The sequence below is a fragment of the Simochromis diagramma genome, unplaced genomic scaffold, assembly GCF_900408965.1.
Source record: "Simochromis diagramma unplaced genomic scaffold, fSimDia1.1 OVJJ01000320.1, whole genome shotgun sequence".
Taxonomy (NCBI): Eukaryota; Metazoa; Chordata; class Actinopteri; order Cichliformes; family Cichlidae; genus Simochromis; species Simochromis diagramma.
In genome coordinates this window covers 29,103-93,570 of record NW_024386773.1, presented here as the reverse complement: position 1 = coordinate 93,570, position 64,468 = coordinate 29,103, and the positions used below count along the sequence as shown (strand labels likewise).

Below are 64,468 nucleotides of genomic sequence, written 5' to 3'. Positions count from 1 at the left end.
AAGTAAAATGCAAGTAAATAAAAGTATTCATTATATTGTATCCATTACTTCAAATCAGTTTTTGGTTACAGCATACATGTTAATAAACATGAAGGCATGCTATGTAAAGCCAGCTCTGTTTTAGAACAAATTACATGTAAAAACTCTTAACTTGAAAAGACAGGTGAACTGATGATTTTTTCAGTACTTAACATACATCAACACTTTGGAAAAGTGGCAAGGGGGAATCTCCCTCTCAGATCATTTTATGCACCTTTATAAGCAAGATTTTGCGCTTCCAGCATAGCTAAATGAGCGCTCATTAATTTGATCATATGTGTGTGTGTTCTACGCCTTTTTGAGTTTTTGTGGGCTGATCAGCCACTATTTAAGATTCCCCTTTGTCTCGTTTAGGTTGGTCACTTTGTTTGAGTTAGTAGTATTGTTTGTTGGCAGCTTTTGAGAAAAGTTCTGTTACTTTGACCTTTTTTTATGGGCCCGAGATTTTGAATTTTCTATAAAAAAAAAAATGTTTAGGGTCACATTAAAAAAAACCTTTTTTTGCACTTTAACCTTTGCCTGACGTTCCTTCACTGCTCAGGTCCATCACAATACTCAAAAGTTAAAGCAAAGATAACATTTCCTATTTTTAGAACAATCAGAATCAAAATGTCTTTATTGTCATTGTCGCAGGTACAACAAAATTAAAAGTACTCTCCGATCAGTTGCATCATCAATAGAAATATAAAAATATAAATAAAAACATTAAAATGTAATAAAATCAATCAATGAAATGCTTAATATCAAGTGCTAATAAGAATAGTATGAGCAAACATTCACATTCACATATATTCCCACACACATGCTTCAGTCAGTGCATAGATCATTTCAAGAGTGGTATTGGCGACTGTCAAACCTTTGAGTCGCCGAGCAGCTGAATACGGGAATAATGTTGACGTGCCCGCTGTTCAAAACGTAAGTCAAAGTTCCAATTTAAAAAACTCCTTTATTTGTTATCAAAATTCTTGAAATCCATCCAAAAATGGTGATCAAAACATTCCAGGCTTGAGCGGTCAGCAAGTCAACTTCCCCCATCACCCACTCATTCAGAAAAATTCCCTCGGGCTGCAAACAGGTGACATTTAGACATATTATTGCTGTTGGGTAAAAGTTGTGTTTGAGTCTATTTGTGACTGTACTGTCTTCCCGAGGGCAACATTTCAAACTGGGAGGGGCCAGGGTGTGAAGTATCTTTTATAATGTTCTGAGCTTTTTAAGCAAGTATTGTGTAGATCTTCCAGCGTGGGGAGAGGGCAGCCAGTGATCCTTTGGGCGGTTTTAATGACCCCTTGGAGTGGTTTCCTCTGAGCCACTGTGCTGCTAGTGTACCGGATGCATATGCAATAGGTTAGTACACTCTTGAAGGTGGCTCTGCAGAAGGACACCAGCAGTCTCTGTGTAATATTTTTCCTCCTGAGAATTCTCAGGAAGTACAGTCTCTGTTGGGCCTTTTTCAGCAGCTCAGAGGTGTTCATACTCGAGGAAAGGTTCTCCTCTATGTTGACTCCCAGGAAGCGAAAGTTTGCCACCCTCTCCACACAGTCGCCTTTAATGATTAGTGGTGGTATCTCTGCCTTTTTTCTTCTGAAGTCTATTATGAGTTCTTTGGTCTTTGAAGTGTTGAGGAGGAGGTTATTGGCCTTACACCATGACGACAGCTGCTCCACCTTATCTCTGTAAGCAGACTCATCACCCCTGGAGATGAGCCCCATCACTGTGGTGTTGTCTGCAAACTTCACAAAGGTGTTGCTCTGGTGGACAGGAGTACAGTCGTGTGTGTAGAGAGAGTAGAGCAGTGGACTGAGCACACAGCCCTGGGGTGAGCCAGTGCTGAGACTCAGGCTGAAGATGTGCGATGGCCAACTCTCACTCTCTGTCTACAGTCCGAGAGGAAGCTGTTGATCCACAAGCAGGTGGTGTATGGAAGCCCCAGGTCTTGTAGCTTCACCACCAGTTTGTGTGCAAGGTTGGTATTAAAAGCAGAGCAGTAACCCCTGAAAAGCATCCGCACATAGCTGCTCCATGCTGCTGTAACACACCTGCAGGTGTGTTACGGCAGCATGGAGTGCTATGGCTACGGTGTCTTCCGTGGATCAGTTAGCTCTGTAGGCAAACTGGTGTGGATCCAGGCTCCGAGGCAGGGCTACTGTGATGTGTCTGTGGACCAACTTCTCAAAGCATATCATTATCACTGGGGTGAGTGCCACTGGTGTGTAGTCAGGCCGGTGATGTGGGGCTTCTTAGGCAATGGGACTATGGTGGAGGACTTGAGGCAGAATGGGACAGTCGCCTGTGCGAGGGATTTAGTGAAGATCCCAGCCAGGTGTTCTGCACAATCCCTCAATATTTGGCCTGGGACTCCTTCAGGACCAGCCGCCTTCCTCGGGTTGACGGCCCGCAGAGTGCGCCTCACCTCGTGTTCTTCCAGGGCGAGGGTGGTGCTGCTGTGGGCCGCGTGTTGCAGCTGTGGCTCCAATACCTCGGGTACCACGGCCACAAAGCGGGTGATAAAGATATTCAGCTCCTCCGCCAGCTCCAGGTCACCTTCCGTATCTCAGAGGTAGATCACCCAGTGTCACAGAGTAGCTAGCACTGCTTCCATCTAAGTGAAGAGCAGATTACCTGTATATTGAGCAGGGTCTGAATGCAGCCAACATTCTCAGCCCCGCCAGGTTAACCCTTTAACAAATTAGCCTTGTATGTTGACTAAGAACCAAAAGGCTTAATAAAAATGATATTTAGAAGGCAGTAAATTGGTGTTTTTTTATTTTACTTTGACTAAACGTAAACTTGGGAGTGGCGGACCTTAACGCTACTGAGGTCTCAGAGTGAGGATTGGTGGCTAAATATTGGTGGTGGCAGTATAAATACTCACATATGTTGCTGTTGCCATCACGTTTTCTTTAGTAGCAAGCCAGCTAAGTGCAGATATGCGCGCGCCCCTTTAAGGGGTCTAGAAAAAGTGGGTCAAAGTATTGGCGCAATCTATCTTTATTTTTTAATCTAAATGGGATGAATTATCATTGCCTTTAAATTTAAAAATACAATATGATGTTATCAACATAGATCATTTAGGATACATTAAATAATTAAATTAAATTAATTAGTTTAGATAGACTGTTCCTCTTTCTTTTTTTCTTTTTCTTTTTACCTTTTCCCCACAAATGCAACACCAAATCTCATATTTTATTTGTTCTAGATAGAGTGATCTCTAAATGGTTTGTCAAACAGAGCAACCTCAGCCTCATTTCAAAACTAACTTTAAAAGACGATATCAAGCATTTTTAAGTAAAATTGCTTTTTCTTCATCACAAGCTAGCTGGTGTTATCTGCTAAAAGGCCTTTAGCGAGTAGGTAAAGTTCTAGAATAAATCAGTTAATTGTAATGTTAAAAATGACCTTATGACTTTCAAATGCGTAGAATTCACTTTTTACTTACCATGTTTTATTTCATAGTAGTGGAGAAGTCCAGTGATATGTGATCAGGTCACAATCTAGTTGAAAATGGCAGTTTGTGAAAACTTATGTGGCTTCTTCTGAGGCTTGTCTTCAACCCAAACAATTGGGTAAAGTTTTGACCCAGTATTTGATCAAAGCTACCAAACCTATGACCCGACAGAGTCAAGCTGTGGAGTGAATTGAAGAACTCGGCACATCACCAACCCAACTCCTGATTCATGACTTTTGAATAATATTTGGTCACACCAACCCAATTTACGAACGACTTTTACCCAGTATTTGAGTTAAGATAATAACCCAGCATTTTTTTTAATGTGTCTCAACCATTCTAATATACAAAAAGCCAAACTAAAGCACAATAGTTAAGAAATTCATGTCAACTATCACAGATACATTTTTACATTACGTTATCACATTCCTTCAAAGTTTTTAAATTTGAGCAGACCTGTCCTTGAATTTCTTAGGAGTATGAAAACGGTTTCAGATGAAACTTGGCCCAGAGGTACAGTGGAGGAATATGTTTTGAAATCAGCCATCAAGGATGATTTTGAATATGATGTGACTGTTTTGCATTGACTGTACTGAATTTGAGCATAACTGTCCTTTAATTTTTGTGGAATATTGCAGCTGATAGAAATTAAACTTGGCCCAGAGGAGGATTGTGTTGAAAGTTTGACTTCAACTATCACCCGATGCAATGTGTGCGCGCGCGTGTATTTGTGAACGCACGCGCACGTGTATGTGTACGCGGTTCTAAGTTTGCGACCAGGAATGAAGGAGAACAGGCGCTGCCGTAAAGTTTAGTGTAGAAGCGCACACAATTTATGCAGCGGATAAGAGGCGGCTGGCTAGACCGCGGCTCACAAATGACGGCTCGCTTGGCCGCGGTGAGAGCTAAAACGTGAGACTGGGATTTTTTTAAAATTGTTTTCCTTCACCTAAGGACAAATGGATCAAGAAGAGGTATCGTTAACTTTTCTTCGCAGCGACTACACTACATGGCTAGCTAGCGAAAACCTGCGACTTTACATTACAACAGAAAATAAAATATCACCAACATATTAGGATGTTTCCATATAACTGCAGACACCAAATATAGAAGTCGTACATACTTTATCAATCTTTTAAAACAGCTTCCTTTCAGAAAATACTCAACATGAGTGTCTGAAAGAGGTTTAGACTGAGTTACTAACGCGCATGCATTCTAAGTTAGTTATTTTTTGTGGTAATGTTATGTCAGGTTTTTGAACTACAGAAACAGCGAGGAAGAAAATGCGGTTCAGCCTAGACACTCCGTTTAATGCCAGTTGTCTGCACAGGATGAAACAGACGTTTATGTAATAGGTGTAACCACAGCACAGACAGCTTACAGCTACAACGATTACTGATAAAAATGTGTCTCATTGCTTCAAAACGTTGTTCTTATTCTTGAGTGTTTCCGCTTAGCGGTTTGTGTCATCAGTGTCTTTTTTAAAATGAAAGTATGAACGACAGTAAGGGCTCGATTTTTTTTTTTTAGGTCTAATGTCGTTGTTAATGTTGGTAAATAGACATCAACGCGCTTTACGAATTGGTTGTATGTTTTTTCTACAATTAGATTATAGCACTTTTTTAGTTATAGAACTTTTATGTTATAACTCTCTTGAATAAGAGATTTTTAATCTCAAAGTTAATCTTTACATGGATACATAATGGATACTTAACCCTTTCACGGATAGTGGTCACTACAGTGGAGAGGTATTCAAAGGTTGTTATCTTGCATTTGTGTCAGTGTTGATGGTATACTTGCACATAAACCACTACATTGGACACTGACGTGTCACTCCATACCCACCCACCCACTGGTCGTTTAATGTTACTATAGATGTATGTAGTGTGTAACTGTAATTATTGTTATTTAACCCTATCATGCATAAATTATGACAAAAACATCATGAAGAAAAAAGAATCAGGATTCAGATTTTTTTTCTCAAGTATTTTTATTAAGCTTTTCATGCCTAAAGATGAATAAAATACAGAAAAGATACAGAAAAAATTCCAGCATCATCACAGCATAATAGTCCCATCACCGTGTTTCACCATGAAGATGGTATTGCTTCCTTCTGACTCCCTTCTTTCTCTAAACATAAGCAGTGTCACGGTGCCCAGAGAGCTGTAGCTTTGTCCCATCTGCCCAAAGGACATGCTTGCATAATCTTTCTCCAGGATGTCCTTACTTATTTTAGTCTGATTTGAAAGTGTCTCTCCTGCAGAAGTGGAGTTTTTCTTAATCAGTGACCTGGTGGATTATTCCTGTGCAGGGTTAAATTGATTGTCTTCTTTTGAACAGTAATTCCTGACATGGCTAAATCATTTATGAGTGTCTTGGCAGTTATTCTGAGGTCTGTAGACACATCTCTCATTAGTTTTCAATGTCTTTGAAATCTTTCTCTTTCTCCTTCTGCCAGCCTTGTTCTTTAATGTGTCATGGATATACTAACAGTGGTGGACGGTTGATGATTTGACTTGTTTTGCAGCCACAGGACCAGTCAGCATGTATACCAGTGTATTTTAAAGTCAAGTGTGAGGCTGTCACGGCCCCTGTGTCTGATTAAAAAAAAAAATAAAATCAGATTCTTTTGGACATGTGATGTTATTTATCTTCTAGTCTCTATATGATATTTAGTTTAATTATTTGTCTTTCTGAGTTTCTGTGTCTCTAGTCCTGGTTGCTGGTTATGATGTTAGTTCCCTTCTGTGTCCACTCTGTCCCAGTCTCATCTATGTTTCATCTTCTGCACGACTTCTATATTTTCTGTGTTTTGTCTTCTTTCTGCATCAAGCTGTTGTGTCTTTGTGGGGGTCTCAGTGTCAGTCATGTCTCCATGTTTATCTGCTGTTCTTGTCAGTTCTCATGTCTTTGTCTGGGTCTCTATATTCGTTTACCTTTCTGTCTCAGAGTCAAGCCCGTGTTTTTGTTCTCATGTTCTGTTACTTCCTGTTTTTGTTTTGGTACCCTGTGCACGTTATGTTCAGTTTTGCTTCCCTTGTCTCATTTAGCCGTGATTAGTGTCAGCTGCCCTTCCACCTGTTGCCTGATAATTAGCTCATGAATTTGTTTAGTTTGTCATTTTTGCAAGGCGTCGAAAATAAAGCTGTTTTGAGTTTTACACCTTATCTTACAGTACATGCACTTTTGGTTCAATTCCTACCTGCCACACAGCAGAGACTTGACAGAGGACATCTGTCCATTAAAGTTTGTATTCAGGTGGATCATAAAACAGGACAATGATCTCAAGCACATGTGAGTGAAGTTGGCCCCCCACCTTCTTCAAATCTAACAAAAGTGGTATCAAATGTTTGTGCTACGTTTGTGCTGCTATCATTTTAAAGATATTCATAAAATAATGTCCTGATGCGTGCTTAATCATCCAGGCAAGTAAATCCCAAAAGGTTGATTCTGCAGACCTAGTTTGTGAATGATGGTATTGAAAGCTGAACTGAAGTCTATGAACGGCATTCTAAAGTATGAGTCTATAGTGTCCAGATGTGTGAGGGCTGAGTGGGCTGTCTCCTACAGTATCTGCTTTTGGGTCCTGTTTCCAAACACATTGGCTTAACCTGCTGTGACAGATGGAAACCAGCACAAACGTAGCACAAACGTTTCACATCAGTTTTGTTTGATTCCATTAATGTGTGTGTGTGTGTGTGTGTGTGGGGGGGGGGGTTGACCTTTTGACCTTTACATTTTCATTAATATCTTCAAAACAGAAGCAGCACAAACGACAATTTTTTGCAGCACAAACCAGCACAAACGTAGCACAGTTGATTGACATCAATTTTGTTTGATTCCATCAATGTGGGGGGGCTGGTTGACCTCTGATGACCTCTAGAAATCTTTATTAATATCTAATAAATAATATCTAAAATGAAAGCGGCACAAACCAGCACAAACGTAGCACAAACGTTTGATACCACTTTCGTTAGATTTGAAGAAGGTGGGGTGGGGGCCAACTTCACTCACATCCTGCAGACCTCACAGAACTGAAGCAATGTTGTTGAGATTAATGGATCACAAGCTACTGAACCATGGGGGTGTGTATTTAGATTTTATTTACGTGACTCTTTTACCCAAACAAAATGCCACATCATCACAAAGTGCCTCACCTTCTAGTTCACATGTGAATGTAATCGCTTCATCTCTTTAGAAGAAATATAAAAGACTTTCCATTTGAGTGCATTTGTAGAATAATACAAAAACAATTCAATACCATAACACTGATCTTATTGAAAAATTAGAACTCTGAGTGCCAGTCAGAAAGCCAATAAAAGGACATCTCCAGGAGATTTAACAGGCTTTGGGCTGTGGACTGCCCTCCTAATCCTACCCTAAAAACAGGACTTGTGTTTTCTGCGCTGCTTTTTTCACCGATTGAACTAAAAGAAAAAGGCAAGACACTCTGCGTTTTTGGGCTGAGCTGTGCCCTTAGCTAGAACCAACTTATGCCCAGTGTTTGCTTCAGTGGGAAATCTGTGTCATAACCTACAATCAGTAGCGGTTTTTGATACGGGCGACACGGGCGGTTGCCCGGAGCGGCATCGTGGTGGGGGGCGGCCCCCCCGGGCATCTGCAAAAAAAAAAAAAAAAATTGCTCGTACTCATGCTGCCCCAACGTCATGCCAGCGCATACTGGGAATGGCATAGGCACCGATTGGTTTTCTATTGGCCATTTGCTGGGAGTAAGGGCGCCCTCCGTTTGCGAGGTGCGCCTGCTGCTTGCGGCACAGGGAGGAGAGGGCAGAATCAGAATACTTTATTAATCCCTAAGGAAGTTATGTGGGTTACAGTTGCTCCAAAAAGAAATGGTAAAAATAGTAACAGTAACAGACTAAACTCCAAACAATACATTGTGTTACAGATTTTAATATTAATTAGTCCTTGTCAGTTGTTGATTTGTGCTGTTCTCATTGTATGACAAATTATGATGGCTGTTTGGTAGCTGTTTGCATACAATGCATACTCTCTCTCTCTTCGTGTGTGTGTGTGTGTGTGTGTGTGTGTGTGTGTGTTTCTCTGGTGAATTTCGACAACAGTTTTATGTTAATGTACAATCCTCTGCGCCAGAGGGAGTGTTTGCCCGGGGAGCAAAACAGGCTAGGACCAACACTGCCTACATAACAAGCATAAATGCAGGCAGTGAAGTTGGACACTCGCAGAGGTTATGTTGTGTTGAAGTCTAAATCAGGCTTTAGTGATGCACAATGAAGTTGGTCTTGTGTTGGAGCATAAGTGTCTGCTTCCAAACTTCATTCTTTTGTTGCAGTGTTTTTGCTCTGCAGCTTGTAGCATCAATCCTCAGGCTGAAAAATGACTTTTTAAAAAAACAACTTATCATATACTTAATTTATCTTTAAGTAATTCAAGAAGCAGGAAACAGTAAAAATCTCCCAGAACGTGGTGTTATTGGTTTTGAATTTTCAGCCACATGTTGCCTTCACTGTCACCAAAAGCAGCTGGAGGAGATCTCTGCTTGGTGTAAAGAGGAAGGTCTTCCTCCTGACTCCTCAAAGGAAGCTCAGCTGTGTTTGCTATGGCACGCCCTTCAGCGCACGACGAGCCGCCTCAGCAAAGTGACCAGAGACCTGGAAACCTACCGCTCTCAGCACTTAGCAGAAATGGCGGAGGTAAGGTATCCCCTCTGAAGATATCAGAATGTGACGATAAGAGAGAAAGTCTGTTATCTGTCCTTTCTGTGCGTAAGGTACGCAAGTCGCTGGAGCAGATCAGATTCTTCACGGAGCACAAAAATGTTTTGGCTCAGGAGATACAAGATGAGAATGATCACCTTAAGGAGCAGCTGCGGCGCCTAATATCACTTCAAGGTGTGAAAAATTCTTACCTACACAATATACAGATTACAGTAACCCAAGAGCAGAATTAATGTAGTGTTTCCTCATTATTGGATGGTATATACCCATAAATTTCTAAAGACAGAGATGTTTTAGTCTCATACACTAAAGGACTCTACTTTCTTATTCTTTTAGCATCCTAAACATGCTCTATTTACTTGATTACCCACAAATTTCATGAGTAATCAACTCCCCTCACCGATTTCCTCTGTCAGATGCCCAGATAAGCGAGGTGGCTAAAATGCTGTACCAGCAGGGTCTCACAGAGTTGATTCACAGCAGCCCCAGTGAGCAGGTGGCGTACCTCCTGGTGGAGAGGGCTTCCCTGCTTGAGACAAGTGAGCTTACAGACAAGTTGACGGGTGATGGAAACACAGCCAACCATATGGGGACAGGAGCACAAGTGAAGAGCACCGGCGTATCCCAGGTTAGAGGAAGAACATCACAAATTCAGTCTCATATGGCCAACATGCATATTGTTTTCCTAGTCTGTGACGCTGTCTTCAAATGTTATTCTACAGGCTGCCCACAAGGGGGCACCACATCATGGGCAGAGCGCATGGAAAAAACTCTTTGGACTCAAGTCTTCACAGAACAAACATACTTTTATTCCTGTATGTATGTCGTTAGTTCGCTCATCTCCTTTAAATACTAACAAACACTAAGATTGCTCTCAGGAACTGATGCTGACTTTAGTTTTTGTATAATGTGTAAACATAAAGATCTTGCACGTTAGCCATTCGCCACATTAACTACAAACTCTTATTTTCTGTTCCAGTGTTATTTAGCTCTGTTCTGAGCACAGGTTAGGAAATTTGCATGGCAGAAGAATTTCAAGATACTCCCCGACTGATGCATCTTGACCCACTGCATTTCTCAAGGTGTCCAGTTCTTGCATGGACCTTTAAACATTTACGCTATATGTTCCTGCTCCTGCTTACTTCCTTTTAGAGCTTGTCAGTTATTGCTGTATTGGACATGCGGTAAGTTGATGCGTGTTGTATTCGCAGGCTGAGGCCAGATTTTTGGCTGGCCAGGAAAGCAGTTTGGGAAGAGAGTGCTCCCGGCTGGAGCGGGACCTGGAGGAGGGCTCCCGCCGGCTGGCAATGGCGCACAATGAGATCCGGCGTTTGACTGATGAGCTGGAGTCTGCTCATTTGACCCAGAGAGCGTATGGTGAGAGATATTAATCAACAATTTATAAAGAGGCTGTCATTCTTAAACTGATTTCTCACGGTGGCTTGCATTCACAATTGTCTCTGTGTTTATATGGATATGCTAAATGCAGCTTTTCCTGGAGGCATTTGGTCCCTCCCATTCATGGACATTTTGCAATAATGCACTGAGGGAATTTCTTTGAATTTGGAATAGACGTTCACTTTGACTTAATCCTGAGGTGATTATGTTGTCCTTGCAGTACCACCTTGTTTGGTATAGCACACTCCTAAGTATAGTTAATTTAGTCACATGTAATCTTCAGAATTACCGTACTAAATTGCAAATCAAGCAGCTATCTTGTTAGTTGCATTACATGCCATCCTTAGGCATCTGCAAGACGGGGGATTAGAAACAAACAGACAAAAAAACCCCATGTTTTTACTTGCACACTTACACTATTGTTTGCTGGCTTCAGCTTGAGTGTATGGTAGAGGAAAAATACTAAGGTAACAAAGGCGTGATAAGCAGTCAGGCTTGCAGCATTACAGCCTCCGTTTCCACCCACGCCTCTTTCTACAGTGGAGAAATTGTGGCTGAGCATTTCTTTGTGAAGTCTAAGGAATTTGGAAAGAAAGCGTCCGTACTTTTTAAAGTTTCCTTGAAGATGTTTCACCTCTCATCCGAGAAGTGTCTTCACTTCAGTTCTAAGAGCAAATGGTGGAGAGTCCCAGATTTTAAGCCCTATGGGAGTGTCCTCTACCTAATCACATCAGCCAAGGTGTGAAAACAGGTGTGGTTCACAATCAGCCAAGGTTTCGGGTGAACCCATTGTGAAGCCTAGCCATACCCTATCATGTGATTTCCTGAGGTCAAAAGGCCCAGGATGTGAGTGGGCATTACGGCGTCTGGGAAGGGATCTAAAAACTGGTTTATAGATGGCAGACAGTTGGTGTCATAAACCACCGCCTCTGTTCAAAGATGGTCGTTCACAGTGGACATAGATGGCTTCTTTCACTCGTCTTTCAAACCACAGAAAATGACTACAAGCTCCTTGGAAAACAGAACCAGCTTCACCCGCTGTAATCTGGGACTCTCCACCAATTGCTCTTTGAACTGAAGAAGCTTCTTGGATGAGAGGTGAAACGTCTTCAAGGAAACTTAAAGAAGTCCAGATGCCTTTCTTTCCAGGCTCCTTAGACTACAATGACCTGGATGACTGAGAACCTTCACAGACATTTCTTTGTGAAATGCTTTTTGGGCTGGATTTTTGCTCATCCTGCTGAAGGACCAGTAAATTTATGGCAAGGTGATAGGTTCATCATCCTTTGTCTGTCTGTCCATGTGTCCACAATTCACAAGATTCACTGGCATTGTTCTCGACTTTGTGTTAATGATTAAACACTAAAAAGAAGATCTTATATGTTCCTCATCAGGATAGAGTTTCTGTCACGGTGGGGAGGTGTAGTCTAAGCTTGATTGTTTACTGGTAATTACAGTATGTGACAGCTCATCTCATGTAAAAGTAATGTAACAAATTATTAAAAAATACTCTCTCTGGGAAATAATTGCACTAACAATACACAAGCAAAGCATTATTTGAAGAAAAATTAACAAGTACTGTGTGATACACTGGTTGTTGTGAGTAACACATCAGAATTCTTTATTTCATTCACATTAGAGCCTCTCCTGGGATAAAAGAGAAAATATACACATACAAGGAGAGGGTCATTCAATGCACATCATCATCATAAAAAAAAGAAGAAGAAAGAAATACATCAATCAATAAATCGCCCATTTCCAAATGCAGTTATAATTTATCTACAAGATTTTCATAGGCTCAAAAGTAACTAGACATTTGGCTAACAGGCTATTTCATGGCCAGGTTAGATCTGTTCTCTTGTTATTCTGTAGTGTACAGTTCAAGATTGATGTGTTTTATTTGACTCTGGATACATATGTATGTCAAATGAAACTAGTTGAAAGCATGCAACCTCAAAGTTCAGTCCTATTTTCTTTTAGTGTAAAATAATCAGCCATGACTGCTTGAAAAGAAAATGCCACATTTAGCTAAATCTGGAACCGATTTTTAGCCTTGTTTGTATAACACATAAGCATACTCTTCAAATAAAACTGAAGTTTTGCACCCCTGTAACAAAACTTAACCAGCAACTTTGTTCAGAGAAGTGTGTGCTTACTCTAGCTTATGTTGTTTTTCAGAGCCTGAGCTGCAATCAGCACAGCAGGAGGTGGAGCAGCTCCGGCAGGAGGTAGAAAAGCTGAAGAAATATGGTGAGAATTGTTTTGCATGTTTTCAGCACAAAATTGCCACTACGGATTCCCAACAGATAGCCAGACACAGTTTGTGATTCACTTTGGTTGTTATAATAGCTTTATAGTGGCTCTTTGGTGAAATGTCATTCAGCATTCATCCGTGCTCCAGCTTACTCCACACATTTCCCCTGAAACTACTGCGCCGCACATCCGCTGCAGCTGAGCCAACAACACACCTCGTCACTACCAAGAAATTGCATTCCAAACAACAGTTTTCAAAGAACTAATTGTGAAACGAAGACAAAAGCAGGTTTACACGCCCCATACAGTTCAGATTCATGAACTGGAATAAAACCCCTTCTTTTAGTTTTCCCTCCACCGCAGATCAGCAAGGAAACAGCTTTTATTAACCCCTCACCTGTAAAAGCCTGATGGGGTATTGTTGTCATCCTGCCAGGTGGGCAGGTGGCATTGAAACCCGAGTTAGGGTATTCAGATTCATGCCTCGCGTGTATCTCCTAAAAATCTCAGATAAGTTCAAGTTCAGATTTTAAGTTTTCTGAAAATCTTGCGAACACGATAACTCGAGAAGGAAGTGACTTAGGATTTTTACATTTACAACATAGATGCATCTACTAGTATGCTGAGGGGTAGCGCTGGTGGCCATCAGTGTTTTGTATAATAGACTTGGACCAATAAATTTAAACTGCTGGAGCATTATTTTAGCTTCAGAAATGTGGAGTACAGCAGGTAGTACAGTCTTTAAAAAATATAAATTAATCTTTTAATCGCATTTATTAAGTAGACCTTCAAAGTGTTTAAAGTAAAATAAAAACGATAACAGTGATAGCATGTTGTATTATTATTATTATCATTATTATCATCATCTAATGCAGCGGTCCCCAAGCCCTGGGCCACAGACTGGTACAGGTCTGTGAGTCGTTTGGTACTGGGCGGCAAGAGTTGAGACTCGGGTGTGAAATTCATGGTTTTCAGGGTTTTTAGCGTTATTTTTTAAATTGTTTTTATCGTTAACTCTGTTTCCCTGGGTCTGTTCCTGTGTGTTATAAAGAAATCTTCTTTTTATTTGGTACCGGTACTGGTTTTATTTAGTTGTATTTATCCGCGACACCTTAAAAGCCGGTCTATGAAAATATTGTCTGACATAAACCGGTCCATGGTGCAAAAAAGGTTGGGGACCGCTGATCTAATAAGTACTTTTTTGTTTTTTTAAAGAAATGGTGGAACTGCGAAAGACTAAAGAGCTAAATGATCGCCTGGACCTCGAGATCAGAGCCTTGAGGAATAGGGTTCGCTCCTTGGATGCTGAGAAAACCTCTTTGAAGCAGATGGTAAGAGACCAGCTAGAATAAAGTAATTTACAAAAACATACAATGAAGATTTTGGGAAACAGGTGCAGTAATTTATTGAAATGTGTAAACATACATGTATATACGGTGTAAAAGACAAAAATAATTGTAACAAACTTGAAATTCAAGGTGAAATTCATCTTTATTCTTCAACGTAGCCTATACCCGCTTCTTCAAGGCATCTTATAATTTCTTTAAGTAGTCTTCAGAAATAGTTTTTCAGGCTTCGTGAAGGACATTTAAAGCTCTTCTTTGGATGTCGGCTACCTTTTGTTCTGTTCTCTGTCCAGATGATCCCACACTGCTTCAATAATGCTGAGGTCTCTGGGGAGCTCAATCCAAGACTGATGACTGTGTTTCACTGTGTTTTTTCTCTATCCTAGTGTGCGCTTATTGCGTTGGAAATGTGTTTGGGATTGTTATCAGGCTGAGAAATGAAGGTGTTGCCAATCAGATTCTTTCCAGATGGCACTATATGGTGCATCAAAATTGGACTGTAGCTTTCTGCGTTAATGATTCCATCAAATTGGACGAGATCTCCAACACCAGTGGCTCTAATACAGCTCTAAACCACCAAACACCACCATGTTTTTTTTTTTAAACTCAGTTTTTATTTATTTTTAATCAGCAGTGATACATCCTATACTTCCTCTTTACAACTGTACCCCTATGTACAAGCATATACTCGCATCAAACTACACAGAGCAGCTATGAATGTCCAGGAGCAGCATGTCACAGAAGCACACACACATACATACATACATATAAAGAAAACAGTGTTAACCACTGTGCCACTGTGCTGCCTGCTGTCCTGAGTTCAATTCCACCATCAGGCCAGGGTCTTTCTGTGTGGAGTTTGCATGTTCTCCCCGTGTTTGCGTGGATTCTCCCCGGGTACTCCGGCTTCCTCCCACAGTCCAAGGACATGCAGTTAGTGGGGATAGGTTAATTGGAAACACTAAATTGCCCATAGGTGTGAATGCGGGAGTGAATGCAAGTGCAATTGGTTGTCTCCTGTCTGTGTGTTAGCCCTTTGACAGACTGGCAACCTGTCCAAGGTGTACCCTAACTCTCGCACTAAGACAGCTGGGATAGGCTCCGATGCCCCCCGCAACCCTGAAAAGGATAAGCGGAAGCGAATGGATGGATGGATGGATGGATGACCACTCTTTGGCCTTATATCATAGGTGTCAAACTCTGGCCCGCGGGCCAAATTTGGCCCGCAGACTAATTACATTTGGCCCGCGAAGCCATACCAAATTACTATTAGAGCTGGCCTACTGGTATTATACAGCTAATATATATATTGTTTAGTATTAAGTTTTGCTTGTTCCATATTCAGTTTTTCAGCAAAACGTGTTTTAGTCCATAAGAAAAGATTAATTCTTATATCTGGAGGAATAAATATATTTAAATAAATATTAACGTTAGCCCACGACTTTGTTCCAGTTTTGAATTTTGGCCCACTGTGTATTTGAGTTTGACACCCCTGCCTTATATGAAGCAGTCTTTTACCACCACCATGTTTTACAGATGGCTGTAGACACTCACTGTTGTACCTCTCTCCTGATCTTCTCCATACATACCACACAAGATTTCACCAACAATTTGACCAACAATCACCTTGTTAATGCAAAAATACTATTTTATGCCTTCAAACTACGTTTTCTTTCGCCAACTAAAGACATGGCAATAAATGGGAATAAATTATGTGTTTTTCCAGCAGGCTGCTAGGAACAAAGTAGCAGGTTGTCTGTTATGTGTGTGCACAATAGTGGTTCATCCTGTAAGTTAGGTGCATTTTTTGTGCTTATGAATTTGACTAATTCATAAGTCAGCATTAAGCAGCTTAACAAAAAAAAAAACATTCCTCTGAAAAAGGATCAGGTTGAAGGACTGGATTGAAAATGAGTGAAAAAGCAGCCAGTGTCTAAAGAAAAACTTTGAAAGACCTTCTGAAAACCTGGAGAACTATTGCTCAGGACCACTTTTTAATAAATACAAGGAGCTCTCACTTCTCTGAAGCAAAATATAATGAAATGAGGGTTGGGGCAAGACTTTTGTGCAATACTGTATCTTTGTGAAACTGTGTTAGATTTATTTGCTGTTACTTTCTGTACAGCAAAATTTAGTTAAATTAAAACAAAATAGCAAAGTTCTCAGTTTGCATTTCAACTTTGCTGTTAATTCACAGCTGAATATGAAGTACATGAGAAGTACATGCACTTACATGTTAACTGCATGTGCAGAACAGACATTATGCAAATATATGTAGCATAAAGGCCCCTGTGAGGATTGGTTTGTGTGTGTGTGTTTTATTTTTTAGATCGGCTAATTAATTATTTAAGCATCAAATAACACAAACATGAATGAATGAATAGTGAAATAACAACTTGTCTACTGTATGTGTGTTTGTCTTAGGTTGTGTCGCTGCAAGAAGAAGCAGAGCAGTTGAAGGCAGCCTTACAGGAGGAGCTCCTAACTAAAGAGGTTCCAGTCAAACAAGCAACAGAGATGACTCAAGTAAGTCTGTTTAAACATGATGTATTCACTGAAGGTTTTGCATTTTTATGCTATATCGATGACTATATATGTCACATATTTTGGTGACAGGAGCATTTGGAGGAAGTTAGCTTTGAAACCTTTTAAACTGGTCTTGTGCTATTTTTGGTACTGCTCTTACATAAATGCACAACTAAGAATGCAACGGCAAATTTGGGGTTTACATTGGCAGGAGACTCATATGCACAATGCAGGAGTGAGAGTATGACATGGAAAGTTTTAACTGCTGTTTGAATAATCTAAAATAAACAAAAGCCTACTGGGAAAAGGAGTGAGGGCAAACATGAGCTCGTGAAAGAAAGGTTAGGCAGCGCTTGGGCAAACATAACACAGCTTGACAGAGGGAAAAACAGAACTATCTTTGCACAGATGGCTGGTCAGTCAGTAGGAGACAGGCGGGCAACATATATCAGCTGAAAGTAATTAATACAGGTGAAGACAATGAGGACAATCACACTGGAGCCCGGCACAGAAAATAAGAGTAGAGACACAACAGGAATCACACACATAGGCAGGGGGAGGAACAGATAGAGAACCACTTAGGGACCTGAAATAACAAAAATCAGAACATGAACTTAAACACATGGCTGTAAAACTGTCACCTCATTTCTTCAATAGCCAAAACAGCTATTCAAAATTCACTAATATCACTTTTGCTTTCACTCTAAGAGAGGATGTGTTAAAATCCTGCGCACTGTTTGTGTTATTCTATTTCAGTATGTGTTAAATTATAAAATATAATTAGAAATAGTTATAATTGGTTATAGCTGTCTAATTAAGGCATCGCACAGTTCATGCTGATTTGTCGACTGCACATTTGATGCTAATTTCCCGTTCCACCAAATCCCGAAGGTGCTCTACAGCAACCTGAACTTTCGATGAGGGCTTAATACACACCGGAGTAATGAGGGAATGAGACACAGAAGGAGAGCACAGCAGGGAGTAATCAGAGGTAACGAGACAAGGGGACGCAAAACCAGAACACAGGACAGGGACTATCAGAATAAAAACAGGAAACACACGGCAGGCACAGAGGCATGGACTTGACGCTGAGCAGAGAAAGTACGGAGCACAGGGACAACAACAACAACTGCGACATGAGACACGACTGAACAAGAAAATAGACATGAAGACAGAACTAAAGCTACACTACACATGAGGGGCACAGGAACAAAACCTAAGAACTAGAAATCACAGAACAAAGAACAACTAGAGCACTAGACATACAAAACAGACACCAAAACACTAGCAGTCATAAACCATGATGAAATAAAAAAATACAAGTACAAAACTCAAAATACAGGGTCACCTACACAGGACTGTGACACAAACTTACAAATACCTGAATATTATGTCTGCCCAACATCACAACAGTCAGTACAGATTGGCTAGAAAAAAAGATTTCATTATTTACGTTCTTCATATTGATGCGCTTGAATAAAATGTAAAGTTTGATTTTGTACTTCTTTCAGTCTCCAACAGCAGAGCTGGTACAGAGCAACAAGACCTGCAGACGTTTGCAAGAAAAGCTCACTGCAGAGAGGAGAAGCCTTTTGGAAAAAGAGGAAACTGTAAGTAAATATATTAATAAGTTAAAACCGTCATGCAAACAAGACAGAACATCACAATGAACAGAAGACAACACATAAGCACAAACAGCACACAGAGACACACAAAGGCAAAGACAGAAAACCTGATATTTAATTCCAATACTAAACTCTATCTATTTCCCCAATTGTCTCTGAATCGTTATCTTACAACAGTTACCTAATAAATGTGTCTAACTTTAATCAGTGCAGCAATTTACACAACTTTGCTTCTTATGACATTCAACACCCTCTTTGTATAACTTTCTGGGCTTTCTTCCCAGACCTTATCATCAATCATTTTTGGGCTCATTTTCACAGGCTTATGGCTGAGGTCAGTTCATGAAGTCAAAAATAATGACTGTTATGCCAGCCTTACACTAAAAAAAAAAGATTGGCCTATTTCTACCAACCATATGTCACAAAGCGCTCAAAATAGGCCACAAACCTATCAAGGTTACACATTATTTCCAGTTATTAAATCTCAAAACAACCTGTGTGCATCAACAGGCGTTCTTACAAATGTAAATAATGCTTGACCTAAATATATGGGTCACAAACAATTTGAGCATATGGGTCAAATGCTTAACATTGTAATTTCAGTATATAAACACTTAGTACAGGTACGTAGTATATACAAGTATATATGTCGCCTGTAATTTGCATGGAATTGACACACCTGTCTAACACTGAACAGTTGCTCCCCAAGCTGTAGTGTATTTGTGAAAACAACACTTTCTTTGCTTCTGATTTCACCCAGCAAGAGTCAGAAAACCTCTCGGAGCTGTTGCTGACTAATTGCGTCATGTCCAGTATGACGGAAAAATGTTGAATGTGAGGAGGAAGTAAGATCTCTCATGGTCTTTAAGGTTTATGTGGTGTTTGAGCTTTAGGTCTATATTTCAGTTTTGGGTTTCTTTTTTTTTTTAATCTAATGAGTGAATTCTTTATTCTTGTATTTGGTAGTTTGAGTTTTAGATTCCCGATTCGATTCTTTTGTATTATTCTAACAGAGAGTTTGATTTCTTTTCATATAGTTAAGTCTATTGCTTCAAGATGTTTCAAGTATGTTTCAAGATAGTTTGCCGTCTAGTGTTTGACTTTCTTTAGCTCCAGTTCCCATATGTGATTTTGTTACAAATCATCAGTTTGGGATTTTTTTTTTAACCTTCATATTTTTTGTTACTTTATGCATATCAGCTATTAAAGGCCGCCTTTTGTTTACACTATTTGTACTGCCTACGCCCTGCAGTTTGTTACCTCAACACACCTAAGCGCTACAACACACCTTGACAGGTAAACCTTTGCTGTTTATAATACAGAGTTTCAGCAGAGAAGTGCTGAATTCTTTCGTCACTGTCAGGTTTAATATATACTAAATTACAATTAGAAGGATGATTTGAATGACATGTGAAAAATGCGTCCACGAACTGCTTATCACAGTTTTAAATAGAGAGATCTAAAATCTAAAATTTAATGTGTTTCTTCCTTTGCTCTCAGTCTGACAGTTGTTGAGTAATCTTGCTGAGTAATCTTGCTAAATAGGTGGGACTGAAAACACACCTCTACCAAGGTGGATTAAGCAACCTCAGGAGACCTGTATTGTAAACAAATGTAAAAACTACCCGTCAACATAAATTATTCTGTAGCAATTACACAAGAATATCCAGTAATGTACCTGACTACAATTAAACACATTCACTTACTGAAAATCGGGGGCATCTGCTGTGGCAAATGGGTGCAAGCCTTTTACCACAAACTTAGTCACTGCTCGGTGACATTCGTCTATCCAGGCCTAAAAGGAGCGAGAACTGCCAGCATCTGAGCCAGACTCTGTCTGTCTCTCTCATCATGGTCACCTAAATGCACAGTAACGGCAGGTTTTGTAATAAGGCAGATTGCGCTAACATAATATGCACTGTTAGTTGTTTATTTACCTGCCACATTAACGGGAGAGGACGTGCAAACATTACCGCTGCTGCTGGGTTGAGATTAATGAGTCCGGAGCGGAAGCATTTGCATATTCATAGCGTTTCCTCCTTTATGAAATATCTACTTGCAAGTATTGCAAGTTGCCCTGCTGTCATCTGTTCTCGTAAAGTATGACCAAACTTTTGAGTGTTTAAGCCGCTTAGGCGCCGTGTTTGCTGCCAGGTAAATGACGCTCCGCAACATGGTGACGTCATTCGGGGCGACTGGAATCGATAAGGGAATCGTTTGCAAAAATGGCAAACAATTCCAAGGAATTGAAACAGTGGGAACCGGTTCTCGACAAGAACCGGTTTTCGATACCCATCCCTACTAGACAATGTGATACATAGATAAATACACACACACAAACTCTTATAGACAAAGATACGCATACATGCATTCAATGGGATGAAAGACCAAGGTAACTAAGACAGAATAAATACAGTTTCATAGAGATCTGAAAGCCTTAGCTAGGTCTTCAAGTCTTCAAGTAAAAAACACGTCTGTATGTTATCAGCACATATTTTAACCACCTGCTAAGCGCTTGTGAGAACTATATGAAAGCTGCATGACCCACGTGACAACCCTGAATTCTGAACCCCTGTTAACAGGACTGTGACTTACTCAAGGCCTCTGGTTTTTCCCAACCAGCCTGTAACCCATAGTTTTTGTGAAAGACACCAATTTGTTTACAAACGCTTGCCTAACCACCAAGCAATTGGTTGCAAGACAAACCAGTAACCAGTAAAGTAAAGTTGTGCTTTACAAACCAACACATTTAAAAAGTTGAGAAGTATCCATCACAGGTTTTGAGCTGCACTCTTAAAAGTTTGCCTGCTTTTTCATGAGTAGTTATGGGCTGTCTTAGAAACCACAGGTGACCCTGATAACCTGCAGTTACAAAGAAGTTTTCAGTGCAGCACTGTATCCCATATAGCACAAACAATGTTCATGCTGGCAACAGCAACCAACTTCCAGCAAGTGCTCGCCAACTTATCAGCAACAACAAATGACGTTGCTGACCAGTATTTAAGTGTGCATAAATGGTAAATGGTCTGCATTTGTATAGCGCTTTTCTAGTCCTTAAGGACCCCAAAGCGCTTTACACTACATTCAGTCATTCACCCATTCACACACTCACACACTGGCGATGGCAAGCTACATTGTAGCCACAGCTGCCCTGGGGCGCACTGACAGAGGCTAGGCTGCCGGACACAGGCGCCACCGGGCCCTCTGACCACCACCAGTAGGCAAACATGGGGTTAGTATCTTGGCGCCGTATCTTGCCCAAGGATATTTGGCATGCAGCCAGCCTGGGATCAAACCACCGACCTTCTGATTAGTGGCTGACCTGCTCTGCCACCTGAGCTACAGCCACCCCAACTGAGGCTTTAGCAGTTCATTTCACAGTGATTGCCAGCAACCACCTGCAACTGGTCAGATAGTACTCTCTTTTGCCTGATAACCAGTGGTTGCCATGTGGTCGCCAACTATTCTCGGGGGCCTGAATCTTTTTATGTCCAGTACAGGGTGAGTAAGTTGATTAAGAGCAATCAGACCTGCCGATTTTTTTTAAAATAGCGCCAGTGCTCACGAGATGGCTTTTGGTGACGAATTGAGACATTAGAAGAACATGGAGAATTTTTTCAGATGAGTCCCAATAATTTTTTAATAAAATAAACAGCCTTTTCTGTTACATTATACATTATATCTTTTTTCTCATCTGTTTAGATACATTCTCTTCAGCAGCAGGTTGACTGTTCCCAAACCAGTGTGGATAACCTTGTGCTAAATATCAACACCAGTGAAGACATCCTGCAGGATCAAATGTACGATATTCAATCCCTGGACCTTCTAGCTCTCAGGATTTTCTATAAAACAGTCCCATGAATGAAGGTTTATATTCAGTGTGTGTCCATGTCTGTGTTTGAAGGCTGCTGAAACAAAAAAAGGCAGATCCCTATCTTTTTGTAAATACGCAGTCACATGATTCCTTTGTGACAACGGATGAAGAGCCACAGACGATAAAGTACGAAGAAAACAGACCACAAAAGGTAATTTCCCATATTTCATCAGGTCTGCTTACACATTTAAACCTGCTTTCATGTCATTACTAGTGCTAAAGTGGAAAAATAACAGTTGCCTAGTTCATGTTTTCAGTTCAAAGAGAAAGCTGCAAATAAATAATTCACATGTGCAGAAGGTGATACTTAATGCTCTGGGCAAACAAAAACAAACACAAAAACCCCAACTGTAAACACCAAAAATAAAAATAAATTCTGTCTGTGCTGATGTTTTCATTTTGGACTGTAGGAGTGTATTAATTGTCAACAAGCAATGAAAACTCTGCTGTCCTCCCAAGAGGAGTGTGAGGCACTTAAAAGGGAGATCTGCGAAACCCTAAACTGCATTGACGAAGAGCGAAGGTAACCTAACTTACATCAGTGTGACAAATACAATGAGTTTGACGTGTAATTATGATTAGACGTCCATTCATCCATACAGGAGACAACTATAATTAAATGGAATAAAACGGCTGTGCAGAGTGTAACACGTAGGCATCTTTTGCCATCATGAAATGAGCTTTTTGCATTTGATTTTTTTACCATGTCCCTTCAGCAAATTCCACGAGATGAAGCAAAAACACAAGGCCAAACTTTGCCGAGCCAAACAGAAATTTGAAGATGAAACCACCTGGCGTGATGAGAAGATAAAAAGTCTAGAGAGAGAATTGTCCTTGTGCTGTCATTCAGTAGCAAAGGTGAGTCTGCATTTGGATGTTTGAGGTGGAGCAGTAACATTGAGTCTTTTTACAGTTGCTTAGTCTGTATTTTATGTCCCCAAAAGAATACAGAAAACTGCTACTTGTGTCCTTCTGTTTGCTGTCTTATTGGTTCAATGATGAAGCTAAATCTGTAGATGTTCATCAAGGGGGACTGTAGGAGCTGATATAAAGCTGAAGGTGGTAAATGTTTCTTTTTTCCTTTTCATGCTCAGGAGAAGGAGCTTGTCATAAGCATAACTGTGGAAAATGAGAAACTACTCTCTGAGAGGAGGAAGCTACTGCAACAGCTAAACGAGGAGGAGCACAAGAAGAAGGACAGTTGTCTAAAAGCTTCTTTATCCAAATGCAGGTACTGAAATTACTGAAATTTACTGAATGATAAGTCATCCAATCCAGACTTCATGTTACGGTATGTTCGTTCTGATCCTAAGGGTGGAACTTTTAGAGCTCGAAAACAAGAAACTCGGAAACCAAATATCACAAATGTCCAACCAGCTCGCTGTCCTGGAGTTCAGCCTGCAGAAGACACAGCTGCTTCACTTTGCTGAGGTACCACTCGTGCTTAATTATGCTTTTATTTTATACACATGCTCCATGTTGTTTTATGTTTTCCATTTATTTGGCTATCATAAGAATGATCTATGAGCCTTTCTAATAAAATAGAAATTCCTAAACCTATAATTAGGCTCTGCCTCAAAGGTGTTGCGTAAATACACCTTGGTAAAAAAGAAAAATTCACTCTCTGCCAACTTTGGCCTTAGAAGTTGTTTTCATCAAAATTTAACGATTTAATGATTGACTCTGTGACTACAAGCCCAAATCCTCACCCGTCCATTACCGTGCTTGGCAGTTGGTATGAAGTGTTTGTGCTGATGAGTTGTGTTTAGTTTTTGCCAAACAGCACTGGACATTCTCGTCAAACATCACTTTAGTCTAGTCTTTCCAAAGGACATTGTTCCATTGTGTGGTTTGCTCTGATTCAAGAGGCTTTCTCCTGGGAGCCTCTTCAAACAAGCCACATTTATTCACTTTTTTCTGATTGTGCTGTCATGAACTTTAACATGCTAACTGAGGTCTGTAGCATGTTAAATGCTAACATAACATAATTTAATATTTGTTGAGTCTTTGACACTGAATTACCTACACTGCTACAGCCTGACTGTGTCCTGGGTCTTAACAGATAAAGCCCATCTTTTGAATTTAATATTAATCTGCTGCTTGTTTTGTGTGATTAGAAACTTAAGAAAATGCCAGATGACCAGCAAGTTTTCAAGTCTCTTCCTCAGCAGTCTTCAAGGTAGGTCCGGCAGTGATTCAGAACTTGCCTCAAATTAATTTGTTAGGAACAATGAAACCTAATTAAATGTCTGTTAACTTTGCATCCACAGTGTGATTTCACCTGAGCAGTCTGAAGCTCAGGCCTTGTTGGATGGTACACTTAGAGGTCACTCCAAGCAGACAGATGGGACTTGTTACAGTCGTGCGTCTGAGATTGTGTGTCAATCAGCAGATATGAGCTACCTGAACCTGACCTCTACACAGAAAAACCACTTGAACCGCTCAGGTCCCCTGGCTGCCCTCAGCAGCCTTGAAAATCTGCCTTCCTGAAGTTTTCTGTTTTATTTGTAAGTTAAATTAATAAATAAGATACAAACTGGGTTTGAATTTCATTAAAACAATCAAATTAAACCAGCCTGAATTTGTATCAGTTTCTAAATTTTGTGGACTTTCGCATCAAAATTGACAATTTTTGCATTTGTTCTCCATCTTAAACTTCAAGGTTTTACATTGGAAATAAGTTATCTGAATTCCTGGAGCAGGCCCACATCTCATAACACTCCCCTTTCAATTATTTGTGTATATTTGACCCCTTGCGCTACAAGCAGTTTGTTCTTCTTTTAGTTCCCCACCTACCTTCCCACATCTCTTTGTCTCTCATCTCTTATTAGTGCATCTGCCTGACCCAGGAGACGCCACCAGTCCCTTCTGAGCCCCTCCCCCAAAACCACAGTCTGGTTTCATGCTCATGCCAACTACCATTATCTCTTATAAGTGCTGTCAATCCTAAATGATTGTAGCGGAGGTGTGGTCCCGGGCGCGGCTGCAGGGGAGGAGTGGTGCAGTGGGCTCAACGGGGCGGTGCTGGAGATGCCGGTGAGAACAGCTGATGGCGATTTGGACTGATAATGGTTTCCTTCCCTTTTTATAGTGAGACGGAGAGGAGCGGAGGGAGAGGGAAATCGGCTGGGACCGACAGCTGTCAGACTGTGTTCAGTCATAACCGGGGAAAATTGTAAATAAATGTGGAACCTGGTGATAAAGACCTGTGTGTGTGTGTGTGTGTGTGTACCTGTGTATAGTGCATTTCACAATGATGATATGGTTCCTGCTATTAAACGGAAAAAAAAAAATTCCAGTTCACTAGAATTAAAATGAATGTATCTAACATAACTACTGCACAGTTTAAAGATTTTAGGAACTGGTGATCAGATAAACAGCATCAGACAAAACAGGAGCATATCACATGCTCTAAATTCCTGGGGGGGGGGTTGGACACAAAACCAGTTCCACTTTTGCATTGAGCAAGAATAACGGCCCAATTGAGGTCAGATTACAGCAGGATACCAGTTTAACCTAAAGCCAAGTAACAGAAATTTCCGTGAACCACATTACGTGGCTTTTCAGTGGAAGTATTTCTTGTTTTCAACAAAAACCTTTTCCTCACATGCTACTTCACTTGAAAAACATCTTAGACCCAACATTGCAGTTTTTGTACATAATATATTTCTCCTCAAAAAAGTCCTACAAACATTTTATTTTGACATCTTCTAATCAAAAAAAAAAGCAAACACAGCCATTATTGTTGCAGAAAGGCACTTGATGCGCACTCGGACGTGTCTCAAACTGTCAAAACAGCTCTTTAAAATCCTTACATCTACCACAAAGGTTTTCATCTGAGAATTCAGCAGTGCCCTACAGATGTAATTTTATTCATATCAGTACAAAATAACTTGCAGCTGTACTCACCAACATTTGTTATACCCCAACAATATAAATATAGAAAACAGTTCTGTCATTTTTCAACATAACACCAAGTAATAGCACACTTGTAAAAACAGCACAAACTGACAATAAACCCCAAACCTTTGGTTCAAAGTTCCTGTGTTATAAATGATGTTTAAAAATTATGACTGTAATATTCAGAACACAGGCTTATACCCAGGTTTTCATCAAGGAAGAATAATGAGCTGGAATGCAAAATAACTTTATATGAAATTCAAATACAGGGTTTATTTTTAACAGATCAGCCGCCTGTGCTTAATACTTGGAAACCAGAAATGTATTTTACCACATAATGTGACTATGACATCAGTACAAAAAAAAAAAAAAAAAAAAAAAAAAAGTGAAGCTGAAGAAATGGGATGAAGACTAGCTAAAATTGTATATTATATGTGGTTTGCTTTGCTTGTTTGACCTTTTATCAGCACTGTTTTTTTTTTTTAAACAAAGACAATGTTGCAATCACTAATAAGAAAGCAAATCTGGCATTTGCATAGACATTTATCTGACGTCTTGTAAGCAAACTTGTGCATTTTGGAGTTGAGTGTAAATGAACTCAACAATGAAGCATGAGTAACTAGGAAAATGTTCCTTTGGCATATTGTTTTCATACCATTATTTGAAATGGTTGCCAACTTTTGCATATTTTGTGAGTACGGAGAAAAATGTGTTTTCATATAGTTTTCATGCTATTAGAGTTGCTGAATTTGCATGGTTTTGTGTGTAATTCCAAGAAATACTAAGGTGTGCGCAGTTTATCATATTGTTTTGGTGCCCATAGCAGTCGAGTGACTTGAATGTCACTCCTGTAACCGATGTGGGTATCCCAGCAGTACTCTGGAGAAAGCACCCTGCTAGGTTTGTGCAGCCACAGGTATTTGTTTAGGTGACTTTCATCGTGCCACAAAGCCTCCACATTATTTTGTTTATCCTCCATGATGTTTTGGTAGCAGCCCTCAGCCAGAGATTTTACGCTTTTCCATGAGCCTCCAAAGACAGCAGCATGATAGTAGAAATCCCCGTTTTCCATGTAAGCCTTGGATTTCGGGTTTCGGTCATAAGTATAGAAAATCTTTGGAAGGTGGTAGTAGTAGGCGTGGAGCAGAGCCACAGAGTCTCCCAGAGCCTCTGAGCCAAATCTCCCAGTGAACACCTGATCTACATCGAAGCAGAAGACATGCGTGGAGTGGTGGCGAATATCAGACTCTATGACATCTGATATTGCCTTCATTCGCATCATCGAAATGTCCTGCCATCTTGAGTGCCGTTGCACTTTGATCATTTTCAAGGTTCGCTGAGGACCGAGATGGATGTGCAGGACCTTCTCTGGCATGTCGGTAAATACGTAGTAGGACACAGGCAAACCCACCATAAAGTGATGTTCTGAGGAGTTCAGAAAGGTCTCGAGGTATTCGTCCAAGTACCTTTGGTGATAGTGGAGAAAAAGAGTTCATGCTTTATTTCACGGTCTCAAACAGTTAGAAGAATAGAGCACAAATATACAGACTAAATGGCAATTAGAAGACCAGGATGTATTTTAAATAGTCATACTAATGTGAAAACAAACCTTCCCACAGCAAACACTGTTAGAGCAACAGAGGATCCTTCCTTCTTGTGGTTCTGGTCGTAAACTTTAGGGTCAAACATCCCCTCCCAGAGAATAGGAGCTTTCCAAGTTGTGCATGTTTGAACGTCAGTTCGAGACCTGAAGTGGAAAGAAATCTGTTAAACACATATTACACTTAAGTTACCACTTAAGTGTGGTGGTTTTATCAGTTTATTTAAAAAAATAAAATATAGAGATGTGGTAAGGCCTACTAATGCCTTGTTTGTGATAATGATCAACTACAACTATTAGTTTCTCTTTGCCAGTGTAGAAATGACTGAACAGTCCTCAGAACGATGGTAAAAGAAGTCAGTGAAGATCAGATAGGAGAACTGTAAATTTTCAAAACTGAAAATTCAAACAATTATACATAAGTATTATTTAGATGTTATGGCAGTAAGGACGGACCCGAACACATATTTCACTCTTCACACTTTTCTTTATTTCGGTTGTCGTCTCTTACAACTCTCAGCTGCAGCTTTTCAGCTGCCAGCCACATAACACGTCCAACAACAACAACAACAACAACTCCTCAGGTCCCGGCACGTTTAATAGGGGAGGGTGATGAGCTGATCGAGCTCAGGTGTGTCCGCCTCCCCCCGCAGCCGCGCCACAAACCACGCACCACCACAGATGTGTCACTAGTTCTGCAAGAAAACTAAATCATCCTCAGATGAGTGGAAACTGGTCATAATGTTCTTTTGGGCTCAAGCATGGCTGAACTGGAAACTGCTGGAACATCAACGGCACCGTTTACAGTGAATTGAGTTTTATATCATCATGGACTGAGTGGAGAATACTAAAATTGCCACCATCAAGCTCAGCTCAAATTTCCTGTCAAGCATAGTAGTGGTAGCATCATGCTTTGGGACCATTTTGCTGCTAGTGGTATTTGGGTATTGTACAAATTAGATGGAGTCACAAAGAAGGAGGACTACTGAAATTAAATCAACAACTGTACAGTGACATTTGGACATAATAGGTGGTCCAGCAGGACAATAATCCTAAAGTCAATCAAAGCTGGTTTTGAAATAGATAAAGCAGGTTAACATTAAACTGTTTGCAATGTACTTCCCAAAGCCCCAACCTCAAACATATTAAATTTGTGTACTATGCTCAACAGCCAGATTTGTGTCAGGAAAATAACTAATTTAAATAAAATTACTAATTCTGCCAAGAAGAATGCTCAAATATCCAACCAGAATTATACCAGAAGTCTGCTAATGGGAATCAAAAGTGTCTTAGTGTTTGCTACGGGACATTTAACCCAGTGTTAGTGGGGGTGTATGCATACCTTTTACTAGTGTAGATTAGAGAAAATCCAAGTAATTTCAAACTAGTTCATCCAAGTCTTTTTGTAAGTCATTAAAGATGTGTGCTATACAATTATTCCACCCTGGAAAATCAGTTCAGTTCAAAACATTCTTAAAATCCCCAAATTGCCATCACAATGGCAGTCCATGCCATCCACGCCACCAATTAATTCTTGGCTTTTGTGAGGGACATGAGTCTAAGACTTCTACGTCAAGCAAAATTTATGCCATCTAAATGATGGCAAATATAATTTATGTTGTAAATTTATGTTGCATGTAGCACCTTGGTTCTGGAGGAACGTTGTTTCGCTTCACTGTGTACTAACTGTATATGGTTGAAGTGACAATAAAGCCGACTTGACTATATGAGTCCTATAGTGCCAAGAGGACGTCTTGGGCTTTCTAGTGATGCCAACTTTACATCCATTACGGCTTCCATATTTTATGGCAATAAGGAAGCTTAAGTGCGATTCCCAAAAATTTGTGTGATTCCCAAAAATTTGATTATGTTCATGTGGATGCAGCTTTTTCAGTGGGAGAAACATTTTGTCACTCATCCAAGTGACTTTAGTCTCAGCTGCAGGGTCACTTCAGGTTTCCCCAACCTTATAAAGAGTACATTTACATAATGATTGAAACTAGCACCACTGGTGAACAATGGGCCGTGAGGTCAGTTTTATAGTCAATAATATGCAAATTATCATGCCCATTGATCAACAACCACTAATCAAAGACAATTGATTAATGACCTTTGGTCAATGGCCATGAGAAGCATTCACAGAGAGTTGGGGAACGTCTGCAATAACAAGCTGTAAGCTGGTGAAAGATGTAACCTTGATTCAGAGATGACCTTTTCCTTTTCACATAAATGGCCACATTGATGTTTCACTCAAACCAGCGTTTGCGGTACCCCAGCATTTATGGTACTCATGGCTATTAATCAATACCATTGATCAATGGTCATTAAAACGCCACGTCCAGATGAACAAAATCAAGTTTTGGGGATTTCTCTACCTGGGCCCTATTTCAGGAAGCCGGTTTAGTGCAAACTCTGAGTAAGTATACCCTGAGATAACGAAAACTCTGGGTTTTCGGTTTCACAAAGCGAGTTTAGATTAATTCCGAGCGAGTTACTATGACGACACACTCCGTGAAGCTAACCTGCCCCCTAGCAGGTTTACTTCAACTAACCCTGACTTTCTCCGCCTCTTTGTCGGAAACCTGACTGTAGGAAGTGTCAGACATGGCGTGCTCCTTCCTTGAAGAGCCAGTAGATGTTGAAGCCCAAATTCTCCGCAGAGCTCTCCGCCGGGAGGGAGTGATTAGAGCGCGTTCGGACATTTTATCATTGCCTGATGATTTTCTGTGTGAACGTTACCGTTTTTCAGCACAATCTATAATTCATTTGAATAACATCCTCAGGCCTGATATTGCTCATGTGACACATCGCGGACATCCTCTCAGTTCTGTACATGTTATTTGTATTGCACTTCGTTTTTTTGCAAACAGGAGCTTTCTGTATAATATTGGTGACGCTGAGCACGTTTCCAAGGCTACCGTCTGTCGGGCAGTCAGGAATGTTACAGTTGCACTGAAACGTCTCCTGTACTCGTTTGTGGTGTTCCCCGGTCATAGACCCACAAGATCTATCAAAGAGGGATTCCACAAAATTGCAGGTATCAGGATGAACGAAACTTAATTCATGATGTGGTGATATTTGAACTACTACTTAAATTTTACATTTATTCTCACGGTTCCCAGGCGTGATTGGCTGTATAGATGGCACTCACATTCCAATCATTGCTCCTTCAGTAAATGAAGGAGACTATGTGAACAGGAAGTCTTTCCACAGCATTAATGTACAGGTACATAGCTCCCTGTAGCATTTCAAACTAACAAATTATTTCATTATAGTAATGGATGCTAATTTGTGTTCTCTGCACTGTGAAGATCATATGTGATGCTGCCAACATTATCACAAATGTGGAAGCCAACTGCTCAGCCTCTGTGAGTGGTGGTGGTGGAGGACCCCCACCTGTTTTTCGGGCCTCCGCTTTTTTTCTGTTGGCTATAACGGGTCACATTTGAGCATACAGAGTAAGCAAATATGTACTTGTAATGTGCTCAGATAATTTCAATAAGTGCTCACAGAGGGGAAATTAATGTAGCCTCTAACTGCAATTGATTTACATCGGACAAACAGACCAAGCACTATGGCTCATAATACAATTACACCTTACCTGTTTGGACTATATTTTTATATTTCATTTTTACTTGCTGCCAGGAACGTTTGGGGCCTGTTGGGTTGCACCTGCGCTCACATCACATCACATCACAAAATCAAATGTATAAAATAAAAAATAAAATAAAATATAATAAAATAACGTGTTAAATGGGTGGGAATCCCTAGATCAATGTTTAAATTAACACTCACGCATTGACTCTGTCGGCTATGTTTTGCCATGCATGCTCCCTTTCTTTTGCAGCTGAGGCTGTGTTACTTTTTTTTCCCGCAAAATTTGCATGTTATCGGCATATGCTGCCATCAGAATTTCGGCCTCAAGCGCTGTAAAATACATTGACCGCGCCTTCTTTCCCTCCGTCTCCATGGTGACTCGCTTAATCTGTGCTCCAGTAATCAGGGCTTTATGTATCCTCGTGCGCGCGTTTAACTTGGGGTTAAAGCAACTCCGCGTTGATTGAACTACTTGTTATCAGCCTTTCTGAAACCGAATATTCCGAGTTGGACAGTTCGGGGTTACTCAACCCTGAGTATCGTTTTTCACTCTGAGTTTTCTAAACCGGCTTCCTGAAATAGGGCCCTGGATGATTGAGCAGTTATTCAATACATGTTCTTATGCTTAATTTGGTATAATTTCTGAAATGTAATTTCAAAATATAAATTGTATTCAGCATTCTTTGTAGGGGAGAGTAGGGCTTTAAAAAAAAAAAAAAAGCAGAGGTGAGACAAAGGATTTTACTTCAAACTGGATAGGGGGAATCAGATGTGTAGGTGTCAGGGGATGAGGTGGAGGAGTCCCAGTTATTAGAGCAGGAAGGTGAGAGCTCAGAGGACATACAAGAAGCCTGAGCAAAGGACAAAGTGACCACACCCACCATCCATTACGGATAAGACGTTTATTTGTTTATTTATTTGGGGGTGGGGGGTGTAAAATCACAATATGTAGAAGAAATAGAGACCACAAATAAATGTGGAATACATAATCAGCTATAAGTCATATTTACTCTATTTGTATAATCAATAATATAGTGTTAAAAGTACACTGAACTGTACCTCTCCTTTCTTTATAAATTCAGTTTCAAACTATTTAAATTCAGTTGAAAGAATTTTTAAAACAGGAACCATTAAAAATAATACTATGTTGACCACAACAGTCTTGAGAGGATGCAGTGAGATCAGACAGCAGCTAGGCAACCAGGTTTTGGAAAAAAGAAAAAGAAAAGCGGCACACAAACCAGAGAGAGTTACTTATCTCTGAAGGCACCCTTAAACCATAACTTAGATACACTAGGTCCTTATTATAACCAATACAAAAGCCCAGAAATATTCTTCAAGAGTTGATCAAAGTAACAAATAAGACTTACTGCTTTCAGGAGACGAGGTGGAAGAGAGCCTGATAAGCTCAGAGGAGGACATAACATCTTACGAAGAGCCTGAGCTGACAGACCACCGATAATGAATAAGAAACAGTGCATAAGCTAGCGTGCTTAATGTTTTTCATCACAACATGTAGAAGAGGAAATAAAAGTATTTTCATTTACACATCTCCTCTCTAACTTTGTCACCAAACCATTCAATCTGACCTGGCTCTCCAATGTAGCCATTCTTCTCCATCCTGCTCACTCCCAATGAAAATCACAAAATCTTCAGCTCACACTTTTGCCACTGTCTCAGAACCACTTATCACAGCAGGTCTCACTACTGTCTTTCAACCTTTCCTTTCAGTTTTGTTTCTATCCAACTGTCACAAATCACCCCTGACACTCGTCTCCTCATCATTTACCTTCATTGCATCCATCCTTGAATCCTCATACGCTGATGGATGTTTCAGTAGCAATTTGGTCTCGCACACGGACACTTGCACACTTCATCAATCAAAATGCTGACCGCTGGATGAGCAGTTTATTCCCCGAGACACTGCTGCGCTCCACAGTTTATCAAAAGGTTTAATTAAAAAAAAAAAAAAAAAAAAAAAAAAAAAAAGTGTGTAGGCACAAAAAGTTCAGTGTGTCTATTTCATATGGATGATATTAACACTGAGTCTGAATTAGCACTACTGTCTGTGGAAGAGGTGAGGCCTGTATGATGAGAACAGCCTAATCCAACAGTAAAAGTAGGTTGCACCAGATCTGCCGTGGGGGTATTGTTGCAGGTAAGCAGACATCTTAAAAGGATTAAAGTTTAACCTGTTAAAACAAAGTATATACCCAGGACGGAGTTTTGTCTGTTACTGTATTCTGGGTTTAACATGTAGCTTTACAACATATGAGAACAAGGTTACGGTGTTTGATGGGTTTACATTTTATTATTGTCATTTGTATTGGGAAATATTTAACCATATATCCTTACAGGTGTTTAATCAAGTGTGTAGTGATAGGATATGTGATCCTTAGTGGTCTGCACACCTTTGTGTGAATGCCAGAGTGCTCTGGCATTCACACACCCACATCCTGGAAGCATGGGAGAGGTCATACCTTCTTTTGTTGTTTTATGGTAGGATAAATGTATCTATATCTGTTTTAGTCTAAGTGCCTTTTATCTTGATGAACTGCTGGACTTCCAGACCAGCAGGTTTAGGGAAGTCTTTATGGGCGGACACACACACACACACACACACACACACACACACACACACACACACACACACACACACACACACAAGGTATTCTTTGTCCACATGTACACTTATATGAAACATCATATGTTAATGAACATGCATATTCATGTAACCACAATAAAAGGAGTGCTATGGGGAACCTGGCTGAGAGTCTGACGGAGGTCAAGTGGGTGGAACGACACTTGGCTCCAGGCAGGTCTCCCTCATGCATGAGTAACACAAAGAACTTTGCCTACTTGTGTCTTGCTTTTTGCTGTGTAGTAAATTGTCTTGAACGTTCCAGCGAATAGGTTTATGCTACAAACCTATCAGTGTTTGAGACCAGAAACACTGAGACTTAAGTAAAACAGTAACGGTAGCACCTTGGTTGCCAAAATGAAAAGTCTTGATGGTCTTACCAAAAGTCGAGGCTGACATCAACGCTGTTGTCCAAGGTTGACAGCTTTCCATTTTCCAGTGAGCACTTTTCCATGGGTATGAAACCTATCAAAATACTGATATCAAAAGCATTTTATAGTTTGTTTTCTTAAATGTCATCATCACAATGACAATATGTAATACTCTGTGGTGAGTTAAAGACTGTCAATCCGGTCGTTAAGTGATGACGTGACGAATCCTACTTCCGGGCCTAAAGTAGTGTGCGTTTAATATGGCTTTTGTGTTGTTAACATGTTTAATGTTATGTATTTTCTTCCATTTAATCTCAAAAAGCTCCTAAAACAGTCAGTGATCACTGTTGACCTCCCTCGGCTTTTATTACCGCTAATCATTTATTTAAGCTCAGTTTTTAAAACCTTAGGATGTAACTACAGCCCAGCCCATGCAGCAGTATATGAATGACTAACCTCGTATTGCAGATGGATTATCTCAGTTGTTCTCCTGGCTGAAGTTTGGTCCTTTTACAGCATCCTGTCATGCGATTACATTTGTTCCTGACCACCGAGAACACTCACGTTAACTTTTATCGAGTGGGAAAAAGGTTAGCTTGTTTATATTATGCTAACATAGCTGTGTCGCTAGCGGTCACGTAGCACATCATTATATACCAGCTAGCCAAACTTCAGTAACCCTACAAACGTCACTGCTGTTTAGTTTTTTGTCTTCATTTATGTTGGAAGTGATAACAGAGCTGTATGTTTTAATTTGTTTCCAAAACCCCGCAGTCAGAACATTCTATATTGTATTTAGATAGAAGCTAGCGAGCTAACTTCCTGCTAACTTCTAAATGTCATAAATTCCGTTTTCATGGATGCCTGGATGTTAAACTCAATTGTTACACCTGGTAGAGCAGAACGCTGACCATTTTATTAAAGATGAAAGACTTTAGACAGTTTTTCAACTCTCAGTAATGCCATAGTGATCGTTTGATATATGGACGTGCAGCAGAGTTTAGGCCCAGACATGGCTAGTGACGTCAGACTTAACGACCTGATAGTACGCACCTTGTTTAAACTAATGTAATCTAGTCTATATTTAGAAAGAAACATGATTAAGGTTGTTTTATTTAAAGGAACATTTTGGATTATGTTTAGTGGTAATATGTATAATGATATCTCTGTCATTTACCTTACAAAAGTGATTCAAACAGAGTGGACACAAGAAAAGCCAGCCACATATTTCAAAAACAACAAAATCTACATCTCCAAAACAATCCCTGTTGGATCCATGTAGTTGTGTTGCAGGAATGCCATTTCAGGGATGTCGAATTAAACTGGCAGCTGAGGGGTTTTTTGTGTTTTTTGTTTAAAGATACTCACTGCACGGATGGACGTGTGAAGTAGAGAGCACAGAGTGCAGCCGGAACCCAGAGCAAACATTTCAGCGTGCACTTTATCTTCTGGAAGCATCTGCAGGTGAAAGGTTCAAAATTAACCATAAATACTGAGACTGAATTTCAATTTTAATTTCAGTAACTGGGCAGAAGTGTTACTGAACAGGCAAAGATGACATAAACACTAACCAGGGTGTTTTTAATACCTCATAGTTCACAGTGCTTCAACTTCACCAGACAACACTGAGAAATAATCTGAGAAAAGACAAAAAAGGCATGGGTTTGGCTGAATTGGCAACTCTGACATTATTCTTAAGCTTTGCTATAACTGTTACCTGTAGAACAGCATCAGAAACCAATCTTTTTTTAAAAAAACAAAAAAACATTTTACATATTTGGAACTCTGGAATGTTTAAGATCAAAGGTACCAGCATCACACCTGGATCCTGCATCCTTTTGCCTAGGAATCTGCAGGATTTCGCACCCATGCAATTAATCATTCATATGAGCATGCATCAGGGTTTTGTTTATCAAAACACCTCAGTCACACAGGCCTAGAGACCATTGGCCACCACCTGGCAACTTCTGTTGCTAAGTATAAAGGTTCACCAGCAGCTTACCGAATGATAATGAAAACTGAAAGGGCTCCTTTCTAAAACGTGTTGGTTGCTGCGGTAAGACACTACAGTCTGTTACCTTTTTTTTTTGTGCTGCACTTTTCACAGTTTCACTTGCGTCATTCTAAGTTGCCACCTTGCATGAAAACTACAGGCAATGCTGGCAACCTGCATGAATTCAAAGTTTTTGAGTTTTTGTGCTGCAACATCTTTGGTAAATTTTGGACCATCGTGGCAGACCCTGTTCTCCACCATAATCAAAACACCAAATGCAAAGGAGTGTCATTTTATCCTTCCAGTGGAACATAGCTAAGGAAAAAACTATTGAAGCTAGGACTTCTCAGACCATTTACCAGAATCATCAAAGACTACACTGTGGCTGTCCTCATTGTCCCGGAACAGACTAACAATGTTTTTATGCCTTCTTTGACACATCCTTGTATAAAGGATCAGTCAGTGATTCCTGAGATTAGGGACAAAACAGGTTTTAATTTTCTAAAATATATTTTTTGATTTTTCAAAAACATATTTACATTTTTTTTTTGGTACAATCTCACAGGTGTAACATTTTTTAATAATTTATGTTTTTGCTGGAGAAGTGCAAGGTTTTTGTTAACACCGTCAGACACAAAGAAATGCAAAAATATATATTTTAAATTAAGTTGTTTCAGCTATTTTGACTATTAGCAGCTTCTCTATTCTATTGTTTATGCACATATGTTTTCAAAGTAATTATACCACATTTAAAAGTAAGATTGTTTTGGTTTTTTATTATTAGAGTTACAGTCATACATATTTTCAGAAGCTTGTATTTAATCTCTATAAGAAACAATCATATTAAGCAGAATGCAAATTACACATTTGAGAAAATTACGTGTTTTTATTGGAAATGAAGGGAGGAAAATATATGGTTCTCCAAAAGAGAAAAATAAACCAAAACTCCATATTACGGAGTTGACAAGGTGCTGACGGTGGTGACAATAACAAGATATTATTTCTTTCAAAATGACCATTAAACCTTAGCAACCTTTGTAATATCACAAGACACATTCTTTAAAGATTCCTTTGAACGTGTTGTTTTCTCTCATGAATAATATAAAACAAAAAAAGCAAGCAAGGTCTGTAATGTCATTGCAGGATTTCTATTTTTACATTTTTCATTAAACAAACCAAAACGTATTTTGAACTCATTCTGATGTCGGCATTTACTCTGGCGAACGTGCAAGAAGAGGTAATATTACGTCCAACTGGGAAATAAAGAGACCTAAAACGACCTAAAAGCCCTAAAATTTATCTTCAGTTTAAGTAAAGAAGAAGAGGAAAAACTTCCTATAAGGAACCGAGATGAAAAAAATAATAACCTACCTGTGAGTCGCCGACCCCCTTAAGTAAAATTTAAAAACCAAACAGGCTACCACTTCAGGAAGAAGATTCGTTGTCGCGTTGTGGCTCACAGAAGAGACTCCGTGCTCACAGGTAAAATTGGCACTGGTGTCAAGCCAGCCTCCAATTCGAGACTTGCAGTCAAGCCAGCCTCCAGTTTGTTTTACGTTCAAAGTATTACGGGAATGGATGTGGAAACCGGATTTCAAAATAAAAGCCAACTTCGAGTGAATTAACAGATATGTTAAGAACATAATAACATTTAATTTAGGCTTTTTTCTTTTTTCTTTTTTTCTTTTTTTTTACAAAATCTAATGTTAGATCTATATGACACAGCCTTGTACCCTAATTGTGCCCTGTCACTATCAAGGCCATCTTATTTTGGATTTCAAAGTAAAAGTCCTGTGAATCTTCATTTTTGAACTACTCTTTCAATGACTTAATAATGCTCTTAAAAGCAAAAGTCGTATTTCCAAATACTATTTGAACTTTATATCAACACTTTCCAACCACAGTCTTTTTCACAGTGATACCATATCAATATCAAGTCAGTCTGATTTTGCCTTTCATAGTAATGGCCCTTTGAAATTGCCGATATTTGACTTAATCTTCTAACGATTCAAAATGCTCTAAAATGAAAAATTCTTGTTTCCACAGGGTAAGTCCACTTTAGATCAACAGTATACAGACCCACAGTGATACCATATCAATATCAAGTCATTCTGATTTTGCTCTCAAAAATAAAAGCCTTTTCAAATTGTCCATAATTGACCTAACTTTCAGTGATTTCAAAATGCTCTAAAAAGGAAAATTCCTGTTTCCACAGGGTAATTCCACCTTAGATCAACAGCATACAACCCCACAGTGATACCATATCAATATCAAGTCATTCTGATTTTGCTCTCAAAAATAAAAGCCTTTTCAAATTGTCCATAATTGACCTAACTTTCAGTGATTTCAAAATGCTCTAAAAAGGAAAATTCCTGTTTCCACAGGGTAATTCCACCTTAGATCAACAGTATACAGCCCCACAGTGATACCATATCAATATCAAGTCAGTCTGATTATGCCTTCCAAAATAAAAGACTTTTTAAATTGTCCATAATTGACCTAACTTTCAGTGATTTCAAAATGCTCTAAAATGGAAAATTCCTGTTTCCACAGGGTAATTCCACTCCAGATCAACAGTATACAGCCCCACAGTGATACCATATTAATATCAAGTCATTCTGATTTTGCCTTCCAAAGTAAAAGCCTTTTCAAATTGTCCACAATTGACCTACCTTTCAGTGATTTCAAAATGCTCTAAAAAGGAAAATTCCTGTTTCCACAGGGTAATTCCACCTTAGATCAACAGCATACAACCCCACAGTGATACCATATCAATATCAAGTCATTCTGATTTTGCTCTCAAAAATAAAAGCCTTTTCAAATTGTCCATAATTGACCTAACTTTCAGTGATTTCAAAATGCTCTAAAAAGGAAAATTCCTGTTTCCACAGGGTAATTCCACTTTAGATCAACAGTATACAGCCCCACAGTGATACCATATCAACATCAAGTCATTCTGATTATGCCTTCCAAAATAAAAGCCTTTTAAAATTGTCCATAATTGACCTAACTTTCAGTGATTTCAAAATGCTCTAAAATGGAAATTTCCTGTTTCCACAGGGTAATTCCACTCCAGATCAACAGTATACAGCCCCACAGTGATACCATATTAATATCAAGTCATTCTGATTTTGCCTTCCAAAGTAAAAGCCTTTTCAAATTGTCCACAATTGACCTACCTTTCAGTGATTTCAAAATGCTCTAAAATGGAAAATTCCTGTTTCCACAGGGTAATTCCACCTTAGATCAACAGTATACAACCCCACAGTGATACCATATCAATATCAAGTCATTCTGATTATGCCTTCCAAAATAAAAGATTTTTCAAATTGCCAAGATACGACCTACTCTTTTAAAGATTTCAAAATGCTCTAAAAGTGAAAATTGCTGTTTCCACAGGATAATTTCACTTTAGGTTAACAGTATACAACCTCACGATGTTACCATATCAATATCAAGTCATTCTGATTTTGCTTTCAAAAATAAAAGCATTTTCAAACTGCCCATATCTGACTTGCTCCTGGAACAATTTCAAAATGCTCTAAAATGGAAAATTCTTGTTTCCACAGGGTAATTCCACTTTAGATCAACAGTATACAGCCCCACAGTGATACCATATCAATATCAAGTCATTCTGATTTTGCCTTCCAAAGTAAAAGCCTTTTCAAATTGTCCAAAATTGACCTACCTTTCAGTGATTTCAAAATGCTCTTAAATTGAAAGATGCTGTTTCCACAGGATAATTCCACTTTAGATCAACAGTATCCAACCCGACAGTAAAACCATGTAAATTTCATGTTGGTCTGATTTCGCCTTTCAAATTAATGGCCTGTCGAATTTGTCCATATGTGATATACTCTTTCAATTATTTCAGAATGTTTTAAAAATGAAAATTGCAATTTCCATTTTAGAGCATTTTGAAATTGTTCCAGGAGCAAGTCAGATATGGGCAGTTTGAAAATGCTTTTATTTTTGAAAGCAAAATCAGAATGACTTGATATTGATATGGTAACATCGTGAGGTTGTATACTGTTGACCTAAAGTGAAATTATCCTGTGGAAACAGCAATTTTCACTTTTAGAGCATTTTGAAATCTTTAAAAGAGTAGGTCGTATCTTGGCAATTTGAAAAGTCTTTTATTTTGGAAGGCATAATCAGAATGACTTGATATTGATATGGTATCACTGTGGGGTTGTATACTGTTGATCTAAGGTGGAATTACCCTGTGGAAACAGGAATTTTCCATTTTAGAGCATTTTGAAATCACTGAAAGGTAGGTCAATTGTGGACAATTTGAAAAGGCTTTTACTTTGGAAGGCAAAATCAGAATGACTTGATATTAATATGGTATCACTGTGGGGCTGTCTACTGTTGATCTGGAGTGGAATTACCCTGTGGAAACAGGAATTTTCCATTTTAGAGCATTTTGAAATCACTGAAAGTTAGGTCAATTATGGACAATTTAAAAAGTCTTTTATTTTGGAAGGCATAATCAGAATGACTTGATATTGATATGGTATCACTGTGGGGTTGTATGCTGTTGATCTAAGGTGGAATTACCCTGTGGAAACAGGAATTTTCCTTTTTAGAGCATTTTGAAATCACTGAAAGTTAGGTCAATTATGGACAATTTGAAAAGGCTTTTATTTTTGAGAGCAAAATCAGAATGACTTGATATTGATATGGTATCACTGTGGGTCTGTATACTGTTGATCTAAAGTGGACTTACCCTGTGGAAACAAGAATTTTTCATTTTAGAGCATTTTGAATCGTTAGAAGATTAAGTCAAATATCGGCAATTTCAAAGGGCCATTACTATGAAAGGCAAAATCAGACTGACTTGATATTGATATGGTATCACTGTGAAAAAGACTGTGGTTGGAAAGTGTTGATATAAAGTTCAAATAGTATTTGGAAATACAACTTTTGCTTTTAAGAGCATTATTAAGTCATTGAAAGAGTAGTTCAAAAATGAAGATTCACAGGACTTTTACTTTGAAATCCAAAATAAGATGGCCTTGATAGTGACAGGGCACAATTAGGGTACAAGGCTGTGTCATATAGATCTAACATTAGATTTTGTAAAAAAAAAAAAAAAAAAAAAAAAAAAAAAAAAAAAAAGCCTAAATTATATGTTATTATGTTCTTAACATATCTGTTAATTCACTCGAAGTTGGCTTTTATTTTGAAATCCGGTTTCCACATCCATTCCCGTAATACTTTGAATACACAGGGAACGTAAAACAAACTGGAGGCTGGCTTGACTGCAAGTCTCGAATTGGAGGCTGGCTTGAATTTGGCTGAGGACGGGGCTCAGTTTAAAGCAAAAGCAACGTATATATCCGCTTTCCTTTCGCTCCAATAGAAAGCTTAAGCGTTAAAACAGCCGTGAAGTCTTCTGCGAATCTCCCGATATTTAAAAATATAAACTATATATGAAATTAGTTGTAATTCAGTTTAAAACTGCGTAATTTTAGAAACAGGTGCGAAGTGCACAAATATAGAATTTATGGAAATACGGAAATTATTGAAACAGCAGCCATGCAGAAGTCTGAGTAAGTCGATATCTTAAGATATCTGCACCTTACACAGGGGGAAAGTGCTATATAAATAAAGCGGTCTTGCTTTGTTTAACTAAAACGAAATTTTGAACTAAGGATGGCAACTTCTTCAGTGGTGGAAACAAACATCCATGCTTTTAAAGCTCTCTGTAGATGCACGAAGAGAGAAATGCTCACACATTTCGTTTCTTCAGAATCATAAATATTTTGACACACCTGTACTCAGAGGTTCCTTGGCTCAGTTTTATTTTCTTCCATCTTGTACAAATATCCACAGTTGTGTCCCCACGTGGCCCATTAGTTGATGTAATCACGCCTTTCGTCTTCTGTCTGCTTTTGGGCAAAAACACCTCCTCGGAATATTCAGTGTCGCCTGTGACACTCAATCATTTCCTTTATCATAGAAGTGCGAACAACGACTGGACTAAAGACGAGCCACTGCGCGCAGCCATTACGCACTGCTGTGTGGCTCATGTTACCTGTTATCTTTAATTCAACAGAAGGTGATGTAGGTTACAACACGATCTTACCGCTATTAGCAACATTAAAGATGTAAAAGGTGTTATTCAGAGGGCAACCTAGCGTGAAAAACAATTTTCTCACGATATTAAATTACATTTTTCGGTTTTCTTGCTTGTCTTTGCGCGTTGGGTTTTCTCTCATCCTCTCTGACAGGTCAAATAAAGTAACAGCCGCCATTAAAATTCAGGGATTTATGTTATTATATTGCAATTCTGAAACAAATGAACCAATATTCAAATAAAGATTGGAGAACAGTGATTACCTGTAGTTTTAGAGATGGCAGGAAATCGCAGTCTGTCTCAGTAACGGATTAAGGCGGAAAACTAAGTGACAGGAGTGCCATAAAATGCCTTTGTGTTTCCGTGTCTGTAGTTCATGAAGAAAAAAAGCCTAAATTAAGAATACCGCAATGATGAGCCGTCGTTTTAGATCATGTGCTGTATTATCTCCAAGATCTGGAGATGAAGCTTAAACTAAAACTTAACACAATGGTCCACATACTGATCACAAACACATTTTCAGTAGATTACTCACAGAATAAATGCACTTGTGTAAATCATGTTCCTTGCTTTCAGGCTGATAGATATGTAGCTGGGGTGGCTGTAATTCAGATGGTAGAGCCAGTTACCTACTACTCAGAAGGTCGGTGGTTTGATCCCAGTGTCAGTGTCCCAGTAGATGCCTGTGTGACACACTAATGTGTGATCCCATCAGAAGTAGTACTTATTAAAAATGAGAGATTTGTCACCGAAGTGAACTATGTGTAAGAGGTAGTTGCACGCCCCGGCCTCCGGGTGGCGCATTGTTCAGTGAGACAGAATAGCGAGGTCATAGGTCCTCCTCTCCAATATGGCAGAAGCGAGGCAAAGAGAAACTTCACCAGTCTCATCATTTCCCTGTTTTGCAGGAACATTTAATCTGTTTTACCGGCCCAAACTCTGGGTCGGTTACACCTGTCTTCGGCAAGTTACTCTGTGATGCATCCATTGGTGTGTGTGAATGTTAGCTATAAAAAGGGGAAGAGGGGCGGTGTTGGTGTGAATGGATGATCATGAGCAGAGTGTAAAGGCTTTGAGTGCTGAGATAGAGCAGAAAAGTGCTAAATGAGAACCATTCTACAAATTTTATTTATTTATTTTATTTATATTATTTTATATTATTTTATATTATTTTATTTATTTATTCTATCCCCAAGCCATCCGTGCCCTAAACACACACACCCGCCCTCTCACATCATCTATAATTGACTGAGTCAGGACTCTTCCAGACACTAAACCAAGGCACAATGTACATTTCAATTCCTTTAATTTTAAATATGTTTATATTGTCTATCCTGTAAAATAGTCAGATGTCTATTCATATTAATGTACAGAATTCACCTGCTTGCTGCTACTACTGCACATTCACCCAATGTATATACTACATATATATATATATATATATATATAATGTTTTTCCTCTACACCCCCCCCCCCCAATTTTTTTGCACATGTCGAGGAGCGTGTCAGGCTACATTTCACTGTGTGTTATACTTGTATAACTATGCATGTGACAAATAAAGAACCTTGAACCTTAACCATAGATAGAAATCTGCTTGACAGACAGGTGGACCTACATGTTTTCATGCTGTACAGAGCAAAAACAGCATATCACCTTCTCTGTCTTACTCACACACACACACACATAAAGTGAGTCACATTCACACTTTTAACCTTGATCATAACATCACGCCGCTCACTACTCTACATTACAATAGTCTAACTAAAGTAACATAAAGACAACGGTGGCCCCTTGAAGTCCAAGGGATGCTTATTGCATAATTCACAGAATAACGAGCACATTTATTTACAGAATTTCTCATTTAATAAGTTTCCAGTGACCAATTTCTAGATAAATCCATAACCCCCACACACATATTCCACTGTGGGGGCATGTTTTCAACATACAGTGGGGCAAAAAAGTATTTAGTCAGCCACCGATTGTGCAAGTTCCCCCACTTAAAATGATGACAGAGGTCAGTAATTTGCACCAGAGGTACACTTCAACTGTGAGAGACAGAATGTGAAAAAAAAATCCATGAATCCACATGGTAGGATTTGTAAAGAATTTATTCGTAAATTAGGGTGGAAAATAAGTATTTGGTCACCTCAAACAAGGAAAATCTCTGGCTCTCACAGACCTGTAACGTCTTCTGTAAGAAGCTTTTCTGTCCCCCACTCGTTACCTGTATGAATGGCACCTGTTTGAACTCATCATCTGTATAAAAGACACCTGTCCACAGCCTCAAACAGTCAGACTCCAAACTCCGCCATGGCCAAGACCAAAGAGCTTTCGAAGGACACCAGGAAAAGTATTGTAGACCTGCACCAGACTGGGAAGAGTGAATCTACAATAGGCAAGCAGCTTGGTGTGAAAAAATCAACTGTGGGAGCAATCATCAGAAAATGGAAGACATACAAGACCACTGATAATCTCCCTCGATCTGGGGCTCCACGCAAGATCTCATCCCGTGGGGTCAAAATGATCATGAGAACGGTGAGCAAAGATCCCAGAACCACACGGGGGGACCTGGTGAATGACCTGCAGAGAGCTGGGACCAAAGTAACAAAGGTCACCATCAGTAACACACTACAACGGCAGGGAATCAAATCCCGCAGTGCCAGACGTGTTCCGCTGCTGAAGCCAGTGCATGTCCAGGCCCGTCTGAAGTTTGCCAGAGAGCACATGGATGATACAGCAGAGGATTGGGAGGATGTCATGTGGTCAGATGAAACCAAAGTAGAACTTTTTGGTATAAACTCAACTCGTCGTGTTTGGAGGAAGAAGAATACTGAGTTGCATCCCAAGAACACCATACCTACTGTGAAGCATGGGGGTGGAAACATCATGCTATGGGGCTGTTTTTCTGACAAGGGGACAGGACGACTGATCCGTGTTAAGGACAGAATGAATGGGGCCATGTATCGTGAGATTTTGAGCCAAAACCTCCTTCCATCAGTGAGAACTTTGAAGATGAAACGAGGCTGGGTCTTCCAACATGACAATGATCCAAAACACACCGCCCGGGCAATAAAGGAGTGGCTCCGTAAGAAGCATTTGAAAGTCCTGGAGTGGCCTAGCCAGTCTCCAGACCTCAACCCCATAGAAAATCTGTGGCGGGAGTTGAAAGTCCGTGTTGCTCGGCGACAGCCCCAAAACATCACTGCTCTCGAGAAGATCTGCATGGAGGAATGGGCCAAAATACCAGCTACTGTGTGTGCAAACCTGGTAAAGACCTATAGTAAACGTTTGACCTCTGTTATTGCCAACAAAGGTTATGTTACAAAGTATTGAGTTGTATTTTTGTTATTGACCAAATACTTATTTTCCACCCTGATTTACGAATAAATTCTTTACAAATCCTACCATGTGGATTCATGGATTTTTTTTTTTTCACATTCTGTCTCTCACAGTTGAAGTGTACCTCTGGTGCAAATTACTGACCTCTATCATCATTTTAAGTGGGGGAACTTGCACAATCGGTGGCTGACTAAATACTTTTTTGCCCCACTGTAGAAGTGGAAACAAATGTTTTAGTCCATTACAAAAACACAAAGACAAACTACTTCACCAAGGAAACTTAATCTTTCTGACCTTACAGCCATTGATAGGAATCCTCCAATCTAACTTCCTGGTGTATACTCTTTCTCCTCTTTTCTTTCCTTCCTCTATTGAGCAGTGATTTTGTATGTGTAACTGTCCCTGAGACAGTTAAAATAAAGTTGGTTATTTCATATGTTTCTGTGATAGATTCATGCTTAATTTAGTTCATTTATTTATAAGATAAGAGGATAAAAGTGTAACACTAATTAAAATCATGTCTAAAATATGTGATTACAAAATATGGGTTTGTTAAATATGTAAAGTGCTGTATCGTTTGTATGAGGTAGAGTTTGTAATGGTCACATGACCAGAGTTTGGTTGAGAGCACAACCATGGCATTGTGTAGCTAGCATGGATACATGGCTACAGATGCATCTACAGCCTCAACGTTAATGTTATTCTGCATGTGGTCCAAGAGGCGCACACGGTATGGTTTCATGCATATTGTTTGTATACGTGCATACGTGTTCTACACTGGTAATGAGAGGACATTTTTGTGATATCCATTATTGTGCAAGACTGTTTATGGACACTGATATGAGAGACTGATAAGCTCAAAACATTTATGTTGTAAACTTTGTGTTTCTTCAGTTTTCACGGTGTCTGAAGACAATAAGTGTCACGATCTGGTACAGGGATTCAAACGCAGAGCGGTAAGGTATCTCCAAGGTGTAGTTTATTTACAGTGCCAGTGCAATATATGTACAGTGAAGGGATCCAAAACTCCGGGGGAATCACAGGGTAACTCGCTCACGTCTTCTTCGCTCACACTCACACACGTTCCCGCAGCAGGGAGGTCGCAGGTCCCGGGGGGGAGATCTGAGGCAGATGAGAAGGCAGGTCACCAACTAATCACAAATCACGAATATGAAGCACAAGAGCTGTGAGAACACTAACGTTAGGGGTACAATCATCCAGCGACGAGAGGATCTGTGTTCCAGCCTCAAATAGTGCTCCCGGTGATGATGGGTGAGTGTTGTCAGGTGTGTGTGTGGGCCAAGGGCAGGAGCCCACAGTGAGCTCCACCCAGGCAGAGAGGGAGAGAACAGAAACAGCAATTGTAGCCTTGTGGGGCCGACCGGGCAGGCACGGAGACCATGACAGTACCCCCCCCTCAACGGGAGCCTCCCGGTGACCCACCAGGCTTACCTGGATGCCTGCGGTGGAAGTCCCGGAGCATGGCCCCATCCAGTACAGCAGCTCGAGGCACCCAGGAGCGTTCCTCTATCCCGTAGCCCTCCCAGTCAACCAGGTACTGAAAACCCCGACCCCGGCGCCGGGAGTCCATGATGCGGGTGATATTGTAGACCAGCTGACCATCCACGAGCCGGGGGGGCGGCGGGGCCCTGGAGGGAGGGCACAACGGGCTGGAGAGCACCGGCTTGACCTGAGGCACATGAAAGACATTGTGAATGCGCATGTTGCGCGGCAGCTTGAGGCGGACAGACACAGGGTTCACAACGGCTTCCACGGGAAAAGGGCCAATAAACTGAGGAGACAGCTTCTTTGACTCAGTCCGTAGCGGCACAAAACGGGTAGCCAGCCATACCTGTTGACCGATGGTGTACACGGGGGCCGGTGTCCGGCGACGGTCAGCGAGGGTCTTGTTCCGCTCCTTAGTACGGAGTAGGGCAGCCCGAGTCACCCGCCAGGCACGACGGCACCCGCGGAGGTGAGCCTGTACAGAAGGAACGGAGTGCTCACCTTCGATGGCCGGGAGCAAAGGCGGTTGATAGCCCAGGGACGCTTCGAAGGGAGACTTGCCCGTGGCGGAGGACGTGTGGCTGTTGTGGGCGTATTCGATCCATGGAAGCTGTTCACTCCAGGTCGATTGGTTGTGCGAAGCGACACAGCGGAGGGCAGCTTCCAGCTCCTGGTTGGCCCGCTCCGATTGCCCGTTACTCTGCGGATGGAAACCGGAAGACAGACTGACCTTGGCCCCCAGTGCGGAGCAGAACTCCCTCCAAACACGGGACGTGAATTGCGGCCCTCTATCCGAGACGATGTCCTCGGGGATCCCGTGAAGACGGAACACATGGGAGGTGAGGAGCCGGGCCGTCTCCAAGGCAGAGGGGAGCTTCGGGAGGGCGACGAAGTGTGCAGCTTTGGAGAAACGATCGATAATGGTAAGTATGGCGGTGTTACCAGCGGAGGGTGGCAGCCCCATGACAAAGTCCAAAGAAACATGGGACCACGGTCGGGCTGGTGTAGGGAGAGGCTGCAGAAGACCCGGTGGAGGGCGGTTCGAAAGCTTATTCCGGGCGCAGGTCGAACAGGCCGCTACGTACTCCTTGGCATCCCTAGCCATAGCAGGCCACCAGAAGTAACGTCGGAGGAACGAGCAGGTGCGGAGGACCCCAGGATGGCATGAAAAGCGGGCGGTGTGAGCCCACTGGAGAACCTGAGAGCGGACGGCTGAAGGAACGAAGAGGCGACCAGGTGGACCAGTGCCAGGATCCGGTTCGGTCTCCTGCGCCTCTTGGATGAGCCCCTCGATCTCCCAGGAGATGGCTCCAATTACGCAGGTGGCCGGGAGGACAGGCTCAGGGTCCGAGTCCTCCCCAGTGATGGAGAATTGCCTGGACAGGGCGTCTGGCTTTACGTTCCGTGTTCCTGGCCTGTAGGTGATAGTGAAGTCAAAACGAGCAAAAAACAGCGCCCACCTGGCTTGCCGGGAATTGAGACGTCTAGCCGAGCGCAGGTACTCCAGATTCTTGTGATCCGTCCAGACGATGAATGGTTGTGCCGCTCCCTCCAACCAATGTCTCCACTCCTCCAGGGCCAGCTTGACGGCCAGAAGCTCCCGGTCCCCGATGTCATAATTACACTCTGCTGGGGAGAGACGGCGAGAATAAAAGGCACACGGGTGCAGCTTACCGTCCAGCTGTTGAGACAGAACTGCCCCAACCCCGGAGTCCGACGCGTCCACCTCCACAACGAACTGTCGTGTAAGGTCCGGTTGCCGGAGTATGGGAGCAGTGGTGAACCTGTCCTTGAGCAGGGCGAAGGCTCGCTGAGCGGCAGAATCCCACTGGAAGGGAACTTTGGGAGAGGTGAGTTTAGTGAGAGGGAGAGCGATTCTGCTGAAATCGCGAATGAACCGTCTGTAAAAGTTGGCGAACCCCAAAAAACATTGCACTTGACGGCGATCAGGAGGAGTAGGCCATTCCACCACAGCCCGCACTTTCTCCGGATCAGTCCGCAAGTCCCCCTTCTCGATAATGTGGCCCAGAAAACTCACTGACGCCACGTGGAAATCGCACTTCTCCCCCTTCACAAAGAGCCGGTTCTCCAGAAGGCGTAGCAGGACCTGCCGGACATGGACTTTGTGCTCCTCGAGTGTCTTAGAAAAGATCAAGATGTCATCCAAGTACACAAATACACAACGGTTAACAAAATCACGAAGGACATCATTAACCATCGCCTGAAACACTGCGGGGGCGTTAGTCAGCCCAAACGGCATCACGAGATACTCAAAGTGGCCCCGATGCGTATTGAACGCGGTCTTCCACTCATCCCCCTCCCGGATGCGCACCAGGTGGTAAGCGTTGCGCAGATCCAGCTTGGTAAAGACGGTCATGCCCTGAAGCAGTTCAAAGGCGGAGGAAAGCAACGGCAAAGGGTATTTGTTCTTAACAGTGATCTGATTAAGGCCCCGAAAGTCAATACACGGCCGCAGCGAACCATCCTTCTTATCCACGAAAAAAACCCCAGCCGCGACAGGGGAAGAGGAGGGGCGAATCAACCCCGCCGCCAGCGACTCCGAGATGTAACGCTCCATAGCATCCCTCTCAGGCCGGGAGAGGCTGTACAGGCGGCTAGACGGCAGCGGAGCTCCAGGAAGAAGATCGACGGCACAATCGTACGGGCGGTGCGGGGGAAGGGACCGCGCCCGATCCTTACAAAAAACATCCCGCAGATCATGATAAACCCGCGGAACCATCGAGAGGTCCGGGGCGTCCGACGGCGAGGCCGTGGGTGGGAGCGAAACGGGGGAAGCCGCAGCCCGGAGGCAGTTCATATGGCAGGCCACACTCCAACCCAGTACGGCACCCTTCTCCCAGTCGATATGCGGGTTGTGGAGGACAAGCCAGGGGTGACCCAGAACCAGCGGAGTGAGGGGAGCCTTAAACGAAAAAAAACAAATCCTTTCTGCGTGATTGCCCGAGAGAGATAATGAAAGGAATTCAGAAACATGAGTGATGTCAGGCAGGCGCTGGCCCGACAGTGCGTGAACGCGGAGGGGGCGTGACAGAGGCTCCAAGGCGATGTTCAGTTTGGCGGCGAGTGAGGTGTCAATAAAGTTCTGCTCAGCCCCAGAGTCAACGAGAACGGAGAGAGAATGAGAAACAGTCCGAACACGCAGAGTAGCCGGCAAAAGAAGTCTGGGGAGAGGGCTTTCACTCGACAGATCGCCCACCAGCACCCTCACGATCACTGGTGAGCGCGCCCTTTTGCCAGCGTCGGGCAGGAGGAGACAGAGTGGCCTTTACGGCTGCAATAAACGCACTCACCGGAGGCAAGACGGCGCTGGCGCTCCGCGGGCGACAGCCGTGAGCGCCCAAGCTGCATGGGCTCTTCCCCATCCCCGGTGTCGGCGTCACACGACCCATGGGCTGCAGTAGGGGTCCCACAAAAGTCCAGCGGGGCATGCCCCGAACGCGCGCGTGCGCTCCGATGTGCGCGCACCTGATCGTCCACCCGCATACACAAAACCAGAAGCGCATCCAGGGAGGAAGGCAGTTCACGGAGCATTAGTTCATTCTTTATTTCCTCATTAATATTAGTGAGCAATGCACTTTTAAGGGCCTCTTCCCCCCATTTCGCCTGTTCAGCCAAGGTAGAAAAGTCTATAGAAAAATCAGCCATGCTGCGTTTACCTTGTTTAAGCGCAAGCAAGCGCTGGCCGGCGGTGGCAGTTGTGGCTTTCCTGTCAAACACACCTTTAAACTTAGTAAGAAAGTCAGAAAAGGTGATGTCCGGCTCCGCCTGAAGCGCAGCTTGAGCCCAGGTTAGAGCACGGTCCTGGAGTAACTGGACGATATAAGCGATTTTCGCACCATCAGTAGAAAAGGCTTGCGGTTGCTGGCGAAACTGAAGGGCACACTGAGTGAGGAAACCAGCACATCTATCAATCTCTCCCGTGAAAGCCCTGGGAGTGGGGAGGAATCTGTCAACGTGAACAGGTGAGGGAGCAGGTGGCGTGACACTTACTGCTGGAGCCGGCGCCTCCGACGGAGGAGCGGCGACCAGTGGAGCGGCCGGTAGCGGTGTTAACCGGGCCACGGCCTGTGTGAGGTTCGCGAGCTCTGCTCGAAGGTGTATGAACATCTGTTCGTGGCGTGCCAGCATCGCGGCCAAAGTGGCGAGGGTGGGAGTCGAGACCGCTGGATCTGCTGAATCCATTTCCGTGGCTGGATGATTCTGTCACGATCTGGTACAGGGATTCAAACGCAGAGCGGTAAGGTATCTCCAAGGTGTAGTTTATTTACAGTGCCAGTGCAATATATGTACAGTGAAGGGATCCAAAACTCCGGGGGAATCACAGGGTAACTCGCTCACGTCTTCTTCGCTCACACTCACACACGTTCCCGCAGCAGGGAGGTCGCAGGTCCCGGGGGGGAGATCTGAGGCAGACGAGAAGGCAGGTCACCAACTAATCACAAATCACGAATATGAAGCACAAGAGCTGTGAGAACACTAACGTTAGGGGTACAATCATCCAGCGACGAGAGGATCTGTGTTCCAGCCTCAAATAGTGCTCCCGGTGATGATGGGTGAGTGTTGTCAGGTGTGTGTGTGGGCCAAGGGCAGGAGCCCTGATAGGTCTATAGTATAAACCTATTCGCTGGAACGTTAAGGACAATCTGCCACGCAGCAAAAAGCAAGACTCAAGGCACCAAAGTTCTCTGGTTACTCATGCATGAGGGAGACCTGGCTGGAGCCAAGCGTCGTTCCACCACTTGACCTCTGTCAGACTCTCAGCCAGGCTCCCCATAGCACTCCTTTTATTGTGGTTACATGAATATGCATAGGGTCATTAACATATAGCATCTCACATAGGTATACATGTGAACAAAGAATACTGTGTGTGTGTGTGTGTGTGTGTGTGTGTTACTGCTGATCAAAGGGTCATATAACATGAAGGCAAACATCCTTGGTCAGGAAGAGGGTAGACCCCCCCCCCGGTGAGGAAGTCCAGCAGTTCATCTAAACAGAAAAGCACTTAGACTAGAACAGACGTAGCTACGTTAATCCTACCATAAAACAATTAAGACAAGATGCGACCTCTTCCCATGCTCCCAGGATGTAGGTGTGCATTCTAGTGTGGAATACACACCAAGCCTCTGTAGCCTGTTAAAGATCACACAACCTATCACTACACAATTGATTATACACCTCTAAGCATATATGGTTACATGTTTCCTAATACAAATGACAATAATAAAATTTAAACCCAACATCACCACCCTGTATTGTCATTTTTTAAGGCTATACGGCGTATATATATCTTCAGCTCTACACCACTTGTCAACATTTTCAGTGTAGGCTTCATTTCATACACACATACTAGCCTTAGTATCCATGTCACACTGCTGCAACAGTATGAAATTGGTAAAGGTGTTAGCAATCATTTTAGTCACCATCGATCTTACACATGGCAAGATGCAACCTGTAAACAAACAAAGCAAGGCCAATAATGTAAGAATGGGAGTCAAAAACTTTAAGAAACATATTCCACCATGGTCCAGATGTCAACCAGGCTATCCAGCCTTGTGACGCGTCTCCTCCTGATGTGTGGTTCGCCACATATTTCTGCAGAACAGTTAAGTTCTGCAGTGCCTCATAAATGTCTCCTCCAGTCGTATATCCATCCGGGATAAACGTACAACACGTCTCTCCAATCAGCTTACACACTCCTCCTTGTGATGCTGTTATTAAGTCTAGGGTCAGCCTGTTCTGCAGTACCATCGTTCTGATGGCCTGTTGCTCCTCCGCTAAGGCTGTTCCCAGCGTCTTAGTGAGATTAATGTGTCGCAGTAAGGCATATCGGTTGATCTCCACATGATCCCGCACCTCTGCAACTCCGATGTTTGGGATCAAACTTTGGAAGAATTTAGCTCCTCCACTCCAAATGCGAAATTCTCGCGGCACTCCAGTGTCTACTGTCACTCCAAAAGAGTTAGGTGAGGCTATATTCACCTCACGCTTCTGTCGGTTGCTAGGGTGATGTTCGACTCTGTCCATGAAGAAGACATGATCCGATAACTTCACCACGGCACACAATCCTCCCCATCCCTCAGGGAGTGATAGATAGGCTTTATGTCCACACAGGAAATACCAATCAGCCAAAACTCTTGTTCCTTTGCTGCTCGGCACCGTCCTTGAACATCCTGTCCACTTCTGACTCTTTGCCTTTACTGGTATTCTGTAAGCCAGGTTGAATTTGCATTCAGTCCTCCTTGCTGTCAAGTTTTCAGCGCACTTCGCACTGGTCAAGCATTTCATGCACCTGCTCTCATTCTCTGGAGGGCAGTAGGTGTATATGTATCCACATAAGCGAAGCGGCAGCTCCCCCACTGACAGTGATCCATTGTTCATCACACAAAACGGCAATTGCGCTGTATTCAGCCTGTTCAACAATATTACATCTGGCAGTGGGTCTGACACTTGAGGCCAGGCCAATAAGTCAGTTTGCCCAGAACAATTCACGTGTAGAAGTGGCGACTTACTCCAGGTGATGTTCAGAGGTGTACTGTAATTGGCCTGGGACCAGAGGACTCTGTTGCCAGGATGAGTTGCTAAGCCCAACAGACACCAACTCCTGTCCTCTGGTATGCTGTACGGCCACAGTCCAGATGTATATGCGGATAACGGCATATGGGCACACACATAGCAGTCCGTCCTGTTGTTCAAGTGAGCAGTTGTATTCATAAACTGCCACCAAAAGTTTGTAGAATAGCCATGAGGGTATTGGGTGTGGTTTCCTTGGACATACAGGGTCTCCACAGCTGACCATGATGACATCAAAGCCATTACACCCAGCAGGGTAGACAACACTTTATCAGCCATTCTGATGAGTACCTGTGGCTCAGTTGGTTTCTTCACCGGATTGAGATGAGGGGCCCTAGAGGCTTTCCCCCCCCTTTGTACCCGGTCTTCCTGCCACTTACTCCGAGCTGGCCTGGATGTGTGTCACCTTCTTGCAATGGCTTTGGTGTATCCAGGTGGGTCGTTCTGCAATCTTCACAGCAGTTGGTGTTGTCAGCAGAGCCTGATATGGTCCGTCCCACCGTGGCTTCGACCAGCACTTCCTCTTTATGACCTTTATCAGCACCCAGTCCCCTGGCTTCAGACGTTCTTCCTGTACAGAAACAGAATCATCTGGCAGATTATTTGCACTCATGACTTCTTTGCTTTTCAGCATTTTAATCATCCAGCCTGCTAGTGTGTTTTCTTCTTCTGCTTTATCATTATCATTACAGAACACTGGAACTCTAAATGGCCTGCCATATATTATTTCAAAAGGCGTTAGGCCATTATCAGTTGGCGTGATTCTCATATACATCTTCACTAGCTCAATGCAGTCTACCCATGTTCTGCCTGTTTCCTCCATTGTTTTCCTGAGTCTCAGCTTTACTGTGCCATTAGTCCTTTCAACCAGCCCTGCACTTTGTGGGTGATATGAGCAGTGGTTTTTCAGTGTTATCCCCAGATGTTGTGACATTTTCTCAATTATTTCATTCACAAAATGAGGACCATTGTCACTGTAAATAGTCTGGGGGATCCCATGCTCTGGGATCACAGTTTTGCATATCACTTTAGCCACTGAAATAGCATCTGCTTTCTTAGTGGGGACAACTTCTACCCACTTTGAGAACGGGCACACAATTACCAGGCAGTACCTGTAGGTGTTACAGTTAGACAACTCAATGAAATCCATATGGATTACTTCAAATGGGTAGCTGGGTCTGGGAAACCTTCCTCTTTTTGGTCTGAGGTTCCCCTGAGCATTATGTTTACAACATATTAAACATGCTTTACAAAAATGTTTTGAATAAGCATTGAATCCCAGTGTGAAAAACTGCCGTTCGACTGCTGCTACCATTCCAGTTGTCGAAATGTGGCAGAGTCCATGACTCAAAATTGCAGCAGTCCTATATAAGTTTTTAGGCAATATAGGTTTATCACCAAGATAGTAGACATCACCTCGCAGGCTTGCTCCTTTAGTGAGCCACAGCTGCTTCTCAGCTGGAGGTGAGTGTGACTGCATGTCTGCTAACACATCATGTGTGATGGGCATAGTTTGCTCCTGTGCCGCCAGAATATGAACCCCATGTGTTCCAAGGGCCGCTTCCTTTGCAACTTTATCTGCAAAGGCGTTGCCTAGTACAATGGGGTCAGTACCACGTGTGTGTGCTGCACATTTGCAAACTGCAACTTTACTAGGCAGTAAGACTGCTTTCAACAGGGCCTGCAACAATGTTGCATGCTCCACAGGCTTCCCTGTTGATGTTGTCATGCCTCGTCTTGACCACTGAGCGGCAAAGAAATGAAGTGTAGCATATGCATACTGACTGTCTGTATATATAGTCACTGCCTGCCCTTCAGCTGCTTTGCAGACATTAAAGACAAGTGTCTGGCAGGTGACAAGAATGTCATTTTAGTCTGCAGCAATAAAACATCAACCTCATGGGGAACCAGCAGGGTCAAAGGGTGAAACAAAACAATTTCACCAGAACACTTTACGGCTTCAGCGGCTGCACACACAGATCGCACACAGTGAGGTAAGGCACAAGCCACAGGATCCAGCCTCTTAGAATAATAAGCTACTGGCTTCATGCCACCTCCACATTGTTGTGCTAACATGGATGTCATAAAATGTCCTTTACAGTCAACAGTTTGAACAAAAGGCTTGTTATAATCTGGAAGCCCTAAAACCGATGCTCCTGTCAGCATCTGTTTCAGCATGCACAGAGCTTGCTCCCCTTCAGGGGTCCAACTTAAACTGTCTGACATAGCCAAAGGTTTACTGTACATCATATCTAATAATGGCTGCGCAATTTCAGAGTAATGGGGCATCCACGATCGACAGAAATTTAGCAACCCTAGGAATTGCATCATGTGTTTCTTTGTAACTGGCCTAGGTGCTGCCAAGATAGCTGTTTTCCTCTCTGGGTGTATGCTCTTCCCTGCTGCACTAAGCAGATGTCCTAAAAATTTCACTTCTGTCTTTACCCACTGTAGCTTTGAAAGTGAGGCCTTGTTACCTGTCTCAGCTAAGTGAGTCAGCAATGCCAATGATATGTCTTTGCAGTTCTTCTCTGAATTGGATGCAATTACAATGTCATCGACATATACCAACATCTGTGAATGTGATGGAATCACAAAATCAGACAGACAATTTGTAATATTCTGTGTGAAAATTGTAGGACTATCACAAAAACCTTGCGGCAATCTGGTGTATGTGTATTTTTTGCCTTGATACGTGAAACCAAACCAGCCTTGTGAATTCTCATGTACTGGTATGGAAAAGAAAGCATTACTTAAATCTACCACAGTGAAATGTGTCATGTCTGGTTTAAGCTGATTTAACAAGGTGTGGGGGTCGGGGACGCATGGAGCTGCTTAAGGGATATTGTTTCACTCTTGGCCTAAAAGACGTTTTGGGCTTTATTACTACTGGACTCGCTGTTGTTATTAACCCCACATCAGTCTTCCCAGTAGACCAGAGCTTCTCTGGGACCTGTTTAAGCTCCGGGTGATCTTTGACATCTACAACATATCATTCTGCTGTGTCATTCTCACTCCCCTTTAAATGTGTTTGTGGTGTAGTATGTGTCACCCATCCCAGCTTTTTACGAAAGATGCTGTGCTGCACATCTGTCTCCCAACCCCCTCCAGCTTGCTGCCACATTCTAACACTCTCCCCCGTCTCACCAAAGATGCTAAGTCTGTCCACTCAGCTGTGCCACTCTTTGTCAGTGAAATATGTGGTGTTTGCCCTGTAAAAAGTTGTTGTGCAGCTTCAGAAAGGATCACACTGCATCCAGCCATGTTTTCACCATCAGTATATATTGCTTTTATGGTGATTCTCTGTGGCCCTAATTTCAGCACTTTATCTGTGTAGGCCTCATCAGGCCCAGGCATGGTCTTAAATCTCAGTGTGACATGCAAGTCTTCTGGTGGCTGTATGTCATGGCTAGTTGTCAACATTTCCTCAGCTGCAGCTAACAGTTTACAGTTTATTTGATCAGGTCTGGAGGCCGACAGGTCAAGTGTCCAGTAATAATGCAAATCCCCACTGTCCTGATGAACCATTGTCTCAGCAGTTTCACCTTTTCCTGCAGCTATCATCCCAATGGATGTTGGAATTATTGCAATTCCAAGTTTCATCATCATATCTCTTCCCAAGAGGTTCACCGGACAAGTTGGGCACATTACAACTGAACCCTGAGCTGCCTCTCCTGTGGTAGGATCTCTAATCCACACTGGTTTAGAGATTCTATGCTGATTTAACTGACCATTTGCAGACTTCACATAAATTGTGCCATTTGAAGGATCAACTCCTGACACCTGATCTTTTAAAACAGTTTTATCTGCACCTGAATCACACAGAAATTGAACAGTTTTGCCTTGCACAGTTAACGTGCGAACTGGTTTTACTTCTTTCCCTGACAGATTTAACAATACTTCAGTCAAATCTAGAGTTTGAAACACAGGCTGTTGTAAATTCTGGCAAAATAAGGGATCATTTGTACATGTATGTGTGTTAGCAGTGTCAACGGGTGCTAGTCATTTATTATATGATGGATTTTGTGAATACGGCTGTCTATACTCCTCAGGTTTGTTCTCGGGGCATTCTCTGGCAAAGTGGCCCCTCTCCCCGCATTGATAACACCTCTCATCTCTTCTACGGTTATCCTGGGGTCGCCATGGGCCCCTACCTCTCCTACTTCTGCCTCTATTTTGCTCTCTTCCAGCCTGTCCCTGAAACAAAATTTCACCTGCTAAAAAAGCAGCGGCCTCAGAGCTTTGTGACTTTTTATTTTTATTTTTAATGACTTCCTGTGCATGGCGGGCCCAGTTCATGCATTCAACGGACCCATCAGTGTTCTGATTGACATTTTGTTTTCTGATAAGAGCAGCAATGCGTGGATGGAAGCCATTCATCAGAGCATGTTTTAACTGCTGCTGATATGGGCTGGCCTTCTCAGCACTCTCTTCAAGGCCGCTGTGTTCTTTGAATACTTCCTCTAATCTTGCCCTGAACTCATGAACATCCTCTCCTTCTTTCTGAATGCATTGGGCAATTTTGTTGTAATCTACAGAAGCTTTAAAAGTATTTCTAAGACGCTCATAAACCCCGTCAACTTGGCCTCTTAAATTTACATGGCCATAGGGTAGGACAGTATTACCATCCCTCCCTGTGTAGGTGCCTCGCACCCGAGCCCAGTTATATGTGAGACACTTCTTAAAGGTGGCTTCTGTTTCCTGACCGTTTAAACGGTACGAGGAGCAGAGTTGCTTGTGTCGGGCGATAAATTCATCAACATTAGTCAACGGGTTTCCTAAATCTTTACATGCCTCTGCACATTCAGATTCAGTCCATGGCCTGTAAACACAAATAACACGGCTTCGGTCATCTTCAATACCAAAATGGGGATTCGCAACCTCCACCATGGGAAAGGTATCATGGAAAGGGGAGGCAGGCATAGCAGATGCACTCGCCTCATGGCTTTTAGATTTGGATCTAGTGTTATAAGGGCTTAAATATTCTGCTGCGGCATCCCCAAACTCCAGCCGTACTCTGTCCTCCTCCTCTCTCTCTCTCTTCTCCTGCTCCCGCTTTTCTTCCTCCTCTCTGACCTCTCTCTCTCTCTCTAATGCTGCTCTACGCTGTTGGTCCTTTAACGTCAGCACCACTGAAGTAGACCGCACCGTCTCATCTTCAGGTTTCACAGCTAATGCCTGCAAAGCTGCTCTCTTCGCATTCACTGCCTCCTGTCTTTTCTGCGCCTGCTCTAACCACAATTTAGCGGACGCCAGTTGTAACTCTCTCTCCTGTTTCAATTTTCCTTTTGCACAAGCTGCTTTTACTGTCAACTGGTCTACTAACATTTGACATTGTCCTACAACCAATTTACCTTCAAAATCATATTTCTTGCGCCAACGTCCTAAATACTTTGCGCTACCGGGAGCAAATTTCACCATATACTTCTCATCGCCCTCCGACACACTCTTGGTTGCTTGGGAACCCATAATAACAACAACAGCTGCTGACGTCACACACCACGCGGTCTGCTCCGCACCCACTCACACAAACACACTCACACAACAACAACAACAACACAAAATAGGCCTACTCCGGACTTGCACCGGACCGCTCGGGACCCTGACCCAGTTGTGGGACGCTCACCCACTCGCGCGACAAAACCCAAATGAAGGGACGCTCGGGACACACACCCAGGGCGATTTCAAAACCGGACACACACCGGACGCTTGGGACCCTTGGGCGATTTAACCAAAACCTCTTTTTCGGGACACAAACCCAGTTATCGTTCCACAAATCAGCGAACTTCTCAACACCTCACAAAGTGGCGGAGACTGCACAACGACACGGTTATAGAGTCGGCCTCTTTAAACTTACTTGGTGTTGCTCATTGCGTGTAGCATCAGTCCCGAATCCCGTCAATCGCCGTCCATCAAGGAGAAAAACAGACGGCTAATCCACCGGCCCGATGACGAATTCTCACGCCTCGGGACTTTGTTGCAGGACCTCTACAAGTCCTGGCTGACGTCAGTCTTTCGGTGTGTCTCTTTTCCCCTCGGTGAACGTCGACTCCAGGGATCCGGCTCTCGAAGGACCAATTAATGATAGGTCTATAATATAAACCTATTCGCTGGAACGTTAAGGACAATCTGCCACGCAGCAAAAAGCAAGACTCAAGGCACCAAAGTTCTCTGGTTACTCATGCATGAGGGAGACCTGGCTGGAGCCAAGCGTCGTTCCACCACTTGACCTCTGTCAGACTCTCAGCCAGGCTCCCCATAGCACTCCTTTTATTGTGGTTACATGAATATGCATAGGGTCATTAACATATAGCATCTCACATAGGTATACATGTGAACAAAGAATACTGTGTGTGTGTGTGTGTGTGTGTGTGTTTCTGCTGATCAAAGGGTCATATAACATGAAGGCAAACATCCTTGGTCAGGAAGAGGGTAGACCCCCCCCCCGGTGAGGAAGTCCAGCAGTTCATCTAAACAGAAAAGCACTTAGACTAGAACAGACGTAGCTACGTTAATCCTACCATAAAACAATTAAGACAAGATGCGACCTCTTCCCATGCTCCCAGGATGTAGGTGTGCATTCTAGTGTGGAATACACACCAAGCCTCTGTAACCTGTTAAAGATCACACAACCTATCACTACACAATTGATTATACACCTCTAAGCATATATGGTTAAATGTTTCCTAATACAAATGACAATAATAAAATTTAAACCCAACAGCCCACAGTGAGCTCCGCCCAGGCAGAGAGGGAGAGAACAGAAACAGCAATTGTAGCCTTGTGGGGCCGACCGGGCAGGCACGGAGACCATGACAATAAGAGTGAGAGAAAGAGAGAAATAAATTTCCGAAGACATCAGTATGATGCGTGGCCATTCTTTGTTGGACCCCTGTAGTTACAGTATGTTTGTTTATTTATCTATTTTTGTTTTGCTTGCTAAACATATTTTAAAATGCTGTGCTGATTCTGAACTGCTAAAAAGGTTTGTACAAATGACAGAACAAGGCAGAGAAGTGCTGATAGAGTAGAAAAGCACTATATATGAACCAGTCCATTCACCATTTACCATGATGACCAAAAAATTAGAAACAGACTTGATGAGGGTGGCATAAGGGGCCCAATGTCCTCAAATGGGCAGCATGGAATATATGGGCAGGTTCACCCTGAGCACGTGTGACAGACATGAAAGGGTCTGGAGAACCCATGGAGAACGTTATGCTGTTATTTACAGAGCTAAAATGCAACTTCACAAGGAAAACGCATACTGCATAAAATACTTGGGCTTCAGTTCCCCAAGACAGAACCATGACTTAAATATCCTCCTGAGAACTGTGGAAAAATTCATCTACCCACTGAATTTTGTCTGTGATTTCCTTCCTTTGGATTTAAAAGAGGCTACGCAAACATGTTAGATGTCAATGGAAATCCCAGGATGTCCTCTGTTTTGTACATTATGACTTAGTAGGGTAGCTCAAATAAGTCAAAAGATATAGACCAAAAACATGTCCATTACAGAGGACATAAAAAAAGAGGCTGGTTCTCAGGAGGTTATATATTGGAGCTCATAGTATTTCCACTTAACTTAGATTCAGTTGGCTTCTGTCAAAATGTAAATGATCTAACGCACTACTTTAATCCCACTCTTGATATTTTTCTGACATACGTCATAGAAACTGGGCATTTAACAGTATTCCCTGAAAACCCTCTTTTGTCTGATCATTTAAAATGTAACCTTTGTGCCCTCCTCAAATTTTGCACCCTTTCGACACCTTGTGGACAAAAATACACACAAAATCGGCCATAAAATCATCATACAAAATATATATTTTCTGCTTTTTTAAAAAAAAAAAAAAATCACTTAATCACCTCGAGCCCTTTTCCAAATGATCAAATATTAAATTATTTTCATGATTTTAAGATTTTAAACACCAGTTTAAACAGTTGAAAGCAGAATTTAATTTGTAAAACCAGATTAACAGATACAATTATACCAATGAACCATCCAGTGTAAGACCAGCAAAGAACAGTGAATCAGAGAACAAAGTACATATGGTCAGTGTTGGGAAGGTTACTTTTAAAATGTATTACACTACAGATTACAGAATACATGCCCCAAAACGTATTTTGTAACATATTATTACCGCGGAAGCACTAGCTGGTAGTCAGGCCGTACGCGTGTCTTAGTGCAGTTGAACCAGGCACGTGCAGAGCGGGGGGCTGGAGGGGCTTGAGCACCCGCCCCTTTCCTGATGGGTGCCCAAAGTGCCCTTTTGTTGAGGAAACTTTTACATTTTTTTTATTTATTTTAATTTTTTTAATGTGTGTGTGCGTGCGGAGTCTTGTCTGTGCCCCTCAACAATAATATTTAACTATTAATCACAGTTTTGCTAAATAAAAGGATCTGGCTTGCATCAGTCACATGATCACATTTAACCAATGATCGCCCTTGACGGCAGAACGCGCTGGTTACGAGCCTGGAACGAGCTCACAAAGAGCACGCGCATTTTTTGCGGTCCGGAGCTGTAGGAGAAACACAAGCTAACTCAGAGACACAGACTGATGCGACAAAACCAGTAAGTAGGTGTACAGCGTACACTGTAGTGTATAGCACCCAGGAGTATTAGCTTATTACGTACACGTTGGTAAGTTGTCTTGTTGCAACTGACGAACTGAAACAAACGAGCGTGCTGTGTGTGCAACAGCGTGACAAACATTACCTGTCCTTTTATTAACTGCACAAGTAGTGCTGGTCATAGCTGCTGGCTCACTGGGTAAGGCTGTCATGGGTCTGTAGCTCTGTCCACCGTTTTAGGGAACATATTTAGTTTTAAAGTAAGTTTCCGGGCTTTTCCTGCCTTTCTGGAGGGATTATATTTCACTAAAAAACGATCTAATATGCATGTCCACATAATTATGCATTATTATAATATTTTAAAAAACACATGCTGTATTTTAAAGAACATACATTAAGAAGCAGATTATATTAGATTTGTATTTTAAATAAGACAAAATTTGGATTTTACAGCAGTAAAATTATTGTATCTCTACAGTTTAAAAATGTAATAAGCTTTCCCCCTGCACAGAGTGGATAGTGAAACAAATGGAATCATCATAATGACATTATTTCATATTTATTACTTCCCCCTCCTCATTGCTTTATTATTGTAGCTCTAGTAATAAATAATAATGTAAGGATTCTGGATCAGCACAGTGATGCCCATAGTATATACAGTATTCTGAAGAAGGTCTAAAGTGTTACTGTGTGTGCGTGCATGTGTTTGTTTTATGTATATGGATTATTTTAAATTATTACTCATGATATAACATTGTCCAGACATGCCTGGTAAGGACATGAGGAGGAAACAGTAGGAGCTGTGTGAGGCTACTAAAGGCAGTGCTATAACATTTTTCTGTCATTTTATTATAGATTAAGTGCAAGAGTTGTTAGGTATGGATAATTAGATTATAGTTTATTGCAATAGCAAGTTGTGCCTTGTTCTCAGATAGACAGCAAGTGGAGAGTGATATATGAAATGATGGGATGGAAGGAAGCAGAGAAGCAAAGAGTGATTCACAGGCAGAGCCTAATTTATTTCTCACAGTTTTTTGTTGCCTTATGGTTCCAAGCGCTGTCACTTTTTAATGTCTACAGTCTCAGATCAGCACAGCCCTGCCCTCCAGCACTATCAGCAGCAGGAGCAGCAGAAACCCCTCAACAGCAACATTGTACCCATCAGGTAAAACATAGGCTACGTTTGCTTTGCCTTGTTGCCACCTCACAACAGTGATATAGTATGATGCGATCCCATATTAGATTCTTGATGAATGTGTGTTGTTGTTATTCAGCCTGGTTCAATGTGCCCCTTTTTAACTTTGAGCACCCGCCCCTTTAAACGTCTCTGCACGGCCCTGAGTTGAACATAATCCACAAAGTCCGCTTGTAGTCGAAAAACAAACAGGCAAACATTTATTTCCACAGTTTGAAATACAGTGATCCATTTGGATGTTCCTGTACACTGCAAACACGGTAAGAAACTGTTTTTCTCCACAGCTAGTTAAAGCCCCCGTAGCTCCACACTGCCCGTCGCGAACGCTCCCCCCGTGCACAGTTACCGTGTGTTAAAGGAACAGTACGTAAAAATTTAATAAGGCAAGAAAAAATACAATTTAACTGTAAATCTTACGCTAAACAAATTATAAAGTAAAAACTGAAATTCCCCATTATCTTACACTTATCCTTATCCAAAATGATTCAAATTATTAACAAATATACACTCTGTGCAATCTGGATAAACTAAGAGATGATTAGACCTTTATCCTATACACATATTCCGTTACGTTACTCAATGAGTGTAATGTATTCTGAATACTTTGGATTACTTAATATATTATGATGCTTTTTACAACTACAGGACTATTGCTGTGTGGTTTTTGCAGGGATCTCGTAAAGAAAACTGTTCGGCGCAGATAAAAAAAAAGGTCCACGGCTCCCTACCGTAGTAAAGGGACCTCTGGCTAAAACATCGGGTTGTGTGTCGGGCTAATAATTGAAAACTAGCTTTACTTTGTTGTCTGGGTCAACTTTGCTAGCGAGAGACAGAGAGAGGTGGTGAAAGGCTGCTCCAACAGGTTTCGG

The 64,468-nt window shown here is 41.8% G+C and overlaps 2 protein-coding genes across 16 annotated transcripts; one reads left to right on the top strand and one right to left on the bottom strand.

Moving 5' to 3' along the window:
- The first annotated feature begins 3,878 nt into the window (after positions 1 to 3,878).
- Positions 3,879 to 26,401, top strand: si:dkey-264d12.5 (coiled-coil domain-containing protein 30). Of its 4 annotated transcripts, none has more exons than XM_040000667.1 (19): positions 3,879 to 4,461; positions 8,989 to 9,162; positions 9,240 to 9,360; positions 9,603 to 9,814; positions 9,909 to 10,001; positions 10,398 to 10,563; positions 12,763 to 12,834; positions 14,053 to 14,168; positions 16,608 to 16,709; positions 18,221 to 18,319; positions 22,037 to 22,134; positions 22,239 to 22,359; positions 22,619 to 22,731; positions 22,925 to 23,066; positions 23,303 to 23,439; positions 23,522 to 23,639; positions 24,326 to 24,387; positions 24,479 to 24,715; positions 25,300 to 26,401. In XM_040000667.1, the coding sequence occupies exons 1-18, from the start codon at positions 4,447 to 4,449 to the stop codon at positions 24,696 to 24,698; spliced, it is 2,181 nt and encodes a 726-aa protein (XP_039856601.1). In that variant the 5' UTR covers positions 3,879 to 4,446; the 3' UTR covers positions 24,699 to 24,715; positions 25,300 to 26,401. The 4 variants fall into 4 exon arrangements, with proteins under 4 accessions (XP_039856601.1, XP_039856592.1, XP_039856609.1 ...); XM_040000658.1 differs by having other exon boundaries at positions 25,040 to 26,401; XM_040000675.1 differs by having other exon boundaries at positions 8,992 to 9,162; positions 24,479 to 26,401.
- LOC120714459 (alpha-1,3-galactosyltransferase 2-like) lies at positions 26,058 to 43,177 on the bottom strand. Of its 12 annotated transcripts, none has more exons than XM_040000713.1 (7): positions 42,928 to 43,176; positions 42,656 to 42,759; positions 35,906 to 35,954; positions 35,686 to 35,775; positions 34,327 to 34,422; positions 27,718 to 27,855; positions 26,058 to 27,574 (listed from the first exon to the last, which is right to left on the bottom strand). In XM_040000713.1, the coding sequence occupies exons 3-7, from the start codon at positions 35,908 to 35,910 to the stop codon at positions 26,890 to 26,892; spliced, it is 1,014 nt and encodes a 337-aa protein (XP_039856647.1). In that variant the 5' UTR covers positions 35,911 to 35,954; positions 42,656 to 42,759; positions 42,928 to 43,176; the 3' UTR covers positions 26,058 to 26,889. The 12 variants fall into 12 exon arrangements, with proteins under 12 accessions (XP_039856647.1, XP_039856655.1, XP_039856673.1 ...); XM_040000721.1 differs by having other exon boundaries at positions 43,022 to 43,176; XM_040000739.1 differs by lacking the exon at positions 42,656 to 42,759 and having other exon boundaries at positions 43,022 to 43,177.
- Between the last annotated feature and the right edge of the window lie 21,291 nt (positions 43,178 to 64,468).

What these genes read in the sequence shown, in the direction of transcription:
- si:dkey-264d12.5 (XM_040000667.1), top strand. An exon ending in TGCATTGACGAAGAGCGAAG is followed by an intron (nt 22,732 to 22,924) that starts GTAACCTAACTT and finishes ATGTCCCTTCAG; the next exon opens with CAAATTCCACGAGATGAAGC. An exon ending in GCTTCTTTATCCAAATGCAG is followed by an intron (nt 23,440 to 23,521) that starts GTACTGAAATTA and finishes TCTGATCCTAAG; the next exon opens with GGTGGAACTTTTAGAGCTCG.
- LOC120714459 (XM_040000739.1), bottom strand. An exon ending in GATGTCAGCCTCGACTTTTG is followed by an intron (nt 27,856 to 34,326) that starts GTAAGACCATCA and finishes TTTCCACTTCAG; the next exon opens with GTCTCGAACTGACGTTCAAA. An exon ending in ACAGTGTTTGCTGTGGGAAG is followed by an intron (nt 27,575 to 27,717) that starts GTTTGTTTTCAC and finishes CTATCACCAAAG; the next exon opens with GTACTTGGACGAATACCTCG.